The 72,089-nt window shown below is 37.4% G+C and overlaps 2 protein-coding genes and 1 long non-coding RNA gene across 3 annotated transcripts; 1 reads left to right on the top strand and 2 right to left on the bottom strand.

Moving 5' to 3' along the window:
• Nucleotides 1-37,764: 37,764 nt before the first annotated feature.
• efnb2a (ephrin-B2a) lies at nucleotides 37,765-56,911 on the bottom strand. Its single transcript, XM_067409864.1, has 5 exons — nucleotides 56,066-56,911; nucleotides 49,674-49,957; nucleotides 43,581-43,673; nucleotides 43,042-43,149; nucleotides 37,765-41,868 (listed from the first exon to the last, which is right to left on the bottom strand). The coding sequence occupies exons 1-5, from the start codon at nucleotides 56,176-56,178 to the stop codon at nucleotides 41,465-41,467; spliced, it is 1,002 nt and encodes a 333-aa protein (XP_067265965.1). The 5' UTR covers nucleotides 56,179-56,911; the 3' UTR covers nucleotides 37,765-41,464.
• Nucleotides 56,912-59,704: 2,793 nt separating this feature from the next.
• Nucleotides 59,705-67,335, bottom strand: arglu1a (arginine and glutamate rich 1a). Its single transcript, XM_067410608.1, has 4 exons — nucleotides 66,840-67,335; nucleotides 64,983-65,208; nucleotides 62,799-62,882; nucleotides 59,705-61,536 (listed from the first exon to the last, which is right to left on the bottom strand). Exons 1-4 carry the CDS (start codon nucleotides 67,121-67,123, stop codon nucleotides 61,372-61,374), a joined length of 759 nt encoding a protein of 252 aa, XP_067266709.1. The 5' UTR covers nucleotides 67,124-67,335; the 3' UTR covers nucleotides 59,705-61,371.
• A 50-nt stretch (nucleotides 67,336-67,385) lies between these two features.
• Nucleotides 67,386-68,209, top strand: LOC137036438 (uncharacterized). Its single transcript, XR_010897193.1, has 3 exons — nucleotides 67,386-67,452; nucleotides 67,845-67,878; nucleotides 68,140-68,209. It is a non-coding gene; the product is annotated as an uncharacterized lncRNA (long non-coding RNA).
• The last annotated feature ends 3,880 nt before the right edge of the window (nucleotides 68,210-72,089 follow it).

The following is a 72,089-nucleotide window of genomic DNA, read 5'->3' as shown; positions in this document are numbered from 1 at the left end:
TCCTAGATTAAAAAAAAAAAAATGTGTGGAGACTGATCAAATAGGCTTTTTAGGTTGAATGTACTGCCGAACCACGTGGGCACTGAGTGTTTGTGTATGATTGGAATATTAAAAGCAGGAAAGAGTGGAACAGAATCAGTGTTCCTATTCAGAGTGTCCTTATGTTTACTGATCCCTATACACTCATGAGTTTCATGTAAGTTACATATGTTTGTGTGTGTGTGTGTCAGCTTACTTGAAACTTGAGTATATAGGGATCAGTGTATACAGGGATATGTACAGTCAAACCAAAATTTATTCAGACGCCTTGAACATTTCATTCATTAATGCAGTTTATTCACTATAGTTTAAAAAAAATGGTAATAAAATATGACAGATCTCAGAGTTAAACTGTGTCAGAAAAAAAATTATCTTAATTATGTCAAATAACTACGGAGCCCTGCACATGACATGCAAAAAAAAAAAAAAAAAAAAAAATTTAATCGTGCGCACAATTTACTAATTTATTCCCTCGATTTACTAAACAGTGCATACGACTTACTAATTCGTTTCCTCGATTTACTAAAACGTGTGCACGTTTTAGTAAATTGAGAGAACAAAATAGTAAATTGTGCACACGATTTAATAATTTTTGGTTTGACTATATATATATATATATATATATATATATATATATATATATATATATGTATGTATGTATGAGTGGAGGTATTCAATATATATAAGTGTGTATGTGTGAGAGAATACCTCCATGTATAATAAAGGTGCCATCGAACATTTTTTATACAAGATGTAATATAAGTCTAAGGTGTCCCCTGAATGTGTCTGTGAAATTTGAGCTCAAAATACCCCATAGATTTTTTCTTTTAATAATTTTTTTTAACTGCCTATTTTGGGGCATAATTAGAAATGCACCGATTCAGGATCAGTCCTCTTTAATTCCTCACGCTCTCCACCCCAAGAGCTCGCGCTTGCCTTAAACAGCATAAACAAAGTTCACACAGCTAATATAACCCTCAAATGGATCTTTACAAAGTGTTTGTCATGCATGCTGCATGCATACATCAGATCATGTGAGTATAGTATTTATTTGGATGTTTACATTTGATTCTGAACGAGTTTGATAGTGCTCCGTGGCTAAAGCTAACATTACACACTGTTGGAGAGATTTATAAAGAATGAAGTTGTGTTTACGAATTATACATACTGCAAGTGTTTAAAAATGAAAATAGCGACGGCTCTTGTCTCCGTGAATACAGTAAGAAACGATGGTAACTTTAACCACATTTAACAGTACATTAGCAACATGCTAACGAAACATTTAGAAAGACAATTTACAAATATCACAAAAAATATCATGATATCATGGATCATGTCAGTTATTATCGCTCCATCTGCCATTTTTCGCTATTGTTCTTGCTTGCTTACCTAGTCTGATGATTCAGCTGTGCACATCCAGACGTCCTGCTCTTGTGTAATGCTTGAACATGGGCTGGAATATGCAAATATTGGGGGCATATATATTAATGATTCGGACTGTTACATAACAGTCGGTGTTATGTTGAGATTCGCCTGTTTTTCAGAGGTCTTTTAAACAAATGAGATTTACACAAGAAGGAGGAAACAATGGAGTTTGAGACTCACTGTATGTCATTTCCATGTACTGAACTCTTGTTATTCAACTATGCCGAGGTAAATTCAATTTTCCATTCAATGGCACCTTTAATATAAAATATATTACTTTAAAATTTTTAAAAATTTAATATTGTATATTTATAATATGTATTATATTTAATTTGTCATTCTCTATCCACATCCTTCAAATTACTACTGATAAATAAGTTTTGTGGTGCTTAATATGAAACTGAATAAAATGTTGTTAAATTATATTGTGTATGTCTCTTCATATCTATAATGCATGGTCCTGATAATGAAATTTACAGTTCCTGTGAAGTAATATTGTTCCCTGTGTTGTGTGAAGTGGCCTTCAGACTGAACATGAACAATATCTCTTACAATGGCTGAATGCCCTATGAAGTCATCTTGGCAAGGTGTTATCTAGGAATTCAGGCTATTAAACGCACCTAGAGAGAGTTGAGGGTACCTGCACTTGTGTGTGTTAGTGTGTTTCAATCTTTTATTTCTTTCATTTAGTTCGTTTACACCATCATGACATCCTGAAATGGATCAAACATCAAAGTGTCTTGAGGGGTTGTGTTTTAAAGACTCACTTTAAGGGTCAGCCATACAGATCCTGACAGGACTGAGAGTGAGGCTATTTCCTACCTCTTAATGTCTTGAAGGTCTGTTCTCTTCTCTTGAGTAATATTATTCTCTCCCACTCTTGCCCTCCACCTCTTTCTGAAATCACAGACTCTCTCATATGTCATGTTTGATTCAGCCATATGGCCTCTGCCATTCCTCCATGATGATTGTGTTAAGATCGCATCAGTTCACCCCAGACCAACTGAGGTAATGTACCACTGTAGTAGTAGTATACGGTGACCGGGAGGGGACATGTTTGGTTCACTTAGTTTTGTCGTGGCCACGACATGTAAACTCGTGGGAATGTGATAATATGTCGTGGCCACAAGATATTAATACGTGGGAACGTGATAAGTCGTGGCCACGAGATCGTTTTGTCGAGGTAACGACATCCTTATGTCGTGGCCACGTGATGTAAAGTCATGGCCTCGAGATCATATGGTGAGGGAACGATATATTTTTCCCCTGGCCATGACTTCATTATGTTGAGGGAATGACAGCATTCAAATGAAGTTTGTTATCAATTTGATAAACTTCATTTAATGATAATGAACATTTATCCATCCCATCTCACAGCCTTTTAATCTGATTGTGTCTTTATTATAACAATAATAATATAATAATAATTAATATGCCTATTAAACCTGAATAAAATTATGAACAAAATTAAGTTTTTGTCTAGGCTATATCAGTGAATGGATTTTTTTTTTTTTTTTTGCTTAAATATTCTTTTAACATAGGCCTAACACCAATTAATAATAATAAATTATTCGAACTTCATTCAAATGCTGTCATGGGCACGAGGGTCTACAAATGATAACATACGCTCATTTATCCTATCTTCACGGCTACAGTACAGTCATAAAGTCACATTTTATTGGCATGATCTGGCATTTATTTACAAAATATAGCTCACAGCATAATAGAGGTCTACAGAAAGGATACACGAAATAAAGGGGAAAATAAAGCAAATAAGGCTACATAACAATAAAAAAAATAACCAATAATGATAGCCTAATAATAATAATAAATAATGTAAAAACATGAAATAAAAAAAATTATTAATCAGTAATGGATTTAAAAGACTGTTGGATGTGATAAAAATATACACGGCATATTATAATGTTTATTGATAAAACTTCATTCGAATGCTGCTGTAGGCGTCGCACACAACACAATAAGCAACATGTTAATAATCACTTCTTAATTCTGTGCTTTTTCTTAATTAAAAATAAATATTATTATAGTCTTATCCATTTCTGATAGTTCCAGGTTGCTATGGTAGCGCAGATTGTTTACACATTTAACTCGTGGCAATGAGAAATAGATGCCTCAACATAATGAAGTCATGGCCACGAGAAAAATATCTCCTTCCCTCACCATATGATCTCGAAGCCACACTTTACATCACGTGGTGTCGAGGTAACAACATCCTTATGTCATGGCCACGCGATGTAAAGTCGTGGCCTCGAGATCATATGGTGAGGGAATGACTTATCACGTTCCCACGAATTAATATCTTGTGGCCACTACATATTATCACGTTCCCACGAATTAATATCTTGTGGCCACTACATATTATCACGTTCCCACGAGTTTATGTCGTGGACACGACAAAAATAAATGAACCGAACATGTCCCCTCCCGGTCACCGTAGTAGTATACTACTATACTGCTTTTAATATAAATGCAGTGTTGGGGAAAGTTACTTTTAAAAGTAATGAATTACAATATTGTGTTACTCCCTAAAAAAGGTAAATAATTGTGTTCCTTAGTTACTTTTTATGGAAAGTAAAGTGTTACATTACTTTTGCATTACTTTTTCTTATCTGGACTTGCTTCTTTGTTTTTTAATAACAAAAATATATATATTTGGCAAATGTAAAGGCCCTTACACACCAAAAGTAAAATAAATAAACCTCAGACTGAGGGAAATGCAAATTCACTCCTGTACAGTAGAGGGCGCAGCTCAAACAAACCTTACAGCTGTGCTGCTATTCTGATCAGAAGAATAGGACCAGTGCCCAAGGAAGTCGACCGGAAGTTGAAGTCGGCCGCGTGCTGCCATCTTGTAGCAGAACTTCACTTGCGTTAGCATCCCCATTGACTCCCATTCATTTTGGCGTGACTTTGACAGTGAATAACTTTAAATCTGAGGCGTTTAAAGACTCCATTTGTCCATTATTTATTTCCAAAGATACACGACAATGTATAAAGGGCTCCATTACCTTCTATGTTACATTATGGCCCCGTAGAAACAGTTTTTGTAAAAATAAGCTAACTATTGCGTCATAATCACTCGACTCTCTGTCGCACATTCGAGAAATTACCGTACAGACAGGAGGAGAAGCTCGCAGACAATCGGGGAGATTATCTTAATATGGCGTACTGGCGTTACATTTTAAAATACTATACAAAATAATTAATCAGCATACTTACTCCTGCTCACTCACGCCAAAGAACTCCCCGCTCAAGCTCGCCGTCTCTGCAAGATTAACGATAGCAGTTTGTACGCACAGCTACTAAAAGATTTACATCTGTCAGACAGGTTGCGGACGTCATCAAGCTTAGTGTGAGTCTGCGCGTCAGAAACGGAAGTGCTAAAAATCACTAAAAATGGGCTTCACTTGACTCAATTGAGTTCCAATGGGGTCGCTGTGTCCATTTCTTTTACTGTCTATGAATAGGACGCAGGAGAAAGCTCAACACTCTTCCAAACGCCGGATCAGTATTGGCCAAGCTGTTCACGCGAGCACCAAGATGCATGCATGTGAGCCGGCCATTAGTCAGCAGGTGTTCAGACATAAACAGGGAAGCGCTGAACTGTGTCAAATGCGTACAAGTCTGACAGGGTAGAGAAGAAATTGTTGAATAAACTTGTTATTTTTGTTTTGTTTTTGCACACAAAAAGCATTCTCATCGCTTCATAACATTGAGGTTGAACCACTTTGTCTTTATTACTTTTCTGGTCTTTGAATGACGGTAATAAGGTTGCTTTCTATTTGGGGATATAAAAAAAACTCTTAAATTTAATCAAAAACACAGTATCTTAATTTATGTTCCGAAGAAGAACAAAGGTCTTATGGGTTTGGAACGACATGAGGGTGAGTAATTAATGACAGAATTTCATTTTTGGGTGAACTAACCCTTTAAAGGTGTTATAGAGCAGTGTTTCCCAACCCTGTTCCTGGAGGCACACCAACACTACGCATTTTCCAACTCTTCCTAATCAAACACACGTGATTCAACTCATCAGCTCGTTAGTAGAAACTCCAAGACTAGAAATATATGGATCAGATAAGGAAGACATCCAAAACATGTACTATTGGTGTGCCTCGAGGAACAGGGTTGGGAAACACTGTTATAGAGGATGTTTTCAACGACTGTTAGTGAGTTTTTTTCCTTCACAGCTCATTTCGAGGGAACGCCTCCCAAAACTCATGCACGAGTATTGGAACCCGAGTGTTTACCACCGGCATTCGCTGTGTTGTGTTAGTGGATTCATTATGTCGGACTCACCGCAGGTAACTCATAATCTGCAGTTGTTATTCCTGTCTCCTGACAAAAACATTGCATGCGGCGCCTGTGGAGTGTGGAAAGTTACTGGAGCGTGCACGTCTCTCACAAGGAACGTAATGGCAGTGATCGACAAGCCAGAGGGCCAATCACTTATGCGATGAGCACGTAAACGATTGGCTGATGTTTTTAAGGCCCTACCTCGTGCACAGATGATGTATATTAATATTATTTCTTAAATAAATAGTCTTTTATCAGTTAGTAAAGACAGTTTCAAGTAATATTGCAAAAATGTATAAAACAAAACATCCTCTAACACCTTTAAACCTTATTCAGTGTTGGCAATTAATAGAATGATTCATTCACGAATCAGACATGGCTAATTCTGATTCTAAACAGCTGACTGAAAACTCTGACACTTTAATCAACACTACACACCACTTAATCAGCAAAATAGCTTTGCTACTAAAATAGGCTATAAAAACTAACAACCCTACCCCCTCGAAAATAATGTATTAACTAGGGCTGTCAAATGATTAATCACAATTAATCGCATACAAAATAAAAGTTTGAGTTTGTGTAATATATGTGTGAGTAATGTGTGTAAATAATATGTATATATAAATACACAAATTAATGTATATATTTAAGAGAAATATGTTATTTATGTACAATTTGTTTTTATTTGTATATATAATATAAATTATATAAAAATATAAATAAATACATATACTTGTAAATATTTCTCAAATATATACATGGATGTGTTTGTATTTATATATACATAATAATTACACACAGTACACCCATATATATTAGGCAAACTCAAACTTTTATTTTGTATGCGATTAATCGTGATTAATCGTTTGACAGCCCTAGTATTAACTAATGGCTTATATTTTGTAAAGTAAAAATAACTAATATTTTGTAAAGATACATTTTCACACAAAATTACAACATATTGAATAAAACTTGTAAAACACAAATATGTACTGTTTTATGATATAGACAGTGTACAGTAATGCTAGCATTTCATTTGCTTTTTCTCTCTCAATCTGTTTTATCTCTCTTCAAAACCTAAGTAATGGCTTCTCTCTCCTCCTTTTGGCCATCTCAATGATTCCCTCACTTCATCTGCATGTCGTCGAACATCTAGAGTAATTGGTTTAAAGAATGACACTGCTCAACAGAATAACACAGTTCTCCACATGCACAAAACAGTCTGAGCCATCAGGGAGTCTCTTATATATTCAGTTGAGATGGTGCGACTCTTCAACGAGACAATGGAGACGTTGTAATGAGATACTGATGAGATCTGGGATCGGTGGGGAAACACTGTATTATGGATTATGAAAATGTGATTATTGATTCCACAGAGATTCTGGAGGTGTTGATGTTCAGACATGAAGTGCATTCGGCTTTATCTGATGAGGCCATTTGTTGAGATGATTGTGACAGAAAAAGGTTTCTTTTTTTTCTTGATGGTGTTCCCTAATGACTGAGTATTAAATCATTTCATATTTAGTGGCTTGAAAAGTGACACATAGCCCTTTAATTTACTGTTCTGATCGTTCAGCCTTTTCATTTCCACTTGCCTCAAAAGTCTCACTACATATTGGCCCATATACTGTCCTGCGCTTACTGCTGCAGTCCTTTGTTTCTGCAAAAGAATTTTCTGAAGTTAGTCAGCTCAAATTAGTTCTGTTTTCCTGGTCTGTTTCTAGATTATTTTATGTGTACGCTCAGGGAGCGATGGTATGATCGATCAGACCTCCTCTAACTCCATTTTTACTCCATTTTCTAATTGACAAGCTTCCCTTCTTTCGGGTTTAGCCACTTGAGAAATCAGTTTCCTAATCCTGAGGCCTGTATGCTATTGACAAATGTGTTCTGCTGTGGTTTCAGACCTGCAGGAGCTGGTTTGATGCTGTTGATGGATTATTTAGGAATACATTTTGATTTTGTACGGCAGTTGAGATGCGTAGAAAAACCTCTACCACAGATGGATTTTCATTGTTAATGTGAGCACTATCAGGACAGGATAAAAAAAAAAAAAGTTTCATCTGATTCGGATAAGAATTTAACTTAACTTTAGCACTGAAGATATCCTGATTCAGATGTGCGTTTACATGTATATATTTGGCAGCTGCTTTTAAGTGACTTGCGGTGCATTCATGGTATCTCTCATGCAAATAGACATACAAAAATGCCTGTGCACACTGTTTCTGAGCAAATTTACGTCAAACAAAGATCTGTGAACCATGTAGGATTCTCTCTCTCGTACACACACACACACACGTTCGTTTTTTGTGAATTGTGGGGACATTCCATAGGTGTAATGGTTTTTATACTGTACAAACTGTATTTTCTATCCCCCTATACTACCCCTACCCCTAAACCTAACCATCACAGAAAACTGTGCACATTTTTACTTTCTCAAAAAAAAAATCATTCTGTATGATTTATAAGCCTTTTGAAAAATGGGGACATGGGGTAATGTCCTCATAAGTCACCCTCTCCTTGTAATACCTATGTCATACCCATGTCATTATACACATTTTTGTCCTGATATGTCACAAAAACAAGCTTGCGTGTCTGTGTGTGTGTAGTGAAAGTGCTGGAATGCACACCAGCACATGGTCTGAAGAAGAAAGGTTCCTTTCATCATAATTAAGTCTGACGCAGCTCTCGTGTCAACAACATCCAACAAAATCAAAGAGGGTGGGTTATCATCCTTTTTTCTTCTTTCATTACTTCCTCCAGAATCCCTAAAATACAAGTAAAGCCCAAAAAAGTATACTTCAGTTTTGACATGAACACTAGCCTACACTAGCCTTTTAAAGATATCGTACGCGAACACAGGTGTTCGATGCGCACTAGGAATTTTCAACTTTGTCCAGCATCTGTGCTATTTCTCTCCAGATGTTATGAGTGATAAAATGTCTTTGTATTCATTTAAACTTAACCTTCTCAAACAAGTGCTTGTGTGCCTGCTTAGGTGCCAAACTAGAACAAAAGATGCCAACCCAGGCACTTATTATTGTTGCTATAATAGTTGTTCCATCTCATCTGTTCATTTTTAACAGTGAAATAGCAGGCAAGGGCAGTGCTGCCATCTAATTAGTGCAGTGCAAAAAAAATTCAAGGAGCATTTGTGAGCTGAGTGTACACACCGGGGCAGATTTAGTGATTTGGGGACCCTAAGCAAATTCCAATTATGGGGCTCGCTAACCTCACTTATTAGTTAGATATCTCGTTAAATTAGTTAAGTCTGCCCCTACGTACAGAATGCACTGTTGAGCCCAAAGTATACTTAATTTTTACGAATATGCTGTGGTATGTTTATAGTGCATGTGATGTAAATTTTATCATCAGCATAATACAATACAACAACAAAATACTAGAGATGGCAACAGCAATAAATGCCTGTGTTGACGAGCACTTGTGTAAGGGAGTTACAAGATAACAACAAGTCTAGTTTGAACAAGCACAAAAACGAGTATGTTCATAACTTCTGGAGAGAAATAATGCAGGCAATGAACAAGGATGAATCTTTTTAGTGTGCATATGCATGAAGTACACTTTGAAAGGCTATGTATTCGGCTGTACATATAGTATATGCTAAGTGCTTGCGTCAGAACTGAAGTATACTTTAAGCTTTAGAAAAATCAATCTTCACCCACACGTTTGTTACGGTACAGAGACACGGAGGCAGAGATAAGATCAATCCAGGTGAGTTTATTGAATACAGCAAAGCACGGGGTGAAGTTGAGCAGATAATAGGAGGATGAGAGATGAAGGGAAACTAATACTGTCCTGAATGTGTCTTGTAGATGCAGATGGTGGAAGGAACTGGCGGAGACACTCACACACACAAGCAGGTTGGTCAACACGAGGAGCAGGAGACAGGGGAGCAGGAGGAGACTTCTGAAGCAGGTAGATATGGCGTTGGGAGTCCTTTAGGTAAGTATACATGTGAGGTATAGCAAACGAGACCGGACAGTGAGTGTGTGTGTGAGTGAAGAGTCTTTGTAGTGGTGTTGATTGCAGTGCTGATGAGTGACAGGTGGCGGTGATTAGTACTCCGGTGATTGGGTACGTGGGTACGGAAGTGAGGTGGAACCTGACGTGTCTGTTACAATGTTAAGAGGTTTATGCCTAAAAACCAAAGTATACTGTGAGCTTAAACATCCCGATATCACATTATTTTGCAAGGTGGAAGTAAGCTATTTGCTGTAAGATTCATTAAATGTGCCCTAGAATTAAAAATTTAATTTATCTTGGCATAGTTAAATAACAATAGTTCAGTACATGGAAATGACATACAACGAGTCTCAAACTCCATTGTTTCCTCCTTCTTATATAAATCTCATTTGTTTAAAAGACCTCCGAAAAACAGGTGAATCTCAACATAACACCGACTGTTACGTAACAGTCGGGATCATTAATATGTATGACCCAATATTTGCATATGCCAGCCCATGATCGAGGCTTTACACAAGGGCAGAACAAAACAGCGAAAAATGGAAGATGGAGCAATAATAACTGACATGATCCATGATATCATGATATTTTTAGTGATATTTGTAAACTGTCTTTCTAAATGATTCGTTAGCATGTTGCTAATGTACTGTTAAATGTGGTTAAAGTTACCATCGTTTTTTACTTCACGGAGACAAGAGCCCTCGCTATTTTCATTATTAAACACTTGCAGTCTGTATAATTCATAAACACAACTTCATTCTTTATAAATCTCTTCAACAGTGTAGCATTAGCTGTTAGCCACGGAACACAGCCTCAAATTAATTCAGAATCAAATGTAAACAATATAACAGTATACAATACTCACATAATCCGATGTATGCATGCAGTATGCATGACGAACACTTTGTAAAGATCCATTTTGATGGTTATATTAGCTGTGTAAACTTTGTTTATGCACTGTTTAAGGCAAGCGTGAGCTCCGTGGGTGGAGAGCACGAGCAATTAAAGGGCCAGCAGCCCTGAATTATGCCCCAAAATAGGCAGTTAAAAAATTTATTTAAAAAAATCTATGGGGTATTTTGAGCTGAAACTTCACAGACACATTCAGGGGACACCTTAGACTTATATTACATCTTGTAAAAAAACATTTGATGGCACCTTTAAGATTCATTAGCCACTATTGGTAAAAACCTGAAGAATATCAAAGTGTAGTAAATGGTCAAGCTATCTTTACTACAAACCAGTGTGTTTATAATTACGACAATACATTAAAATAATATGGTAATAGCGGATTGCAATATCAAGCAGCATAGTGAGCTGTTCAGTACTGCTAAAAATAACTGGAAGCAGATGACACCAGAAGCCAGACACATTCAGTTTACTGTTGTGACGTTTCATACAAAATCAGGCCAAAACTTAGTTTGTTTGAGGGCTCGAAACAGCTTACCTTTTGCTCTGGCTGGTAAACACCATAGAACTACTATTTGTCTGTGGCGATTAGTAATAGGTAGGCTCTGGGGCTCCGCCTTCTCTGATCTTTTCTGGTTCATTCTGTTCAGTCCGTCGATGTCACACACAATTAAAAATATGTACACACTGGAGAGCTGATTTATAGTAGAAATTGAAGTAATACTTACTGAAAGCGACATTGACATGTTTTTCAATGTTTGACGATGTTTAATACTATAAATCTGCTTGATTTGAATCAATATCTTGCATAAAGTGGTATATAAATAAATGTGACGTTACTTGATTTCGAACTGGAGTGCTGAGTTGCATAGCTTACATACTTATCCACATCGCTATATCAAATGCTTTACATATTCATCTAAACAGTGTGGGTGACATATGGATGTTTGCTAACGGTACACTGCTGAAATTTCAAACTTCTTTTAATCCTTAGTGAAGAACACAAAATAAGTTCACCATGAGTATACTGGGACCATAAGACAGTTTGGTGGCCACCTTGATAATGCAGTCAAGCAAGTAGAGCTCCTTTCTGCTTGAATCTCCTTGATAATCTGACGAACGTGTTATCATTTATATTAATTCTTTAACTCAGATCTGACTAATAAAATGTATTTTCATTTGATGCGACCAAATGTTCAGAACTCTAATCACTGGGAGTATCATAGAGACGGGTCCAGTTGAGCTTTCAAAAATCCATTTCCCAGAATTTCAGCTTGGTTTTGGAATGAGCTGACTCTTTACTTACTCTTAAAGCATCTTTATGCATTCCTCTCCATCAAACGCTCTGTCAGAGTTCTTATTCTGCTGTGTAAAGTGTGTTAGCATTGCAGTGCGTCAGAGCTGTGCTAACAGAGAAAACCATCAGCATCTGTTTATCATCTCTGCTTGACTTCATCAGTCAAAAGAAAAAGATCAATACAGAGAGAGAGAATGAAGGAAAGATTGAGCATTTTCATTCAATTTGCTTCTTTGTGTTCACTTATTTTTCAGCGCCTGTCCATTTTTTGCTCCTGTCAGCTTCTTTGAGTCCCAATGTGTTTTTTATCATTAACGTTTCTGTTCTGTCTGTCTCTCTCTCTCTCTCTGTGAGTGTCTGCGGTGGGCTCACCTCAATAGCTTTATCTTTCTTTTTGTCTTGTGATGAGGTTAGGTACTGAAAGCTGAGCATCATGTTGTTTGAGCCTCTGCAAGAGAACATTTCGCTCAATATCAATTTAAGCACAAACACAATTACAAACACTGACTCAGCTTGATATGGGTTTTACCAAAGGCCCAATTGCACCACACACATGCACAAGAATTTGAGAACAGCTTCTTTCATTTGCATTCTGTCACAGGCTTGTCAAATTGATTGACATATATTTTACATTTCCATCATAACATGTTTCTGTCATTTCCTGTCTGAATAGGGGCAATGTGACCCAACACTGAGTGCATTTCAGTGTGTGTGTGTCGTCATGCAGAAGTGAACTGAGACACGTGCAACATGATTTATCCAGTTAGTGTAAAAAAATCAGAGACTATAGTGTAGGTGTGTGTTTTAATGTGCATTAGAGTTTCTGAAGCTGTTGGATTTTCATTTGGTGAATGATATATCAGGAAAAAAAAATGTTGATTTTAATAAATGTATCCTTGATGTTACATTTATTGTTTTTCAAGTTTTATTAATTTATTCATAAATACATTGAAATTGCAATTCAGAAATCCATACAACTCTACAATTCTATAATTAAAAATGTTTTTATTTTCTGAATTCATTTTGAGATTTTTTTGAGAGCATGAAGTAAAAAAAAAAATGTAGGGGTGCCCACATGGGCAATTGGCATGTGGCCATCATACCTGTGGACAAACCCACTTCCAACCCTTATTTCAGACCATGTAGACACTTAGTAGTGCCCACATAAAACTTAAAGCTAGGACTGAGATGGGTCTTGTGCATGTTGCTCAGTTGAGGCCCACCTAGTGGCAAATGCAATCCTGCATGAAATCCATGTGGGCAATTGGCATGGGGCCATTATGGGACCCGCAGACAATCCTATATCCACCTTATTTTTAGGTAAGAGCGGCGCGGCCATTTGTAAATTCGCCTCCAGTTATTTTTAGTTGTACAAAACAGCTCGTTATGCTGCCTGATACTGAAAATTGGTATTTTCAATACCAGCACACTAGTGATGACAAAAAAGAACATTTTTTTGCACAGGTTCCTTGACACAGAACTAATTTGAACTAATTTGAATAATTTGTACAGTTGACCCATCTGATGACAGATTTTCTTCCTGTACCTGTGCCCCAGGGGACCACCGTGTCCGATCAGAATCTTCCTCACATCTTGAGGTGTTAATGTGAGGGGTGACAGCTGTCAGTGACCTCTGAACTTTCCCAGGGTCCTTTGTTCTGATCTCTGTTACTGTGTCGATTTATCCGGTTCATAAACATGTCAGTTTTGTGTTTGTGTGCTGTGAGTGCAACCATATGTACATCCACATCTAACCTTTGATGCTGCATAAAGCAGATGCTGACAGGTAGAACAAATGCCCCTAACCTGCATGAAGATTTTCCCATTAAAAGCCTTTTTTATAAGAATCACAGGAAGACAAAGGTGAAAACAAATGCACTGAAGACAAACAGAGAGATTAGAATTAGTATGTATCAGTTCATACTGAAAACAGTATAAAAAAGTTCTAAGCTGGTGTACTATTTCTTGATGTTTTAAAAGGTATGTTTGTGCATGCTTTTTCAGCTAAAATTGCCTACAGCCTCCTGCGCTATACGAAAGAGGAGGAGTTTGTGATTCTCTTTCCACATGTTGTTATTGTTAACTAAAAACTTAAAAAAGTTAAAAACTTAACTAAAACTAAAAAAAAATTATTAATTGATATACGGGCAAATAACTAAAATAATCTAAGTTTAAGCTGAAGTACTAAAATGACTGAAACAAAATTAAAACTGAATAGAAATATTTAATAAAAAAACACCAAAACTAATAAAAATGACAAAATTACATAAAATTATTAAAACTTATTATTAAAATTATTAATTTAAGATTATAATGATCAGTTTAACAACATGCAATGCTATGCAAGTTTAAAACTTGTGTAACTGGGAGGGAGACACTCTTGAAAAAAGTCTTGTTTTGTTGGTATGAACCTGTACCATGTGTGTTAAGTTATTTTGTTGAATGTATGTGGATGATAGTCTTGATCTGTTCTTTCAGACATCTTAACTTGTGTGTGTGATGTACACCAATCAGGCATAACATTATGACCACCTTCCTAATATTGTGTTGGTCCCCCTTTTGCTGCCAAAACAGCCCATCAAGGCATGGACCCCACTAGACCCACTTCCCATAGTGCATCCTGGTGCCATGTGTTCCCCAGGTAATTTACGCACACACACCCGGCCATCCACCTGATGTAAAAGAAAAAGTGATTCATCAGACCAGACCTTCTTCCATTGCTTCGAGGTCCAGTTCTGATGCTCACGTGCCCACTGTCGGTGCTTTCGGCGGTGGACAGGGGTCAGCATGGGCACCCTGACTGGTCTGCGGATATGCAGCCCCATACGCAACAAACTGTGATGCACTGTGTATTCTGACACCTTTCTATCAGAACCAGAATTAACTTCTTGAGCAATTTGAGCAACAGTAGCTCGTCTGTTGGTTCGGACCACACGGGCCAGCTTTCGCTCCCCACATACATCAATGAGCCTTGACTGCCCATGACCCTGTTGCCAGTTCACCACTGTTCCTTCCTTTGACCACTTTTGATAGATACTGACCACTGCAGACCGAGAACACCCCACAAGAGCTGCAGTTTTGGAGAAGCTCTGACCCAGTTGTCTAGCCATCACAATTTGGACCTTGTCAAACTCACTCAAATCCTTATGCTTGCCCATTTTTCCTGCATCTAACACATCAATTTTGAGGTCCAAATGCTCACTTGCTGCCTAATTTATCCCACCCACTAACAGGCGCCGTGATGTAGATATAATCAGTGTAATTCACTTCACCTGTCAGTTGTCATAAAGTTATGCCTGATCAGTGTATATTTGTGTGCTCATAATATTGCTCATCATGAGCGCAATAATGTTGTACTTTTATTAAGAGTATGCATAGGTCTGTGTATTTTCACTATTGTCTATTTATATATTTTAATCCCTGAGTCTTTTTCATCTCTTCATAAATGTTTCACCTCTTCGGGTTCTACATTTATCTTTCTTTTCATTCCTTTCATCTAGGTTTGACAGAGAGGTATACAGATGTTGTTTAATCTCTTTAAACTTGGTTTTGGGATTGTTTGCAGGTAGATTATTGGTTTATCTTACTGTTAAGTGACGGGCTGTCATGTAAGATGATCCTTCTGTCCTCTGTGTTGGTGTAGGATCATATAGACAACATCCAAAACAGTCCAGGGTAGTGTTTCCCAAACGCATCGTAAGCCTAGGTTGATGGCAATGGTTCTACGATCAATTTAGGCTTATGATGCTTTTGGGAAACGCAGCCCAGAACAGTCACCCAAATCAAAACAGTCATCATGCTTCTAAAACATGAGTGAGTTAAATCAAGTATCATTTGATTCATTATTATCTTCGTCTCCATCATGCAGTTGCCACTCTGAGGGTTGAGATTAAGCCATTTTTTTGGTGCCACAATAGTTTCTCTGAAATTACACACTGCAGCTTTAAAGGATAGTTCACCCAAAAATAATTTACTGTCGTTCCAAAGGACAGACTTTCTTTTGTGGAACATAAAAGATGTTTTGAATATTATGATTTTTTTTTTCTTACAGTTGAAGTCAATGGTAACCACAACTGGTTACCTACATTCTTCAATTTATTTCCTTTTATTTAATTTCCTTTTTATCACAGATGAAAGAAAGTCATACAGGTTTGCACATAAGGATGAATAAAGGTGAACTATCCATTTAAGAGACCTCAATCAGGCAAATACACACACTCCACATCACCTCCATCATGCACACGTGCATATTTTATGAAAATTCAATTCAAAGTGAGACATTATGTAAATGGTACCTGATCCAAATAAAATCTCCTCTGCCATAGTAAACAATTAAAGCTCTGAGGACCACTGCCGTAAAAGTCTGATTGATCCCATACTGTGTGAAGATCTCGATATTTTGAAGACAATGAATACTGAACATTCACAAACAAAGAAGCTAAAGTGAACTGAAAGCCAGAGAGGCAGAGGAAGATTATGTGCAGTGGAGATGAGACTTATGGAAATGTGTTTAGTCACACTTCAGTCAGCTTTAGACAGAGAGACGAGGGAAGCTACACAATAGCAAATGCAAATATGTGTGTGTGGGTGTGTGTTGTAGACAAAAGTAGAGGTAACAAACGCCATGGACATGGTGCACATACACTGCTAAGTTTTGGGAGTGGCAAATGCATTTAAATGTGGGAGTGAATCACATAATATTATGATTGTGTGTGAAGATAGATAAACATTCACACATCTCTGCTGGACTTCATTTGACCCCCATATTTAGTTACTGGACTGAATTACAATCATAACTGAGTAGTATTTTATTTTTTTAAAAATGCAGGAGTCACAATGTTTAATATTGATATTGATATTGAACGTTTTGATCTCTTACGATCTGACCTGTGACAAATGTGTTTGGCTCAACCATGCAATGGAAAGTGAAAATTGACAAGAAATCAGTCATAATATGAGGCCAAAGTTGCAAACACAGTTTATAATGTATGAAAAGAATTAATCTAATTTGAATTTAACAAGAACTGATTTAACTGCATTTAAGATGCCAGTGTGATGCCAGCCTAAAACTTCTTGGAAGAGAGCCATGGCAGCCTTGAAACACTTTTTTTTTATTATTATTATTATTGAATTTATTATTTAATTCTGAATCAATACATTTTGAAGCCATTTTTCTCAGTTCTAGTGCTGGTGTGTTACCTAATGTTCAAAACACACTATACGTATTTAAAAAAAACAACAACAAAAAAAAAAAAACGTTTAGTTGTCTCTACTCATATAACCAAACTTTGTGTGTATAAAGAATAAACACAGAGAGGAATGACAATTGGAACAGTTTAACAGTCTGAGCGGTTTCAACACTCAATTTTGTTAATTTTAGTACTATAGCTGCACATAAGCCATATGTCATATTTTACCTCTTTCTGTGGTCAGAGGTCATATAAATAAAACAAATAAGGAGATGGTTACCATGCCAATTCACAGATTGTTTTAAATGGTGTATGTGAGTAATGCATTAAAGCTACAGTCCATAACTTTTTTGTTTAAAAATTATCCAAAATCAATTTTTGAGAAAGTACATAACCAGCCAGTGTTCAAAACTATCTCCTTACCTTAGCCCGATGCACAACGGTAAGCTTGTAATAATGTTTTATAATAAGAGCGGTACTGGTGGGTTTCCGCTGGAAATTCGAGCATGCAGCCATTTGTCTTTGCATCATTATATCACATCTGTAAACAGAAAGGAAGGAGTCTCGGCTAGTAGCTATATCACGTGAGGATGCTGCTTGTAGCGGATCATTTATAGCCTTTTCTCACAGCAGCTGAAATAATTAAACTTATAATTCTGATGACGGATTGTAATCCAGAAAGATCCAAATGACAATCAGCAGTGACAACTGGAGATTCACTCGTAGTCATTGAAATCTACAGATAATGCTAAATACACATAGCCACGCAATGCTGATGTTGTTAACATTAACAATTTGAGAACAAAGTATAACAACAATAATAATTTGCATGGTTTGACGTGATCCAAGCTAAACAACTGTTAGATTTAATCACCAGTGTGATTTATTGTAGGCCTAATGCTTTTTTCCTCAGTTGCTCAGAACAAAAGTGGCAGACATGTTACTTACTTGTTCAAATGATATTTTCCAGTGAAAATTCTTATTTTGGTCATACATCCAAGACGTAGAATCTGTGTTTCCGAAGTACAGTATAAACACCGATGTGTTGACTGACAACAGACATTAGATTCATCCGCACGGAGTCATGTCGATGCACGACACACGTAACAATAATAATTCTGCATATAACTGCAATTGCAAGTTTCAAACAGAGATGGCGACAAAGAGGCAAAACTTCTGGACTGCAGCTTTTAACATAACAATAAATATGTTTGTGTGTTTCTAGGGACTATATTCCACCTGCCCTGAACAACACACCCAAACCCTCATGTTCATAGTCACTCATATATAAACACATTTTATAGAGCTGTCTGTCAAAATGAACACTTAAAGTTTTAAGCCCTGTTTACAGTATTAGAGAGAACAATGATGTTTTGTGTAAAAGTCAAGAATATGCCAGGCACATATCATCTAACCCCAAAAAAGGAAGATAGATAAACATTCACACACTGTTGGACTCCATTTGACCCCCATATTCAGTTACTGGACTGAAGTACAGTCATAACTGAGTAGTATTTTATATTTCTACAAATATAACAAGACTTTAAAAAGCCTGTCAAGACAAAATTTGATGCTGAAAGCCTGTCCAAAAGAGTTTTAAGTAGGCTAGTTTTAAAAGCTTGAAGTTTGAAGGTTTTAAGCCGGATGGACAGACGGACAGACAGACAGACAGACAGACAGACAGACAGACAGACAGACAGATAGATAGATAGATAGATAGATAGATAGATAGATAGATAGATAGATAGATAGATAGATAGATAGATAGATAGATAGATAGATAGATAGATAGATAGATAGATAGATAGATAGATAGATAGATAGATAGATAGATAGATAGATAGATAGATAGATAGATAGATAGATAGATAGATAGATAGATAGATAGATAGATAGATAGATAGATAGATAGATAGATAGATAGATAGATAGATAGAAAAAATGGGACTGAAGGAAATTTTACGTGGTGGTGGAAAAAAATTTGGGATGGGAGGATTTTTTTTTTTTTTTTGCACTTTTCAGACGGTCCCTTCATGGTTGTATATCTCTGCTGCCTGCTCATAGAGACCAATTTATTATAAAACACATTTGAGGAAAATTGGGTTGTTGTATCTTGTTGTCTAGGTTACTATGATTGGAAGTAGCTGCATTTGTGTTTTAACAACGTTTAGCTCACGAGTTATTAATCCGGGAAGCTCGAATCTGTGAATATATTGCCAACTGAACTGCTTGACAAAAGCACTGACTGCATTTCTTCATTTTTGAGTCCAACAAGTTCAACCTCTATGAGACACGCTTTATTTGTGAACTGAAACACTACTGCCAGCCAGCGGGACATTAAAGAGGAAGTGTTTGTCCGAGCTCAAAGCAAGGGAACGATTATAATTTTGCGAGGGAACGCAAACATCTTTGTGTGGGAACGCAAAAGTTTTGCGTGGGAACGCAAAACATCTTTGCGAGGGAATGCAATCTTTGCGAGGGAACGCAAAAGATTAAAAAAAAAAATCCTCCCATTACAAATTTTTTTCCAACACCACATAAAATTTCCTTCCTTCCCATTTTTTTCTACTACCATGTCCCTTTAGGGGCTCCATACAATTCTCTCTCTAATAGAGTGCCCCAGGGATGACGCGTTTTAGGCCAACCCGGAAGTTAGTGGCGCACGAAAGCCTAATGAATAGGCTTTCGATACCTCGATCGAAAGCCTATTCATTTTTCCCATAAACTTTTGGAAAATCGCAGAAAATAAGCTCTGTGTTTAACAAAGGGTTATGACACTTACACGTTTTGTCTATCAAGATAATCTTTACAAGTTAACACAACATTTATAGATTTTGAAGCCTAAATAAAGTCGTCAGGCTAACAGTAAGCTATAAACGGACTACAGCACACAATGGTCGCGGATCAACGTCGTCACCACCAAACTTCCTCAAACTGAATTTAAAAACTCTATTTAAAAACATTCTCGCTGAGTATGATCTGCGCTGTTATGAATACTTATCCACTTTTTCATGAGAAGTGCTGTCCAAATGTCCCATTTTTAATGATGACGTCTAAAGTCCCCGCCAAAGGAAGTAGTCCCTTTTAGCAATTTGTTAGCAACCGCTAATTTTAAAGGTATAATATGTAAAATTTTTGCAGTAAAATATCCAAAAACCACTAGGCTAGTGTTATATATTTTGTCCAGCTGATTACTAACAATATCTCTAATGTTTTCAACTACTTGTAAATCATGAGAAAATTCCCATTCTAAACAGTGACACGGGGCAGTGCAGTCGCCTGTCAATGACGTCAGTTACCTTTGTTACCGCCTTTACTGACGTAGAAACCACATGACAACAGTGCCGTGGACAAATGCGGAAGTATTGTCTAGCGTCCAGCAAACCACTAGCTTGCTTCAAGCAGTTCCTTATTTACTTCTTGCACATTTTATGGTGGATTGTGTTACTTATTTATGGAATATAATTATTGTTTACCATCTGCCGCTGGTTCTGTCGACAAGGACAGCTCCCGTAAACTCATGACCGGAAAAGCGGAAGCGGCGCCGGCGACTGTCATAATAAAAGTCCCGCTGCTCGTGAGGCGTGTGTTGATCAATCGCTCCAGCTCCTCGTTCAGCTCCACAACACTCGCTCCTGCTCTGCTTCATACTACAGTAACGTTAATAATCGCATCCACGAACATGAGTTCTTCCAGACTCCAATCCCTATTCTTTTGCACCGTCCGTTGAGATGGAGACCACATGTCCCAAGTTTCCGCTCTAAAACTTGGCGTCATAAAACTACGCCTTTGTTTTGAATAGGCTTCTAGTGACCTCTAGCGGAAAAAAATATCACAAATTGTACCTTTAAGACACAGTAAAAGATTAAAAAATCACAAGTGGGTTATAACTGGTGTGTTTTATGTCATAGATCAAAACGTGAAAGAATTTAGAGGCTTTGTTAACCACAGACCTTATTTCAGGCGATTTAGCAAAAACCCATTCAAAAAACCCATAGACTTGACGGCATTGGAACCGGAACTCCTAAAATGCTAACTCGCTTCCGGGTTTTGCCTACAAAAATGTGTCATCCCTGGGGCACTCTATTGTTTCTGAGCTTAGTTTTCATCAGCAGATGGCACTGCGTGCTTTAGAAACAGCCTTACTCTGCTTCCTTCCGAATCCTTACACACACACACCACTTGAACCTTCTATAAAATAATCATTCATAAAGTTCGAAAAGGTTCAAGTGAATTACAAGGATGTTTGCAGTGGGTTGTTTACATTAATCTCGCATCATAAAAGCATTTTGAGGAGCAAATGCATTCTCACACTCAGCCGAATGCACAAACACTCTTCTTCATGAGCATTTGAGTGTGCAGCTAAATAAGCGCCTAGAGCGCCATCTGCTGTTAAAACTAAGCTCAGAATCGATTTGCAATGCATATGGAAAATATCAGAAACGATCGACAAATCGCAATGCATCGATATATTGTCCCAGCCCTCTTAAAAAGAGTTTGAACCCCTCTAAACTGCACTCAAGCACTTCTGTTAGACTTTATGTACTTTAACTGCATTTAAACAATCAGTTATGTTACACTATATAAAATAAACCTGCATAGTCTGTACATGAATCTGGATTTTTTAAATACAATCCAGTGAATTGTTTGGATACCCTACTCCCCTCTGTGATTGCATCAGATGAGAAAGCTCTATCAGTCTCTTTATCGCAGTAAACCAAAGCTCAGGACTGTAAACAGCTTTAGTGAGTGTTTTCTCACAGACACCGTAATGTGACACTGGCACTCTACCTGAAGGGTCTGGGGTGAAAGTGTGTGTTTGGGGTTTTGAGTGACGATGCATTTGTGCGAGAGTGAGTGTGTGTGTGTGTTACTGAACACAGCAGTTAGGTGTAATGTTACACCACTCTTCCGATTATTGTGACAGGTTCCCACACACTCCCACGGGCTGGATGAGACTCACACACCCAAATATCCTCCCCCCCCCACACACACACACTGCGGATATGTAGAATTTTTACTGTGTGTGTGTGTATGTGTGAAGTGTCCTAGTTCAACGTCATTCTTACATTACAGGAATGTTCTGGGTCGGACAGCAGATATGTCGTCCTATCTTACCGCTACAGGCTGTTAAACTCGACACACACATTCAGCATTGTCCTGTTGTCATCATATACCTGCATGTGTGTGAGTGAGTGAGAGAGAGGAAGTGAGAGAGGATAGAGAAAAATTGTTTTCATCAGCTTGAGTGCTGCTAGAATAAAGCATGCCATGAGGAACACACACACACACACGCTGTTATTTCACGTATAAAAGCCTGTAGCCCATCCATATGAAAAAGACAATGGAGACTTGTTCTCTTTGTTTTGAAAGGAGATTGCACTCTTCAACAGACACACACACACACACACACACACACACACACACACACAGAGAGAGGTTGGGTTTTTATTCTCCCTAGCCATAATGATTTTTATACTGTACAAACTGTATCCCCTAATCCTAAACCTACCCATCACAAAAAACTTTCAGTTTTATATTTTCAAAACATATAATTTAATATGATTTATAAGCTGTTGGGGACCAAAAAATGTCCCCACTAGGGCAAGGATTTCATCTTTGTGGGGACATTTAACGTAGGGTTTAGCAGGACCACACACACACACACACACACACTGATGAATGTATATTATTATGAGATCAGCCCATCCACCATCCATAAATGTGCTTTAGGGCTGCTGCTGAACAGAGAGAGACAAAGAGAGAGAGAGACTTTAGATATAGTCAGTATACTATTCCCTCTATTATGCCTTTTCACGCTATGTGTCTTATGGTTTGTTTCACATAATATGTACATGACGAATACAGCATTTTAGCTTAACCACCAATAATTTCAATAATCTTCACGTTTTGTTACTTTTGATAATAAACAAAGTGTCATCTTTCAAATTCTGTCCATTTTATCATGAAATTCAAACAAAAAAATGCAGTTTTGACACTCTTTAATGTGGCATAATAATAAAAACTCATAGTATAGGAGCCTCTGTTCAAGGCAGCGCGAGTGAACAAGGTCATCTCTTCCTCTTTAATGCTAGTTACAGAATAAAAATGAATGAACATCAGAAGGTATGTTGAAAGATACAGTACAACTTACTGAAACATATCATTTCTTGTGTAATTGCTCAATCAGTGTCTCAACGGCGGAAAGACATCAATAAAACATTTTGTAAACACTATGTCATGTAGCATTACATTTACCCAGCCCAGGCTCATTAAAAAAACGTACATGTGTCAATATTTTTGCAAAAAACAAAATATGTTGCGTCATTCATGTTTTGCGACAGCTTCAAAGTGAAATGTCCAGTGAGTGGTGCTAAAACCGTGTTGATGAAATTGAATATTATGTTTTATTATGTTGGAATTTGTACGTATCACCGCAGTTCTAAATTGAAATGTCCGGTGAGTGCCGCTAAAAGCTTAATGCTCCATCACGTTTAATAACATACACCTACACTAAACTCTAAATCTACCCAATATAGTGTTAACAAAAGCAAATGTAACAAAAATGCAATCATAATGGCATTTTAGCTTGTTTTTGGACTCTTGTCTTTCACGGGATTCGTACCCAAGCTCTTCGCATTCAAGTACAATTCTGTACCAGCTGAGCTACAGAGCAAACTTAGTACGGCAGTGAAACTGAACATATGGAGCAGGGTAAGTGATGCAAACTACAAAATATATTTGTTTACAAATCATGCACTATGGTAAAAAGTATTTTTTCATAACATAATTGTGCAAGGAGCCAAGTGAAAACAAGTCTTTAATAATCCATAATCTGACACTGTGATCATAATTGTGTATGAAAATGAGTAAAAATGCTTGCTGTATATTTACAGCATTAGCAGAGATCTAAGAAACTTTTATAATTTAATTCACTTAAACACAGAGACACAATTTGTTCAATAAACCACTGTTTAATAAAAAAAAAAAAAAAGAAAAAAAAAAGCAATTTTGTTTAGTTTTCTCCCCTGTTGTACCAAACCCATACAGAACCGTGACTTCAAAACAGAGGTACTTACTGAACCTTCAGTTTTGTGTAACATTACACCTTAGATCAGGGGTGGGCAAAGTTGATCCTGGAGGGCCATTGTCCTGCATAGTTTAGCTCCAACCCTGAAAAAAACACTCACCTGCCTGTAACTTTAGTAATCCTGAAGACCTTGATTAGTTTCAGGTGTGTTTAATTAGGGTTGGAGCTAAACTCTGCAGGACAATGGCCCTCCAGGATCAACGTTCCCCACCCCTGCCTTAAATCAATAATAAATATATAAATATTGCAATTATTGTATAATGTTAGAAGAAAGAGGTATGATATGAGGCATATTGTCCCCTTGAATTCTAAGGTTCTATCTGACATTTTTGTCAAAATTTAGTTATTCACATATACTTATTCTGTGACAACTTATTTACATTATGTGATTTTTTTTAATGCTGTGTACAATTTGGGACTTTTTATTTAGAAAACAAAAAGGTTCTATCTACAAAGTTGAATGGAATGCAAAACTTTGAAGCTCAATATCTCCAAACAGCTCAGAATGCAGAAATAACCTTATAATTCCAGGGGGAAGAAATGGTATAATAAGAGTGAGCACATCTGTAGTATGTGGGAGAGAGAGAGAGCGAGATAGAGAGACACTCATTATCAACTTTTTGTCGATTCCTCTCTGCTTTTCATTCTTTGTTCAAGTGGTGATTTCACTGAGTTTGTACAAAGAGCACATGAGAGCAAATGTTGAAACATTTAGAGGGAGGACTCTACACAATGGCTCTGTTTAAAACCTAGTGAGCTTGTTTGTTATTAGCTTAGCAACATGCTAATGTCACACTCAAATTCAGCAGTGGAATCATCCGAGTGACAGATAGTTGCCTATACAGAGACAGCTGACAGCACAGAAGCTCAACAGAATTTAAAACTGTAACCAAAATCCTTACAGACATTTTTTTCTACGTATTTTATTGTTTTTGTCAACCAGTGTCATATATAAATTCACTGAGGATTTAAAAAGTTATTTTCACTTCATAAAACAATTCACATATCAATATATTAATATAATATAAAATGATTTTTATGTAAATTAAGGCAATATTACTCTACCATTCTTATTTATTGTTGACATCAAATAGGTTTCTTGGGATAATGTTGTTAATGTAAAAATGTGAATTAAATTACAGAAATGATACGCGAATGAGCGGTATATTCTCAAGTTGAGTACATTTTCACTAATGAACGCATGAGCGTTTAAATGGGCCCAATCGATGGGATGAAAGTTGAAAGGATGAAGACCTCCCATTAGACCAGATTAGTTTGAAAGCTCCTGTCGGTGGTTGGTCTCAAACTAATGCAACATAACAAGACCACAGTGATCGATCATTACCAGTCAGAGATATTACATGCTGCTCCATTGATTTACAATCGCCACAACATACACCTATTGAAGCATGTGTGTATAAAGGGGAGACAGACAGGCAGAATTTATATGCTATTACGCCAGATTCATTTTCAAAGAATCCATCTGTGAATAAGGTTTCTCAGACTGCTAGTGTCATGACATAAGCTATTTTACTTTCATACTGTAAATAAAGAGCCACGACTTGATTTTCTACACAGAAACAGAGATAGAGGCAGATGACTCCATGAACACATAAATTACTGCAAAGGGCATTCAGACGTGGATGATCCTAATTCCTGACCACAAAGCTCTCTCTCACACACATACAGGGTGAAATAAAAAGCTCATTATTGTTCATGGACCTGAAGGTATGGCTGTATTCTCTCATCTCATCTCAAGGCTGTGAATATTAAAGGATTTCCCTCTTTATTCCTCTCTCTCTCTCTCTCTTTTACCCCACAGGCTCTGAAGTGGAAATAAATTGCAATTACACCCATCCAGTTTTTTCTTCCCTTTCCTTATTATTTCATTTTCACAACACCAATTTTTGTCTTCGTATTCAGTCTAATCCTGAGATACGGTGGTCATGACCGGCATGCACAATACCCATCTGTGTGTGTGTGTGTGTGATGTGGTGTAGAAGTTCAGAAGGGTGGGGGGTAAGATATCGATCTTAACTTGAGAGTGATGCTCTTCTGATCTCTGTTGGGTTCTGGGCATGCACACGCACACACAGACACTCACACACACACACACACACACTCCTGGGGTGGATTCCACAGTCCAAAGTGTACCCATGGCAACAAGAGGGGTGTAAGACCCACAGCTAAAACATAGCCAAGGGTCTCATCTGTGTATGTCTAACTCTAGACATGAATGAGAGCACTGTGAACATGGTATGATATGTGGGTTTGTGTTGTAAATAAAAAAAAAAAAAAAAAAAAAAAATTGAAGCAACCTCCTGACTATGTAAGAAACTTTGAGCTATCTTCAGGCAGCAAAGGTGTGTGTGTGTGTATGGTTGCGTGTCAGGGCTCCATGCGTCAGTAACAGCATCTCATTAAGGCCAATTTAAAAGCAGCTGCTTCAGTTTTACCGCTCAAGTCTCTTGATGTAGCTAACACCCGTTTTAGCTATTAAGTGGCTTTTCTCCAGCCGAATTTATAATGCTGGAGAGATGGAAATAAAGGGAAAATGTATATGACCCTATAGATTAAACTCAGCACTTTTGAGATGCTATCTAAGCACTGAAATGTAAGCTAAAGCTGGGAGGCATTACGGCTCTTTACTGTAAAGTTATTCATCATTTTCCCCCTTTTTTCCCCTCCATCTGTCTCCATTCAGTCCTGTTTGCATATATATTAGTGTGTGTGTGTGTCTGAACAATGCTGCCCATTGTGAGACTGGCATTTATAGCCAGCATTTATACACGCACAAACAAATTAGCATATTCCCTATGAACCAAGTGAGAAACAATAAAACAAAAATGTAACATTCTGAAAAAGAGCAATATTAAACTTATTATAAGAACTTCAATGAGCAAGAGTACTGTTGTAGGCCTACTATTGCAAATGTGACATAGCTTTTATACAACAGTTCAATAAACAAGTAGTTAATACTGTAACTTACATTTTAGACACCAATGAAATATTTTTTCATATCTTCGTGTTTCCTAGCAACACACAGCAGTGGCTTTTAATATTTTAATTAATCAGTTGTTGAACGAGTCACTTGAGTAAATGATTCAATGACTCGCCCGTTTTGTTTCTGACCGAATCTGTTTTTTTGGTTGAACAGCCACAGAAAATTCAGTTATTAATTAAATTACAACATTATAAATATTATGTAATTTAACTGTTATATAATATAAATTTAGAATGTAAATAAAAGTTTGACTTTCCTGTTCAAATGCACTTTGATGCAAATGTGAATTAAATTGACTGATGACTGAGGAAGGTAATTTAACAAATCAAGCTTAATTAATTTAGAAATATAAAAGCCTTTCTACGATATAGATTTTTTTAACTTCTATTATAATTTAATTAAATTTAATATAATACTGCATTTTAATGGATTCCCACATCCAGATTCGATCTTCCACAGGTGTCCTTTCATTCCATTAGCGTGTAATCTAGTACCATCATCTTCAGCATTCTCTCTCTCTCAGTCTGTCTTTTCCTGGCTAATGTCCTGTTCTGTGATTCTTTACTCAACAGCCCTCACATTGTTCTCCTCTCCTCCTCTCACACTCATCTTTCACTGCGTCCCCTTGCTCCGTTCCTCTCTCTGTACCTGATTGTCTTCAGATGACCTGCCACGAGATGACAGGCTGACAGAAGTGCGACAGGAGTATGATAGGGATGTCCATCACAATAAGAATGTGAGAAAAATTGAGTTAGAAGTACCAGCTTCAGACATAACAAAGAAGTAGTAGAACAAAACTTAAACTGAAATATGGTAACACTTTGGGTCTCGTTTGTTAACATTAGTTAATGTAACATTAACTAACAACAAGCAAATTTGTTACTGAATTTATTAATCTTTGTTTATGTTAGTTAATAAAAATCCAGTTGTTCATTGTTTGTTCATGTTAGTTCACAGTGCAATAAATAATGTTAGCAAACTTTTGATTTTGATAATGTATTAGTCAATGTTGAAATTAACATTAAGATTAATAAATGCTGTAGAAGTATTGTTCATTCTTAGTTCATGTTAATGAACCTTATTGTAAAGTGTTACAAATATAATGAACGGTGTAGAAGTGAAAATGCTAATATCATGCTAATGTTGTAATAATAATCATGCTAATAATAATTGTAGTTTATGTTACAAATGTCATCAAAAAAATAAAAAATAAATTACATAAAGTACAACTTCACCAGTACAACAATTTGACCTTCCTACATTCACCATATGAGTGTGTCACTTTTAAATAAGTGTCTGGTTTACTCCTTACTTTTGCTCTGTCATGACCAACGCCACATTTTGAAGGAGTTTGAACATGACTCAACTTATAAAGACAGGAGGAACCCTATATAACTGGAAACACATTGCAGGGAGAGAAAGAAGATTTTGAAAGAACTCAACTTAAGATAACCATGAACAAACCGGGTGTCATTCTTTCTGTAAAAATTACAAATGAATCAACAGAGAAGTTTCTCACGCTCACTCCAGATGGAGAAGATGCAAAGTCATGGGCAGAGAATAGTAACAGTGTTGAAAAAAGCAGAGCAGAGAAGTGTGATTTTACTTGTATGGCAGAGAATCATTAATATCTAAGAAGCGTGATATAGTTCAGACTGTCACATTTAAAGGGATAGTTCACCCAAAAGTTAAAATTTGATGTTTATCTGCTTACCCCCAGTGCATCCAAGATGTAGGTTACTTTTTTTCTTCAGTTGAACGGAAATTAAGATTTTTAACTGCAACCGCTGCCGTCTGTCAGTCAAATAATAGAAGTAGATGGGAACTTCAACTATAACAGTAAATAAAACTTGCTTAGACAAATCAAAATTAAAACCTGCGGCTCGTGACGACACATTGATGTCCTAAGAGACGAAACGATCGGTTTGTGCGAGAAACCGAACATTATTTATATAATTTTTACCTCTAATACACCACTATGTCCAACTTCATTCAGCTTCCTGTTAGTGAGGTCAAAAAACTCGTTGTGATGACGGAAGTGATGTCTCGCCCATATACTTCAATGAGCGCGAGACATCACTTCCGTTGACAGATGAGCGCGATCAGACCTCACTAGCCGGAAGCTGAACGAAGTTGGACATAGTGGTGTATTAGAGGTAAAAATTATATACTGTTCGGTTTCTTGCACAAACCGATCGTTTCGTGTCTTAGGACATCAATGTGTCGTCACGAGCCGCAGGGTTTAATTTGGATTTGTCTATGGAAGTTTTTTCGACTTTATTGTTCAAGTTCCCAATCATTGCTATTATTTGACTGACAGACGGCAGCGGTTGCAGTTAAAAATCATAATTTGCGTTCGACTGAAGAAATAAAGTCATCTACATCTTGGATGCCCTGGGGGTAAGCAGATAAACATCACATTTTCATTTTTGGGTGAACAATCCCTTTAATGAAACAAGATCTGAAATATGGGAAATCTTTGTGTATATGCTTAAGGTGCCATAGAATTGAAAATTGAATTTACCTTGGCATAGTTGAATAATAAGAGTTCAGTACATGGAAATGACATACAGTAAGCCTCAAACACCATTGTTTCCTCCTTCTTATGTAAATCTCGTTCGTGCAAAAGACTTAGTGTTCTAGGCAGCCAAGGCAGTATTAACATCGTGGAGCTACACAGCCGAATCATCAGACGTTATGCAGGTAGGCTATTATGAAGCCATCAAGCAAGGAAAATAGTGAAAATGGCAGATGGATCCATAATAAGTGTTCATGATCCATGATATCATGATATTTTTAGTGATATTTGTAAATTGTCTTTCTAAATGTTTCGTTGGCATGTTGCTAATGTACTGTTAAATGTGGTTAAAGTTATTATTGTTTCTTACTGTATTCACGGAGACAAGAGCCGTGTCGTTATTTTCATTTTAACCTGAAAACGAGTGTAGTCTGTATAATTCATGAACACATCTTCATTCTTTACATATAAATCTTTTTTATATATAACTCATTCAAAATCAAATTTTAGCAAACATCCACAAAATACATACTTACGTGATCTGATGTGCTGCATCACAAACAGTTTGTAAAGATCCATTTTGAGAGTTATATTGTGAACTTCTGTAGTGTTTATGCAGTGTTTAAGGCAGTTGCGAGATTGGGGGCGGGGAGCACAAGCATTTAATGCCACCCCAAAATATGCAGTTAAAACATGGTATTAAAAAAAATCTATGGGGTATTTTGAGCTGAAACTTCACATTTAGGGGACACCTTAGACTTATATTATATTACATCTTGTGAAATGGAGATTCTATGGCACCTTTAAAACTGTAAAAGTACAGCTTACAGCCAAAAAGGCACTTTGGTGCTTTTACTGGCATGAGATAAACTTTTTTTTTTTTTAATGTAAAAATATTGTTATTTTTACACATAAACTGTATATGAAAAAAATCAGTAATAACTTGTTGATGGTTATTATTATGTTTTGTACTTTTAGATGCTACTATGCCATACTGTGACATGCTGTGACTTGTCTCTGATTAATTAAACTGATATTTCTTACTGGCATGAGATAAACTTTTTTTTTTTTTTTAATGTAAAAATATTGTTATTTTTACACATAAACTGTATATGAAAAAAAATCAGTAATAACCTGTTGATGGTTATTATTATGTTTTGTACTTTTAGATGCTACTATGCCATACTGTGACATGCTGTGACTTGTCTCTGATTAATTAAACTGATATTTCTTACTTTCATCATGCAGGTGTATTTATTGAAATGAGTAATTAGGCCCTGAGGAGCTCAGGTAAATTTGTGTTTGACAGATGTATTTTCAATCCTGTCTGAATCAAACATGACTGTGTTTTTCTTGCACAATCTCTCTAAAAATTACAGAGAATTTCCTGCTGTTGTCCTGCTCACTCTAGGGTCCCGGATAGGAATGTCTATGATTGGAGTCTCCTCGTTTGTTTTGACCTTCGTTGAATACCGTGACTAAATATAAAATTTCTCTATGAGCTGCCTAGTGCACCTTCATTATGGATTTAGACCTTTTTGCCAAGTTTCGGGGTAAAGTAACAGATGGTGGTTCAAGTGCTGCTGGCATCCCATCCGACATAAAAAGAAAATGAAATCAATAAGGAGAGTCTAATCACAGAAACTGCTCAAAAAAGCCCACATGATCTTCACCTTAATGAATCCCTTCCATTATAATATACATAATGTTATAAATATATCACACACACACATACTGTATATAAGTCTTGTTTATTTAGGCAGGTTTCGTGATGCACTTGACCTTTCATGATGCTCACATCCAGACAGACACTCCCATCTTAGTAAAAAATAATGAGATCCCTATCCCATCTGAATCAGTACAGCTTTATTGTATCGCTGATTAGTAAATCATCATTACGATCTCATGTTCAGACTTGCTGCTGTGACTTGGGTATCAAACACAAACACATAATGAGGCACATTACATGGTATGATAGTTTTCAGATTGACAGCTCTCTGTGGAGCACATGAACAAAAAATTGAATTGAATTAATGAAACTGTATTATGAATTTACAGTTTTGTTAATGAATTATGTGGTTAAGATGAAAAAACATGTCACAAATCTAAAAATCAATTGCTCTTTCATATAATAAATAGTCTGAAGTACTGTGTGAAGGGTTCATACATACACATTGGGAGAATGCAACAGGTCACTTTACCAGAGCTCACATGATCAAAGGCTTTAATACTATCTAATCACAGAGGCAAGGAGCTAATTCATCAATTTATATTTATGTATGCAAAGATCCACCGCCGTTATTCCAACAATGCAAATGAGCGGAGAATCAGCGTATTAATTCAGATCTTTTACACTCAAACCCCAGTGTGGCCTTGAATCCCGACCTCAGCTTTAGTCACACATGAGGGAATTCTAGAAATAAAAATGATTTTAATAAATGCATAATTCTGCCTGAATGTTTGCACACAGGGGGACAGACAGCCAGAGTGTGTCCTATGCGCTATTTGAGCAATAGGGTGGTCTCACGTGGGCTTTAGAATCAGGTTTTATGATTATTGTTGTGTGTGTGTGAGAGAGAGAGTGTGTGTGTTTAAGCGTGAGTTAAATTTTTTTCGCATCAAGCCGAAATGGTGTGAATGCTATGACAACGTCTTGATGGACAGCTCAAAGCTTCTTCATTGACAGGTTTAAGTGACAGAGGGTGGGGTATCTATTGTGACACGCCTCCTGAGAGCTGTCAATCACATTGATTGGTAGGCTTCAGTAAGCTGAAGCTCTCTAGACGTTGGGACGTTTGACAGTCCATGACAGTGGAAGAGGAGCCACTGTGGGAATGAAGACAGTAAACAGTGTTGTTTAGTTTACTAATAAGCCCAGCCGGAGTCTTTGGAGCGTCTTTGGAGCTATTTACATTTTTGAAGGTGACTTTCGGGAGAAATCTGCAGAATTGTATATATATATACACATTCAAAACAAAAATTAATCAGACATTTTGGGTATTTTTTAAATATTTTACCAGTGGGTGCAGGACACTACAGTTCATTTATGTAAGTAAGGATAGCAAAAACTGTTACACACTGTAAAAAAATAAATGGTCAATGACTGTCAGGGCTGCCAAACAAAAACCTTAAGATTTAAATAAAATATTCTAATTTAAATAAAGTGTAAAAAACTTTAACAGAAATTTTTATTACAATTTTTCTACAGAAAAATACTGTTATTTTACAGGTATTCCCTGAATTATTACAATAAAACACCTTCACTGCAAAACAATCTTAAAAATAAAACAGTCAAATGACAGCTAATCAAAGTCTGTAAAATAAATGTAAAATATCCTAATTTAAATAAAGTGCAAAACACTCTGACAGAAAAAACGCTGTTGTTTTACACATATATTGCTAACAAAACACATTCACTATAAAATGTGAATCTCTTGTATTTAACCAGAAAGAGCACAATTGAATGAATTAATGTAACCAAGTTACTGCCTAAAGCAACATGCAGCACAACACCAGTGTTTTCTGGCTCATCCTGCACCTCCCGATTCGTCGCCGCAGAACCGTGTCATAGCTCATAAAGTTGACCTGACTTCAACTCTCCTCGACGCTCACCGTCCAAGATGCGCCGCATCGCTCTCGCTGGAGCTCGCCGTCGGCTCGCATTGAAAATGAATGTCTTTCTGTCACTTTGATGCTCTCGCCGGCAGCGGTGTGAACGCACTGAAACAGGTCTCTCAAGAGCTCAGCATCTTCAATTATTATAATCCAGACTTTATTTCATATTAAAATTCTTATTGAGAATTAACAGAGGGTTAGATGTTGATGTTTTATTAAATATAATAACGTTTGAAGTAACCATTCTGGTGGTCAGTGCTTGCTTTAGTTGGGCTCTTGATCTTTGACTCTTTAACATTAGTATTTCTCTGACTCCTTTAACTGTGTGTTTCTGATACACGTTTGTTATAGCAAAAAAACTCAGATCAGATGATGTTGGTCACTTTTTAAGTGATGGTATAGTCATCAAAGAAAGAAAGAAAGAAAGAAAGAAAGAAAGAAAGAAAGAAAGAAAGAAAGAAAGAAAAGGTATAGACAGAAAAAGTATATGGGGCATGTAGAATCATAGCCATTCAAATTCTAACTGTTCTAAGCTGACTTTAGTGAGGAATATGTGGAATTCTGCAGAATTAATTAATATATAATATATAATTGATATATTTTAATTCTGCATGTGCATGTTGGGCATATCATGCAATTCAAGACTACAAAGAGAAGCTTGTCATGTCCATTGCCATTAGCATTCACCAGTGCTAATCCTTTAAGGTCATGGTGTAATTGCACAAAGTTACAAGCTTGACAAATAGTGGGGCTGTTCCTCCAATCCTATGGGATCGATTTTGGTTTTGAATTTATTTAGTCATATTTACAGACATTCATGTGTCAGCATATTTTAGTGACAGATAATCATTTTCACATTGGCCAACCTGAAACTGCACTTGCTGAAAACAAACCCTGATCCACACACACCCAAACACACCCAATGCACCTCTCACAAGGCCGTGCGCTTAAACACACTCAACATTTGTCTTCTCTAGTAGAGGGCGTATGTGTGTGTGTTGTCATGTCCAAGTTCACAAAAGCAGTTAAACAAGCTCAGTATTCAGAGTGAGACGAAACGCAACCAATGGCAATAAATAAAGACAGACACGTTCCCAAACGCCGAGGTGTGGAGATGAGCAACCGTGACGTCCACATTCTGGACATGAAACTCGTTTTATCCCAAATTGCTTCACTGATTCTTCTCTCAGTGTGTTTGTTTAGTTTTTGTTGTCAAAAACAACAGATTATTCCTGCAGCGATGACTCTTGTCAATTGGGGAATTTTGACATTGTCTACATGTGTTTAGTGTAAACACTGACAAATTGTTTTGTCATGAGCCATATGTGTATGGACAGGCTTTCTACTTGAATCATACAGCGTATTCATATGATATGGTGTTTTGGTGTCAGTAATGCTGACCGCACTGCACCTCTGGTCCTCTCTGAGACAATACGATCATTGTTTCCCAATTCACATCCATCCCAGGCCTTCATTTAAGTCCTGAACTATCAACACATCCAGCGATAAGAGAACTAGGCACTCCTTGAATGGCAAATCCCAGAGAGAAGATCTCTAGTGTTAATCCTATACAAAGAAAGAATCAACGTTTTGAAACAATAACATTATTATCCTTTCTCAGTTTGATGTTTGCTCTGTATTCTTCCCCACCGGAGACTTTGCCGGAACAAAGAGTTCAACTGCGACATGTGGCTCCTCTAAAAGTAATCGGCACAGATTATTTTCAAGTGGATCTCCGGGGACTTCGAGCTCTCTCTCAAAGCCACAGATTCATTTTTTTCGCATATCTAGGCATATATAATCAGAGGTAGGCTAAATGAATACAATGTGTAACATGGTTTAACAGGAACAGTTGGAGCTATGAAGTTGTTCACCCTAAATCAAGATGAGGTTTAATCATGTTTCATCTTGTTTGTGTGACACGCAAATAGGATTTCCAGAAGCTTAGTCATTGATTTGAGGGACTATTTATGAACCATGAAACTCATGACCTCTTGAAAATGTTCCTTTATTCTTCACAAAAGTAAGAAAACCCTTTATAAAGACCTCTTTGATTCATTCCCCACTTCAAAAGGGGGGGAAATATATTGAAGAATGTGCAGAGAGACAGAAGAGCGATGAAGAAGCTCTCCAGAGTGCTGGAAGGAAGTGCTCTAGGGAGACCACCGTGTAGATACTCCACTGCTTCGCAACATGGATAAACAAGAAAGAGCACGGGACGACAAAACTCAGCGTGCAGTCAAAGAAGTGAATGTTTGTACAGCCCGAGCGATGATCTTCAGATAAACTTGAGGAGAGAGAAGGAACACACTCAGTATAATTCCTCACTTCCTCTTTTGTTTCCCCTCAAGTGCTAAAGCACGCAGATGGTACACATGAACTTTGCCTTAAATAATGACAACAAAAGACAAGGAAAAATTCATGTGCGTAACATTCTTCCTCTAGGCATTGACATTTGACAGATGCTGCTAAAAACTACAATAATTAGGGCTGGGTAAAAATATTGATTTTTATATTAATCTTGATATTCATTTGAAGATACTTTACTGCTTGCAAGTGTTTCTTATACTGCTTTGAATGGTGGTGCAATGCCGCTGCTGAATCTAAAACCCCAAGGCAAAAGAAGTTATATTTTACCCGAGTTGGAACTTCAAATTGAATGTGATTACATAAAAATGGCATGTGCTGTGCACAGTAACTCACTGTATGACTAGTGTAGTCTGATTTACGAACAGATGAACCGGTTCTTTTTAGTGAATCGGTAAACAGTAATCTCGCTTCGTCTGATTCATGAACACATGACTCATGACTCATAAACCTATCCTATGTAGTGTATTAAAAATATAAATCTTCACCAGTGTGTTCCGATTCCTGAACAAATGACTTTTTTTGTGAGTGCCAGTGTAGTCAGATTCATAAACACATAATTCATGATCTGATCATTTTTAGTGAATTAGAAATATACAGCTTAACCAATGTGGTTCGATTCATGAACTCTTTAGAATTTTGTGTGTGATTCAAAAACATACTGTGCAGACAGTGTAGATTCATAAACACGACTCATGAGCTGATAGTTTTTTTGTTTTTTTTTTAAGTATATGTCTTAATTGGTGGTCTGAATCACAAATTCTTTTGAACCGTTTTTTTTTTTTAGTTAATCAAAAACATACTCAGCCAGTGTCATCCGACTCATGAACACCAACTTACAAGTCAATCCTTTTTAGCAAATAAAATAATACATCTAAAAGGGCTAGTTCACCCAAAAATGAAAATTCTGTCATTATTTTCTCACCCTCATGTCGTTCCACATCCGTAAGACCTTCATTCATCTTCGGAACATAAATTAAGATATTTTTGATGAAATCCAAGAGCTCTTTGACTCATCCATAGAAAGCAATTTAACCACCACTTTCAAGGTCCAGAAAGGTACTAAAGATATTGTTAAAAAAGTCTTTAATGAATCAATATGAGTCGGCGTTCTGATGTAGAACCTGGAAGCACTGGACGTAAACAGTGTATGAGAATGACACAGAAAATAAGATATTGTTGAATCTATGACTCATCCATAGACAGCAATATAATCAACACTTTCAAGGTCCAGAAAGGTAAAATCGTCGATGTAACTGCAGTGTTTCAACCTTAATTTTATGAAGCGATGAGAATACTTTTTGTGTGGAAAAACAAAACAAAAATAATGACTTTATTCAACAATATCTTATTTTCTGTGTCATTCTCATACACTGTTTACGTCCAATGCTTCCAGGTTCTATGTCAGAATGCAGACTCATATTGATTCATTAAAGACTTTTTTAACCATGTCTTTAGTACCTTTCTGGACCTTGAAAGTGGTGAATTGCTGTCCATGGACGAGTTAAAGAGCTCTTGGATTTTATCAAAAATATCTTAATTTGTTTTCTGAAGATGAATGAAGGTCTTACGGATGTGGAACGACTTGAGTGTGAGTAATTAATGACTGAATTTTCATTTTGGGGTGAACTAACCCTTTAAACAGTGTCTTGATTCAAGCCAAATTTTTTAATGAATAATTCAAAAAGACTCTATATCTTTTTATATGCTTTCATTGAAATCTTTAACTGAAATGTTCATGGGTTCATCCTTTTATAATGTTACACATTTACACAACTGAAATATGCAAAAAAGAATTGGAATCGAAATCAAGTCGATACCCAGCTCTAACCTGATATTATTTCTTGAGAAGACAATGAAAACCTCTGATTTTGTCTATTTATATGTTCGTGGGTTGAGAAGAACGATCAAACGTTGCACCACAATATTGTTAACAGCTTGTGAACCAACCTCAAACGTGTCTGGGCAGGTTTTCATTCATGAATGTCAGACAGAGCTCATTCATTTGAGGAGAGATGGTGAAAAATTAAGTCTAATTGAAAACAAATGGACTCTGCCTGACACAATGTATCAAACCCCATTGAATAAACATAAAAGAGAACTGAAAATTCCATAGGAAAAACATTTTATTGAAAAACATTTTCAGTTTGTAACAGACTGGTGGAATGTGTGCCATTTCATTTCTATGACTTTTATAAGGTTGCACGTCCTGACCAGATCTTACTGCGAGAGAAGGATGGGCGCATGGGCCGATAGCAACAGAAAGATAACAGGAAACTGAGAAGTTGGGGGAAAAACTCAAATGATAATACTGAGCTTGTTTACAAACTGGGTAGAAAAATCCAACAGAAAAAAAAAGAAGCAAAAACAAAAAACTAATTAAATAAATATCTATGGTACACACGTATGGCACAAATATGCAGCAAGCAGTCAGTTTGGCAATTCTCTATCTCATTTTCATTTTTAAACCAGATCACCATGGGAACAGTGCAAAAGGGTTGAGTGGGAGGGGTCTGACGAGTGCTAGCTAAAATACATAGCAAAAAATTCCAATTCTATACAAAACATCTTACTTAAGAGTTTATAAAAAACAATTTATTGGGTTCGTCGTCAATATTTACACAAGTTATTTACCAAAAAAATTAGTATGCTCTCTTTTAACTGAAGTGATTCATGTTTTTTTTTTCTTAACTTTTTTTATTTGCTAGAAATGTGAGAATAAGGCTATTGTAACAACCGGGGATCCATATACAATACAAACAATAACGTATTTACAGCCTCTTACCTACAGATGTACGGTGCAAAAACTAGAGTCCCGTGAACTCAGGGTGACCATACAAGCAAGGCATTTTACAGTGGGCCGAAGACACTTCTCCCAGCATTTCGCAAACCTTCCATCCACATTGGTGCAACATCTTGCGCTACTAGTTAAGTCCTACCGCTCCTAAAATGTTACAGGAACGTTTGCAACCTGCTTGCTGGGACAGTGTCTTCGGATTCAAAGAAACTAAGGAGATTGTCATATTTAGCCCATATGGGACAGCAACCGAACAGCAACATGTTTGTAGTTTTTGTAGTATGTTTGTGTCTTCTATAGTTTAAAACGACTGCTCAGTCTTCAATATGTATGTGTGTGTGTGTGTGTAAGTGTTCATGTTTCACAGTTTACCTCGAACCTACAGCACAAAGTAAAAAAAAAATGAAATAAAAATTATAATAATAATAACACACTGGGGTTGTAGTGTTTTCTTATGCTGTATTGTTTCATTTAATTTTCAGTGGTTAAGAACACTTTTCCATAGGTGAACGTATATCATCTTTTTTTCTCAATTGTTATAAAAATAAATAAAAATTGCATATTTGCAGATTTTGTGGCCTCTTACAGAGGCACAAAGCTCCGATCACACAAGGCTTGGCTTCTCGGTGAGATTCAAGAACCTCCATGAACAAGTGAAAACAAAATGAATGAACAGTTAATGTGCGACTATGGCAATCCACAGTCAGTCTGTGGACATTTTCAACTCTCAAAGTCCACCTCTGGTGAACGATTTAAATTTTGATGCAAGCAACAAATGAAGATAACGGTCTGCAGGCTGGCATTGCTCACGAAGGGGTTCGCACAAACGACAACACACACGCAAAGAGTTTCGAAACCCGCTGGGAGCTGCGGGTTATGGGATATACGCTGGCCTCTGCTTGGTGACTTCCTCTCTAAAACGCATGCTAAATCCACTAGTGACCTCCATCGATCATAATGTGTTTTTTCCCCTCCAGAAACCTCCCACAATTTGAGCCTGAAAGATCCCATTTCATGCAATTTACTACATTTAGCCTGTGCTCGTTCTCATCTGGTATGCTTGCTAACCCACGTCTACTGCTTTCCTTCCAGATTAAGGGGCCTAATTTCAACCCAGAGCACATCTGAGCTTCATCAACTGAGACAGGCAGGCCGGAGAAGTTGGTTTAGTCAGGACTCTGTTAGACATGCCCTTCCTTTGGTCCGTTTCTGGCCCTTCCCTCTCATTCCTTTCGGCTATTTTAAAACCCAACATGCTGTTTTCCCTGAGGGCTCCTTCCAAAGCCGCCCCTACCCTGGCCATGAGCGCATGTGCTTTTTGTGCGGATATGTGTGTTTGTGGTGAAAAGGCAGCTATTCGTGTAGGGATTGATGGAAAAAAGCTAATAGCGAGATGGAGAAATATCTGTTAACGAAAAGGAAAACTCGAAGCTTGCATAATGTGCAGATTCGCCATAAATTATTCATATTCTTGCTGTTTCACACCGACCTGTCTGTATGCTATCATAAATAAGTTCTACGTGCACTCTTTCCAACCGTTTTCATCTACAGCTAAACAAATCCATAAAGAAAGGCTAATTAAATCTTTTGTTTCATTTAAAACTAAATAATTATGATGCAATTTGATGTCCCTGTGCTATTGAGCAAAAAAGTAGAGCAGCAGTTCCACTTTTCCACGACCAGCACTGGCCACTGGTGAGCGAGAGTGTGTGTTTGTGATGGCAGAAATACCAGAAAAACAGGAAATTTTGCAGCCACATGCCTGGGGAAGGCGGCCATTTTGTGTCAAAAATGACAGATTTTGCTAATAAGCCTTGAGTGATTCGCACCCTGCGATCTCTCTCTCTGTTTTAATGTGTTGTTCTTACGTTTGTATTCCATGTGGGCAAGGTGTTGAGACTTTCAAAGTGCTGCTAAAGTGTTCATGTGGGTCCTCCACCTTCCCAGCAGGCAACAGGACAGCAACTGTACCAAATATTGACGTTCGTTCGATCATTCATTCTCTCTCTATCTCTCTCATTCAGCCCAGGCAGTGGACGTATACAAAATGAAATGTGTATGTGTCATCCACATTACTAAACGGCACATAAACCAGCACAAAAGGATCTCTATGACGATACCTATTAGTCTTCTACCAAATGAATCTGCAAGTGGACTTCACTGGGAATGACAGAAAGAAATGCAAGTAAGACGTATGACCATACAAAAGACTTCAAGTAAACATTGTGAGTCATTTTGTAGAGGTGAGCAAATGAGGAGAGCTAACGTAAATGAAAACAGTACGAGTGAACGTGCAAAAACAGATGATGTCCATTCAAATGTCCAACAGTACGCTCCGGAGAGCTTCCTGCTTTCTCATTAAATCCACTTCCTGTAGCTGTGACCAATGGGCTGCATTCACTTTCTGTTTTGTGACAGATAAGCCAATCAGCCAAACAGCCCAAGTTCTTATTTCTTGCTGTGTGATACTGTCAAGTCTCTCTTCCATCTCCACGTGTTGTGTCTTTAAGGGAAAAAAGAGGAAGAATAATTTTCTTGACCTCTCTTTTCACGCCCACCCCCTCAACCCCCCTCTCCCCGCTCATCTGATTCACACACGCTCCCTCGTACACACACTATAGTATCCAATATAGTGCACGTCAACCCCGAAAGGGTTTCCATTTTCCATTTTGTCATTTTCGATTTGTTTCGTTTTTGCAGGTGCAAGAGCAGCGAATCAGGAGTGTCACTCCACCATCAGCAACATCTATATTGAGAGTAATAATCAGGAATATTGTAAAATAAACAAGAACAACAAAAAATAAGAGGGGGCAGGACGAGGGTGAGCTTGGGCGTCGATGCCGCCTACGGGGGTTTCATCGAGGGGCATGTGAGGGGTTAGAGTTAAAATGTCCGAAAGAAGCGTGTCTGTTTTCACACTTTATAATAGATGTTTGCTGGGCTCTGCGGCGGCATTTCCTGTACGATGTAAACGGGGTGTCCGTAATCACCGCTCACTTTCTCGTAATGTGGGCAGAAGACGCTGTCAGCAGTCCGCAGTGGGATGATGATGTCACTCGGCTCCGAGCCATTGTTGTTGCCGCCGCCACCGCCCCTCTTGGGCGTGGCTAGCGTGCTGAGCGACAGCGTGGTGGCATGCTGAGGTGAGTGTTTGCGATGGCGTCGTCGATACTTCAGCAGGAGGAAAACCAGCATGATAATTATGATGATGACGATGACGCTGGCTGAAGCAATGCAGGCGAACAGGGCGACCTCTGAGCCGATGACTGATGATGATTTATTTCCATCTCCCTTCTCTTCTCCATGATGAGATGCATCTAAGAGGGAACAAAACAAATTGAACTTAGTAAAAAAGCAATGAGCAACTAATATTAAGGATATTTAGATCTATTACTTAATAATCGTTCTAATTTTATGAGAAAAGGGAAGTCCACAGCGATGACAATAAATTCTCAGAGGAACGATTTTCCAGAACAAATTTTTCCAGCTAATGAACGTTAAAAACATTGACGACCATTCAGAATCCACCTGACTTTAATGAGCTTGAGCATTTAAAGTGGCAGGCAACATAACTGCAGCACATGCTTATAATAAACAGAACATTATGTCCATTGTTGTGGACGCAAATATAGTTACTGTTATAGTTATTTTAATAATTATTGTTCTTGGTGTTAATAGAGAGGAAGTGGCACATTCATAAGCAATTAAAAAGATGCCTTGACACAAAATGAAATGTCTTTTATGTATGGTGAAATACATTTACATGTATTTATTTCGTAGATGCTTTTATCCAAAGCAACTTCCAAAGGAGCACAAACACAAGCGATTGATCATAAAAGAGCCAACGGTATTAACAGTGCTGTGAAAACAAATTTCAAGAAGAAACCAGAGTACAAAGCTTGAGTAGAAGCATAAGTGCAGTGGAGAAAAGAAAGATAATTTTTAATAAAGAAGTGCCTTTATCTAAATGGCTTAAGTGAATTAGTTATGTGCTTGTGGAAGTTGTCAGTTTTCTGAAAGACATTTTGAACTCTCTAAAATGCATATTAAGGTTATATAACATCTCAGAAACACTCTGTGTTCATGGAAAGCCATGGACAGAGTGACCTCGCATTGGTTTGGACTCCAGTGAGTTTGTCTGGGGCGGGCTGAGGCTGGCGGAACAGATGAGCTGCTAACACTCACATTGTTTTACAAGTGGATTATTGTACCTAAGACACTCCACTCAAATGACTTTAATGTCCATATGCTTTTACGTGGAGGGAAAGAAGCTGAATTCTACAAATGAATGAGTTCCAGCACGTCCATCTTGCTCTGTCACATTAACGATTTGCTTGTCAGAAGGATTTTATGAGAATTAATCAGTGTGCATGTCGTTGTGACAGAGGACTGGCACTTGCTCAGCGAAAAAAGGATGAAAACGCAGAGAGAATGATGAATCAGTGAGCATCCCCTTACAGGTGTGTGAGGTGATAAAGTGTGTGACGTACCTTGCTTGTCAAGTACTTCATTCGATTTGGTGTCCTTGCCCCCTGCGTCGGGGTGTTTGGGAGGGTAACTGGTAGGGTATTCTTTGGGGGAAATGGGATCGGAGGGGTCTGCAAAACATAGATAAGAAACACATTCATCACTCTGATATATGTATGCATTTTCATGTGGAGAGCTATTACTTTCACGCTGCTCAGCGAAATAAAAGTGTGCATGTGTGACTGATAGCGGCCATGAGAGTGTGTGTGTGTGTGTGTGTTCATCATTAAAACACTAGCAGCCATGATTAATCTAGTGACCTTCAGCATGTGTCTGTATGTTTGTGAGAGAGTGAGAAATTCAGTCGCTTGTGTTGTTGGGTGTGGCCTATGGTAATTATCACGGATGTCACTGGTGAGGTGATTTATGAATAATCATCATTAATTACAGTACAGGGTCTGCAGCAGGTTCGAAGGGCTTTGCTATTGTTCTACACCCTCGTGCCCACAGTAAAACAGTTATTAGACACCCACATACATACGACAATGGAAAGATTACTCACTTTGTCCAACCTTCATGATGATTTTCATTGACTTGGTTTTACACACCCCTCCTTCCTGATTATCCAGCCCTTCCATCGTTCCATTTGATGTAGCTGAAAGATGACGACAAAAACAAAAGCTTTAGCAACATACTATCAACATATGTTGCTATTATACATGCAAATACATTGAGATTGATCAAAGATGGTACAAGCTATCCTACATGATGTAACTGCAACATTAACATGACTAATGAATACTCATGAAGCAGAACCTTCATAAATCATGAAACTAAACTTTTAGTAGCCCTAACTGTGCCATTTTGAATTAGATGTTTTTGTACAGGGCAAAACTGTGTTTGTTTTGGTGTTGAAAGATGAAATGGTCAGGACCCCCGCTGTAAGTGCGGCGTTGCTCTTTAACAATTCAATAGGAAATAAGAAGGATTAAAGGAATAATAAAAAGCTGATTTTGTTCACCAGCGAGGCAAAGGCCTCTAGCACCAAGAGCAGTTGTTAATAATTTAACGAATAAGGCACGGAGGGAGAGAGAGTGCTATTAATGAATGTGAGGTTTGGAGCGCGTTTAAGAGTGCGTAACGGTTTAGCCACAGCAGATGTTTGTCAAGAAACAAGTGAGTGAGAACAAAATATACTAAGTAATTTAAAAAAAAAAAAAAACAGTCCTCCATTTTTTTGAGCAGATGTTGGACTGGCCTCATAGGGAAGAATACTAGTTTTCTACATGCAATTTGATGTACATGCAACAAATTTAATTTCACAATTTCAATACGCAGAATTGAAATAAATTTGAACTAAATTAAGGCGTGTTTGACGTCATTATCTGCCACTAAACAAACTAACAGCAGTATTCTGGCCACTGGTCCCACGTGTCCCATGTGGGCTTTTAACTGAACAATGCAGCTATGCCATGTGCGTGTGTGTTGTGTGTGTGTCTGCGCCCAGCAGGCTTGCGGTCTATTGGGTCAGTAACACAGAGCTAACGAGCTGCCAAGGGCTTAACGTCTGGTCAGCGTCCAGAACAATGTGGCCTGCATTCAGAGAGAGAGAGGGTGAGACAAGGGAGGGCCGTGATGTTGGAGTCTATGAGGCGCCTGTCCCCCCATCATCACTTTTTCTTTTCCCAATGCAGCCACTTTGAAGAAGTGTGTGGAGTGTAAGTGAGTTTATGTGTGCGCCATGTGACGGATCTTTCTGTTTTCTGATTCTACTTTTCTTCTTTATCTGTTTGTAAGGACTGCAGCATGACACCATCTGACTCTCTCTGTCAGTTCTTTGACCTGTGGCGTTTTAGTGTTGAGAAGAACACAAGCTCATTACATGTAAAGCTCCTTAAAAGCTTGCGTTCCTTTCGATGTGTTCATTTCATAAATCTGGCAAATGAGCCTACACACACACACACATTAAAGCAAACACATCACTAAACAATAATCACATGATCAGCCCACATTCCAGGTCAACAGTATATCCACCGTCATGTCATTTAGTTTTAGTTTCAGTGACCATTTGAAAGTTGATTAGGATACAGAGATACTTCTGGAGTACTGCTTCATAGATGGAGGCCACGCACACAAGACACATATTGTTATATGACGCTCTTGTAAAAACGTATCTAATTTCAGTTATACTAGTAATACTAGGAAAAACAGGTATAATAAAGTGTATAAATAAGTAGTGTTCAATGACAAAAACCTCCATTTGGGGGAATCCTCAGTTGAAAAAAAAAAAAAAAAAAAAACGATTCATAAATAAAACACATTACTAAAATATAAAATAAATAAATATTTATTCTAAAACAGAAATGGTTTTCTTTTAGCATTAGGTTTAGGTTTGGTTTAGTCTGCAGTATGTATATAAGTCTTATATAAAAACAACTTAGTGGAGACTAGGTTACATCTCCAGCTATATAAATGTGGCTGTGTGCTGAAGGTAGACACAAAAAACCCAATACTGACACTCAAACCTGCTCGGTGAAACCCTATCAAGCTCAAACAGGCTGTGAGGTATGTAAAGTCCTGCCATGACAAAAGGGCAACCAGTAGGACAGGATCAGAAAGTGACACCATGCAATAGGCATTAAATGCATATTAAACACAGAATTATATTATTTATTAACATATTCTATTCTATTATAACACAATAATAACAACTATGCAATTATTATTAGCATTTTAGACTTACTTTTTATTTTGTGTGTGTATGTATATATATATATATATATATATATATATATATATATATATATATATATATATATAACTACTGATGCTTTAGGATTAGTAGTTATATATATTGTTTTTATTTTGTGTATAACTACTAATGGTTTAGAAATACAGCTACTCAAATGTGATTGTGAGTTGTGATGAGCTGTAGCTGTTGCTGTGGAGTTTGACCTGATCAACATGGCGTCAGGGTCACTGAGTGGTGAACAGCACTCAGGCCAATAATGAGAGCTGACACACAACAATACACACACAAACATTGCACATCTACTCTAATAAGATATGGCACAGCACCTCGAAAAGCCCTCACTGCCTTTGAACAAAGCCAAACAACATGTCTTTCTCTCTCAAAGTCAACAATGGTTTATTGGCATGATTGTTAACGTTTATAATATTGCCAAAGCATATAAAGTACATAAATTATAACACTGAAGTACATAAGAATAAACATGAAACAAAAGGGGGAAAATGCAGGATAAAAATATAATTCAATGGAAAATAATTTCAACTCAATATATGATTTAATGTTATAAATCACTTAACACTTATCAGTAATAAATGCTCATTATCGGTTGTGTCTGCTGACATGCTCTCCCTCAGGCAATGTTCCATAACTAGCTGCTGAATTTTTGATTATTGTTCAGTATGGGGAAGTCTGAAAACAAATTCAGAGAATGTGAAACTCTTTCTCTCTGTTTCTGGCCCTTAACCTGCAACTCAAATACCTGCTGAGTGTTTCTGCCAATCGCGGGACACACACAACTTTCCTACTGTTACATTAGATTAGCACACTAGATTGACTTCAAGAATAACACGCTCTGTCCTAATTGAAACTGATGAAACAGTAATTAAAACTGCAGATGGAAACCTCCATCACAATCAGATTTTTTTTCACTAGCTTTTCTGTTACTAATGAACTCTTATTCTTTTTTCAGGGACAGAATTAGAGTGCACCTTTATGATTTACATAGATGTCGTTTGTCTCTGCTCCATTCAATTATCACATCTTTCTGCAGATTGTGTTGTTTCTTTTTCATGAAACATTCCTGCTCTCTCTCTCTCTCTCTCTCTCTTTCGCCATATTTAGATCATGTATCTCTCTTCTTGCTCCCAGCTCGAGGGCAATCTGTCAAACCAGATCACATCAAGCTCATATTCACACACTCGCACACAATCATATCAGAGTCATCAGCATCAGGCTGCATGTGAACAATAGAAGAGCCATTTTAAAGTTTGGTCAGCACACACACACAAACACAAACACACACACACACACACACACACACACACACACACACACACACACACACACACACACACACACACACACACACACACACACACACACACACACACACACACACACACACACACCAAGGCTCAACAATAAAGCAATAAAAATGTACAATGACCTGGGGTCAGTGTGAGTGAGTTTTATGCCAGCTGATAGACTGCAAATTTTTTCATGTACATATTTTGTCATGATGTAGAAGAATGTTTGGGGCCGGTACATTTTTTAATGTTTTTTAAAGAAGTCTCATACTCACCAAGGCTTCATTTATTTGATCAAAAATACAGCAAAAATAGTTAAAATGTGGAATATTATCATAATTTAAAATAATTTATTCTTGTGATGGCAAAGCTGATTTTTTTTGTGTCGCATGTAGTGTCACATGACCCTTCAGAAATCATTCTAATATGCTGATTTGCTGCTCAAGAAACTTATTATTATCAACTTATTATTATTATCAACAATTAATTTGAATTAGAAATTTAATATTAATTTGTTTTGAAACCACAATAGATTTTTAGGATTTGATGAATAGAAAGTTCAAAAGAACAGCATTTTTATATATATATATATATATATATATATATATATATATATATATATATATATATATATATATAAATATTAATGATTAATATTTTTTTAACAACGTGAAAGTATTGTTATAAAAATATCTAATGTGTCCTTGCTGAATAAATGTATTAATTTATTTAATAATAAAAAATACTGAACTCAAACTTTTTACTGTAATATACTGTATTTGTGAAGAAAATCTTTAAAGTTAACGGTAATGCTTTACAATAAGGTTCATTAGTTAAACATTAGTTAATGTATTAACTTAATACATTAACTAATGAACTTTATTGTAACTAACATGAACTAACCATTAGCAACACATTTGTTACTGTATTTACTAATCTTTGTTAATGTTTGTTAATGAAAATGCAGTTGTTCATTGTTTGTTCATGTTCACAGTGCATTAACTAATGTTGACAAGATTTTAATAATGTATTAGTAAATGCTGAAATTCTCGTTAACTAATGAACCTTATTGTAAAGTGTTACCAAGTTAAAGGAATAACGACATTAAAATGTGACCTGGACCATAAAACCAGTAATAAGGTTTTTTTTTTTTTTTTTTTTTTTTAATTGACATCTGAAAGCTGAATAAATAAGCTTTCCATTGATGTATGGCCGAGATACAACTATTTGAAAATCTGGAATCTGAGGGTGCAAAAAATCTAAATATTGAGAAAATCGCCTTTAAAGTTGTCCAAATCAAGTCCTTAGCAATGCATATCCACTCACAAAAATAAATTTTTATATATATTTAAGGTAGGAAATTTACAAAATATCTTAATGGAACATTATCTTTACTTAATATCCTAATGATTTTTGGCATAAAAGAAAAATCAATAATTTTGACCAATACAATTGTTGGCTATTGCTACAAATATACCCGTGCTATTTATGAATGGTTTTGTGGTCCAGGGTCACAAATATGTTGCTCAAAGATAGCTGTGAATCATATTTATGTGCTCATGTTGTCAGGCCAAGTAAAAATCTAAACTACTGGCCTAAAGTAATCCTCATTGTTGAGTCCTGCACACACACTCACACAGACGTTTAGCTTGCTGAACACATTTATAAGGGACTGGAAGACTGGAATCATCTGATTGGTTTCTGAGCAGATCCAATTGATAAAGACAGAGTGATTAAACTGAGCTATTAGGATTAAACTTTTTAATTAATGACTTATCGAATAAACCCCCCAACCGCACACAGCAGTCATACGTCTCTGCTCTTCACAACTCTACACACACACACACACACACCAGCTGTACACCAGGGCAATTATAATCTACAATGAAACAAAATGAACTCATTTCTCTTTCTCCACCTCCTTTTTCTCCTTTTCACTTTTCTCTCCACAAATTAGAGTCGCTTAAGAGAAACTGAGAGAAAGCAAAATAAAATAGGAGCAAATTTTCCCAGAACTGCAAAATTGGATTTTCTCCTTATGCTGGAAGTGAACTCTCATTGTGTGAGAGAGCGAGAGAACGGCTCAGGTCTGGGCAATGTGATTGACGCTGTGTATCAAAGCGGTCTCTGTTTATGTGTGTGTGTGCCTTATTCCATTTGCTAGATCCCTGTGCTCCTCTTCCACCTCACCCGCTGTTTATACAGCTTGCTTTGAGCCTGAAGCGTGTTGAGGCCAGGTGAGCAGTTATTGTTCTCGCAAATGCGAAAATTCAACCCACATGCAAAACGGCACAAGGCAAATACGAGAAGTCTGTTGTGTTTGTGTACATACGCATTCATGGTCAAATGCCACTCACAAACAGAAACTTGGCGTCTCTGTATCTAACAACCATTCCAACCGACGTAAACAAACACTAGAAAATGGGATATAAACTGTCATTATTTGCACCATTACTCACTAAAACATAGCTAATGTACTTCACGCCGCAATGTCAACATTTCCCGATACTCAAAACCACATAAACAAACCCAAACAAATGTAATTTGCCAGAACAGTGCGGCAACGGTGGTGTACAGATATATCTGCTGTCATACTCACAGATAATGTAGTAATCTTTCCCCCTGAAGAACTCCAGGCCCCAAAGGTTTGGGCTGAACTCCTGGAATTTGAGGGTGAATTTGACGTCCTGGTCCGGTTTGACGCAGTTGAGTAAAGGCGTGTCTGCCTTTGTGACTTGACAGGACTTTAGCTGTTCCAGTGGAACCATATAGAGTTTATAATACTCCACTCCTTCCATTGAACCACCCTCCACACGTGGGCAAACTATGTCCATCTTATCCCCGATCTGTGGATACAGCACCAGACCCTGTCCTGGCACGAACCTTTGAGAAAAAGAGAGACAGAGAGAGAGTTAGACACACCACAGATGATAAATCATATTCGCACTGCTATCAGGATCAAAAATACGCTGGATCATGAAGCATAGTGTTGATCAATAATTAAAAGAGGGCGATCAATTATTCAGCAGTGACTATAAAGGATAAAACAGGTTCTGAAAGACTTGCTGGATCATAAATCGTAGGAGACTGAGACGATCTTAAACTGCATGCGTGAGTGTTTTTAAGTTCCTTTATGAGAAACCAGAAAAGAAAATGGAGCGACTATAAAGACACAAAGGTGTTGACTCATTGCTCATAGTTAAGAATAAAGGTAAATAGTCTCTCTGATGCCAAGCGCTCAAACAGCAGCGCTGCGAAAAGTAAATGATGTCATGAGAAATAAGGAGGAAAAGTGCAGCAGCTCGCATCAGGCGACGCTCCCAGCCATCCGCCTCAAGGGACTAAAGCAGGAGTAGCTGGGAAAACTGCTCCGCTGTGTGTGCGTGTGCTTGACGTACAACCGGGTAGCTGTCAGGACTATCTGTACGACAGATCTAGCCACGCAAATCCTCTTGAGCCGAACACTGGATTGCTATCGCACTCATGTCTTATCTCTACGCTAGCTTATTTAAAAAGCCAAGAACAGTTCGCTCGCATATGTTTGTGGTGTTGGAATATTTGCCTTGGGATCGCTCAAAAGAATAGGGCGAGACTCATAAATTCCCCAAGTAAAACACGTTCACACCTTAAAAGTTTACACACACACACCTACAAAACCACAAATCTGCACTGTTTTCCCAAAAGGAAATGGCTAAACATTTTCAACAGAATCTTTTTCCACTGTTTTTCACAGCGATGCCACAGGAGAACCATTTTTCGTAGTATGAAGAACATTTTAATAATCTTTTTCCTTTATAAAGAATCTTTTGTGCATTACAAACAGTCCATGGATGTTAAAGGTTCTTCATGGAACAAATCAATTCAAATAAAGAACCTTTAAAGAGTGTACATACAAATATACCACACATGCTAGTTCTATTAACTTCTGTTTTATTGCATTTAATGGGCAAACACAATTGAGCAGTGAAACGGAGAGATATAGGCCAAATGCAGCATGCTAGTTGCGATACACATCTTGCAGCCCACAGTCATTATCCTAAACCACAGGGTATACAAGGTCACCCCGCAGCCCATACACACACATTCCGCTATTAAAAGGGTGTTTTTCTTGTCTGTGTTTTACAGGAGCTGCTGTTAAAACATTGTAGTTTTAGTTTTGAGGGAGCAGGTTGTAAAAGTGGGGGGTAGTTGAACAAATAAAGTCAGAGGTCATACTCATGTTTATAAATGGCTTTAATACTTGTCTAAAAGACACACTTTAACCCCCCAACCTTAGCTTGGTGATTCTCCCAGCGGTCATAAATATTCTGGGACATGTGAATGTGAAAAAGAAAAGGATGACAGAATAAGGGTTTGCACACGTTTAACACAGACCGCTCATTCTGTTAACAAGACTGCAGCTGCACACAGAGAAGCCATTAAGTCAGAAAAGGCGCGCGTGTGTGTGTAAGAGCGAACAGTCAGGACATGTGCAGTACATCTAAAAAGACACGACCGTGCCACACGAGGACGTTTCTCCGTAATTTAATTTGTGATCCACATTTTTCCCTCATATATCTGTTTTTTTTTTTTTTTTTTTTTTTTTGTGCACAAGGCATCTGTTTTATCTTTTCTTTTTGTCTTCTTCCCACTGACTCATTCACTCGAACTCTGATTGAAATATTCATTTTTGGCAGCATTTCTAAAAGCACTACAAAATGAAGCCATTTAAACAAAGTTGGCCATAGATATTAAAGGAAAAGAAAAAACTCACTAACAGCGGCTAATGAGTATAAGACTTTCAGGACTCTCTCTGGCAACTTACACATGATACAAACTATAAAACTGAAGCTGAGAAACAGGTGGGCTGGATGGACGGCTGAAAGGCGTTAAGGAGTAAAGGACAAGACATCTGCTTTTTTATTTTCAGCTGGCCCTCCCATTTTCCTTTTTTGAAGGACTTCTTAGGGTTCAAAATACAGATTAATTTGCTAAAACCAACACATATGTTCCTGGTAAACTCTATTCAATACTTTTTTAAACTACTCGCTTTCTTTAAATGCTGCTTTTACATATGAATCTTTGTCCATTAGCTTTCCTCTTTCTTTCTTTTCCCATGTTAATCTCTAGCTGTGTGGGCCTAGCCTTGACACAGTGACAGCAGTAGCCTAATCCTGCCCCAATAGGAACACAACGCTTTAACCCGAAGATCTGAAACAACACAGGGCGACGGTCGCATATGGGCGGAGGGAACATAAGCTGTTTGACTTCCAATCATCAGACCAATATGGAGGTTCACTGGGCATAGAAAGATGTGGATGGAAAGCGGAGGACAAAAGAAATAGACATCTCACGGCTTAATCGCTCCATCATGCTTTGCAAAAGAGTCCTGCGTCGGGTGAGAAGGCAAAGCGACCAGACAGGCGCCTTACTCCTTTGTCACCCTATCCCTTCATTCTTTTGAGTTTTCCTCATCCATTCATCCCGTAATCCCGAAAGACCCCGTCCGCTCTCCTCTCACGTTTCAGAGCAACATGAATGCCATTTTTAATAATCAACTTTTATTCTCTTTGTTGCAGTGACTAGACGTCGCACTTTTCCCTCATTCCCTTTCCCATATCTTCTCTCTCTTCAAGCAGTGAAACAAGCCCACCCATCCGCTAATATGACGACGACACATTTGGAAAATGATTAACACAGCATCTAAATCATAACAGCCTTTCGCTAACAGTCTATCATGAAGTTCCCCTAAACGCAGAAGGGGGTAGTTATTATTCATGGCCCACTCGCCCCTCATTCATTCATGCTGTATCTGCATGTGTATGAAGCCATGGATGTGCCCCCGTCAGAACCCTGCTAAGCGATGTAATCTCCTAATGAAGAGAAGGGGGAACCTCCTTTGACTGAAAACGTGTAGAGCAGACTGCTTTTGTTTCTCCACCTCCGACAAAATGGATTACCAGAAGGAACAAGAAAAGAGGGGGAGAGGGAGAGGGGGGAGGGAGTCTTTACATGCCTGATACATCCAAGGTAAAGTAGTGGAGGGGTAAACAGCAGTGCTCACTAGATTGACACATATTTTTGCAAAGGGAGGAAAGAAAAAACAGATCAGTGATTCAGTATTGTGGGAGTTGGTGATGGTTGTCTCATGTACATAAGGCCATAGGGAGTAGAGTATAGATTTTAAGCACACTTCTCCCATTATGCATCACTGATACTTTAGATGAAGGCATGTCCCATAGCGCTGTTTGGTACTCACAAACTTAGTACCTATGGGATTTCTCTCTAATCTTCAGACAGTACAGTTGTGTTTATTGTGTATTCGTATTTCTAAAATGAAATCTGAGTCGATACAAGACGGGTGTCTGGTTCTCAGTTCATCTATTATTGAAAAAATGAATTCATATCATGAAATACTTTAATGCCAAAAGCAAGGTAGAAAGAAAGAAAGAAAGAAAGAAAGAAAGAAAGAAAGAAAGAAAGAAAGAAAGAAAGAAAGAAAGAAAGAAAGAAAGAAAGAAAGAAAGAAAGAGTAACAAGATTCCTGCCATGCCCGACCGTTATGCTGTTTATCTTGTCTGGTGGTAAAAATACAGCCGCCATTGCTAACAATGCTATCAGTGCCATCTCCCTTTAGTCCTGCGCTACAAAGAACTTTACATTGAACTACTCCAACAGAACGGCATGAATGTGTGCAGTGAGTAATTCCATTGAACGCCAGCTTGCCTGGGAGAATGAGGCCTGCATGTTTACAATGACATACAATTGAGAGACATGCCGTTAGAGGTCACTTCAGGGTCTACATTATTAAGATGTCACAACAGATATCAACACGGTGGTGACAATTAAAAAATCAGTGTCAGATTAATATACAAATATAATTAATTAAAATAATTTGTAACTACAATTACAAACTATTCCATAAAATGGAAAGATTACTCAGTACTTAGATTTGTAATCACCCATAAACATAAACACTAAGGTGAAATGCAATGAACAAGGCTAGCTCTATAACAAACTAAAATATGTAAAATACTGATGCTACATAATTAACATTAAGATTTTTTTTTTTTCCTTTAATAGAAATTGTTGGATGGATATCCATTTATATGTTAGGTACTAATCTTTGAATTAATGTAATTTTACTGTATAAGAGGACAGTGCAATATTTGTGAAATATACATATTTTAAAACACTGTAAGCTATAAAACTGTATATTCACTATAGAGATGTTTACTTGTAACTTTCCATCACTTATTCACTTATGAAAATATGATTAAAATATTAGATTTAAATTTTAAAGGGTCCCTAAAGAGTATTTTTTTCTTTTGTCTAAAAGTCTAAAAGAAGGTCTTGTATAGGAGCAATGTAAAAGTAAGTGAAGTTGGCCAATAGTCACAAGCACATTCAGCAAAATTGAATCTCTCAATGCAACACGTCATCCTCTTCATCCCCTCACGGCCGAGTTTCCTACAAAAACAGTCGCCTAGTCCTTCATCATGCATCCATACTAACGTTTTTCTCTCTCAAGATCATTTAGACAAAACAAAAACTGGCTATTTGTATTTATTGTTGGCAAATAAGTTATTTCTCTTTGCGCTTTTAGATAGATAGATAGATAGATAGATAGATAGATAGATAGATAGATAGATAGATAGATAGATAGATAGATAGATAGATAGATAGATAGATAGATAGGCTCTGTAAAACAGACCTAAGATCCTCTCAACGTTGCAATCGCTGCGCATCCTAGCCTTTTGGATCAATTACACTCTAATTAATTAACGTACTTAAGAACACTTGCAACACCGCCAGAGGACTAAAGACAGCCGCTCTATTACCTGTTTGTAATAAAGACCGTGATTATCAACACAGGACACCTGTTATTCGGTCTGCCCTTCCTGCCCCTTACCCCATACATGTAGGGGCAAAAGATTGGAGTCTTTCTCTGTTAAAAAACGGGCCGAGAGCAAAAGTTGAATTATTAAACGAGCGTAGAGTTTCTCTAAGAAGCGCGCGAGACTGCAGCGCGGGGCTCGAGACCCCTTCGGATTTCAGCGTTACTTGATGTTTTAATGCATGATTCAACGCCGATGTCCGCGTGTGCTTATCTTGACGTTTTCAAATTCATGACTGACTTCGCAGAATGTGAGGAAAAACATACCTCTTTTACATTTCAGAAAACATAGGCTAGAGATGAATCAGAACATTTTAGAAAATTGCGCACGCAATTACTTTGATAAGCTTATTCATCACGCCTAAGAACTAACGTTAGAATAAACCGTATGGGATATTAAAGTAGCCTAACCCAAGATAGCAGATATCATGAAAACAATGAAAAAGGTTAATTTGCTAAAAACAAATAATAATAATAAAACTGTATGGATGCCTTATTTTCTATCAGGATTGTGATGGTGAGAGTTACACAAACATTTTCTGAGGTAAAGGACTTTGGGCCTAACGTACGTCGTTCAATAAAAAAATATGCCTCAGTCAGAAATTTAACCAATTTTGTATAATGAACATTTCATATTTGTCTTTATAAACTTGAAATGCCAGTACTACGATTTCCTTTAATTGTTTTTGTTGAAATTATTTCGTGTAATGGAATAACTCAGATCACTGTGGGTAAAAATCCTCTCAGAATAATGACCTGAGGTCCTGTGGGGCCATTCAAGAAAAAAAAAATCTTTCTTTCTCCCTCTAATTTACAAGTTAGTGCGAAGAATTATTAATTATTGCAAAACAAGACTCATTTTTTAATATTAATGTACTAAACCCATGTGAGTGGAAACAACGCGTCACTCCCCTCAGCTCGATGATCCACATCACCTGCTATTAATTTTCATTTCACGGTAATACATTATAAACACCGTACGACGCCATTTATCCTGCTTTAGTGTATATGGATTTACAGACATCATCCACTTTCAGGGTTCAAATGTTGCTCTAAGAGAGAGGGGAGAGGGTTAGATGTGACTAAAGGAGAGCTCAACCGCCTCGCGCACTTACTTGGTATTCGTGGTGTTCCAGTATATGGAGTCCAGGATGAGCGCGCGGGACAGGTTCACCTTGCACGCGATGAATAAAACTCCAAAGTAATATCTCCACATAGAGTCGCCCATGGTCCGTTACGACCGTTACGGTCAAATTCCGTTTCGCGGGAATTTCTAATTCGAAAAAAAAATAAAGCGTCTTGTGGAGTGCTGCTTGTGACAATCCAAACTCAATATCCCCGTTCCAGGAGAAAAGTAAAAAAAAAATGCTGAACTGGAGCCCGGTTAGAAGTGAACCATCCCGATGGGAAGAGCTACTCCTCTATTAGTCCTGCTCGAGATAAGACAGAGCAGCACCGCGGACAGTGGGCAGTTTCTCATTCGGTGAAAAATACGACTGAGTGGAGCACTCTCCGATCAACCGGCAGTGGAGAGCACGTACATTCCTCACAGGAAGGCGACCCGTGTCGTCGCCGCCGTAGTGCTGGATGTCCGTAGAGACATGGAAGTTAATCCCCCCCGGTGTGGATAACAAGCCAAGCAGGTACCAATTCCAAATACGAGGTATTCCGTTCAGGCAAACGAGGGGAAAAACCACCGGAGTTCCCAAAATGAATGAGGCAGTTTAGAAAAGATGAGCAAGAATGAAATAATTGTAGCCTGTTTGATGAAGCAAAAAATAAGAATGGCTAATGATTTAAAATAAAAATAAAACAAAATGAAACGATGAAGTCAAATGAAAGTTCTCATGGGTCGCCGTTGAACCCGCACAGTAGCAGAGAACAGCTGCGGCTCGAACCCTGCAGGTCCGAATTGAAATGCTGTGCGCGTGAATTGCGGGACTGCTCCGTTCTCTGCGCGAACCTGTACTGCAAGTAGCTGCTTGCGTCTACGACACGGAATATTTGTCAGAGCGAGTTTTTCGCTGACTCCTCCCACCTAGTCTCTCATTGGCCATGGAGAGAAACCTGTCAATCAAGCGGTCGCCCGGCGACTGGTCGAGCAAAGAGAGAATAAATCGGACTTCAGGTCGCCAACCCAGATTTCAGTTCAGGGATTAATGACATTTCTGCATTTCAAAGAGAACTCGTGGTTGAATTTGTGTAATCGCAACTGTTACAGTAACTACATCAAAAAACAGCAAACCGTACTAATGAACTATTTGGTACTAATAAGTACATGATATAGGCTACTACCTGCATGTTAGGTTAGGCTAATGTTTAATCACAATGTCATTATGTTTCATTTAAATATTTGATTTTGTTATATGTGCTCCACAGCAATCCGAGTCCCGCATGGCCAATAATCTCAAAATAAAGGCATTTATTTAGGTTGAGGTCGACAGGAACCCGCCTGCTGAATGCGTGAGGGATTGATTCAGCAGTCAACAGCGCCCACTAGCGGTCATGGAGAACCAACTGAATGCGTTCAAGTAAGTACATTATTTGACTATTCTTCTTGCATTTATTTATCAATTAAATGACAGTTTCTTTACAACAATTTCGCACTATATTTGTATTTTAAACTTATTATTTTTTTTAAATCATTATAATTTAAATTCTATATGATGACATATAGCATACAATGCTCTTATATAGCTTATTAAAAGTAGATATAGCCTATGGTTCAGTTTGAATTGTCAGATGCAGTACTTTTATCGCAAAACGCACCAATTTAAAGAAAATAATTTAAATAAAAAGAATAAACTATTATAAGATAAACAGTAATAATAAAAAGTTATACAAATATTTAATACAGGCTACAACTATTATCAAACTGTTTATATTATAAACTATATTATATTATAAGTCTATAATAAGACGTTAATAAACAAATACACGAAATGTATTTTCGTCATGTCCGGTTTTAAGGAAGCACGTCTAAAACTAAATTAGGACGCAAGTGTGAAGAAGGCCGGTGTGAAAATCATTCACACTTTCCAAAGGCTTTAATTGAATCAGCCTATATTTACTGTTATCAGTGTGTATTGCTTCCCTGGTTTAAGAGACCATCAAACGAGCAGATTCCACATCGAATCGAATTAACACGCTGAATACACAGATTGAATGATTGCTGTGCATTAATAATAAAGCGGCTTATTAACGTGTTTACATCAAAGAAACGCCAATTGCCTGTTTATAACGTGTATTTGTCTAGGCATCTGTAGGCCACTTGTGTTATTGCGCTACATAAAGACATATTTTGTCAATAAAAGCACAAAATTAAAAGTGCAAAATTAAATAGGCACTCTTAAAACTGTGTTCCAAGCACCACTTACAAGAGCTCCAAAGGTAATAAATTATTTACTTTGTGCAATGGTAGTCTGTTTTTGAGAATGCTCCCTCACTACCAAACAAAAGCAAACAATAAGACGAGCTAACACAATTCCAGAAGAAGTCTTCCCAACGGGAAACACGGAAACGACGATTTCCTGAGCTATCTTAAAAATAACCAACGCAGATGAGCTATTAATTGTCTTGGTAAAGAAGTAGGCTAATCATGCAATATGTTCTTTCTTGAATTCTCTAACAGAACGCACACGTTAACACTAATATTAACAACATTTAGCAATTAATGATAATCTTATTCCACGTAGCTACACTGGAATAACAACTCGAGGGAAACCTATTAAACAGTTTCTAATAAAGACTATTTGTTCTATATAACTAACTTGTTTTATTTACTGACATTTAAATAAACTCATAACTCACTATCAATTTAAAAATCTCAACCTAAACGTTCCCAAAATGTCACGACACTCCTTAAATTAAAAACAAACAACGCTTCACACCTTAAAGATAAACTCTGAGCAACTTGTCAGGTCTTTGAAATCACAGGGTCAGATCGATGTTTATACAGTTGCAGGCGAATAATCTCACGGTCCGTGGGTCCCTCGGAGCCTAGCTTGATCAAACAAAGGAGAAAACACACCTGCCCTTCCTACACACACAAGCAACATTCAAGTATGCGCTTTCTTGGTCAAACTTTACGCATCGCTTCTGAACACATCATAATAGCTGTTAGGCTATTATAACTTGTGCTTGGCGTTAACCAATATTCAATAAAGGAATTGTGGAGTTCAGCGCGCGCAGGGGTCGAGTATGCGAGCAGAGTTTCGGCGTTACATCAGTAGTTCATCAGCGCTGCATTGTTAAAGCTGACAGTGACTAATACACGCGAGACTGATCATGCGGGCTCGTCAAAAAATCACACGTCTGTGACAGAAGAGTTTGCCAACATTTGCATTAACGTCTCACACAGGCTACCTGAGAACCGTAAGCAGCGACCAGGAGTAACCTCGAGCTGAATTTATGATCAGAGGAATCTGAAATGAACTCAAATGCAGATTGACGTTGGTAGCAACTTCAGTCTTTAACTCGGAAGCAAAGTTCACAACATGGAATTAAATGAATCACTTGGTCATTCCGCGAAAAAGGGTGATTTTAATTCCTTAAGATTTAAAATTCTGCTAAAACAAAGTGTCATTAAACAACATTGTGCTAAAACTATCATAAAAATATATATTGGGATATAACTCTGACTTTTAAAAGATCATGACACTATAAAGTGTTCATTAGAAAGATATTTAATGCAGATATTTCTATAAACACATTTTCAGTAATCATTTGCTTACTGTACAAAATCATGGCAACATACAATTAAATACTGTTCATTACTAACAACTTCAAAATTTAAGATCAAATCAAAACATAATTTATACTTGTCCTTGAAGAGCTCACAACCTGAAAGAATTATTATAAGTTTTGCATCTAAATTAAAGGTAGTTATAATGGTAACTTTACACATCTGTTCATGAGAAAGACAAAAGACACCCACTTTTTTGAATGACCCCACTATACCTTTTAATGAGGAATGTTTCTTGGTTTTTTTTTTTCCTCAAATCCTTTAACACTCATTCCATGCTGCAAATGTTTTGTAGGACAATTTTAGTATCAATTTATTTAACATTTAATCGGAATCTTGCAAAATGCATGACATAAACTAACTATAAATCTACAAATGGCAGTAGTTTACTTCAGTTTTTTTTCTCTTCTCTTCAGAGTTTACATTTTACTGTAATTGTTCATTCAATAAAATAAATGGCTGGTGTGTTTCATAATACTTGCAGAATTAAAATGAGGGGTACAATTAAACAAGAGCGCAGTTACAATTTCCCAGAAGAGAACATTAAGGCTTTAAACAAACTACTTTGTGGTTTGCAGAGAGCACAAGAGACATGATTCAGGCAATGTTGTGTTTATGGGATTTATTGGTCAACACACTAAATGTCCCAGTTCACAAGGGTAATTTACCACAAGACAAGAACACCCTCTAGCATACACTCATACACGCACACAACTCACTCGCATACACACCCTAACAGTCTTACCTGTGATTCCCGATTTCCTTAAGGTACCAACAGAGCGCTAGACATTACAAGACTTTGTAACATTGTAACCTTTTTTCTTTTTCTTTTTTTACTGAAATGTTTGTATTGTAATTTCTAAACAAGTTCTGGTCACACATATTATGTTCTATGTTTCAAAAATCAGAGATTTGAATAAAGTATCAAAAAGGACAAATATGATCTAGGTTACAATGCTAAAAACGCAGCTCATATTAGCTGATTATGGGATTATGTATCAAGCAGCATTTTAGGAACTCTATGCTTTGAGGTGTTCGGTCTGCAATCTAAAAAATATGAAACACTCTCACACTCCCACACATACGTTCACTAATAAGCATAAAACAAAATGTCTGCCAATTTACATTTTTTAAAAACATTTGTGCACTTCCCCCCAGATGCTTTGAATGCAAGTACAGTAGTTAAACTGAGGTTGTACTATTCAAGCTCCCAAACCACTGACATATATTGACCAACCAACCATCCAACCACACAGACTCATATACACAAATATTTACACTTCATTCTTATTTGCTTGCCATTGAAAAGGAAAAAAAAAAAATGTTTCTAAAGGTGCATCCTGCATAACAGTGTCAAATATCGATACAACACACTGAAAGAAAAAACAAAAAATAACAGTCTGTGGTGGTGCTAAGTCCGGTTTTGAAGCGTGAGGATTCCAATTTTTTTCCTTTCCTGGGTCTATGAAGAGCAATTTATGTGGGCAGAGCACACAGGGCAGACCTCTCTTTGAGACTCCGATTCACTTCAACATGAAGCACGCATCCGAAGAGAAGAGAAGAGAAGAGAAGAAGAGAGAAGAGAGAAGAGAAGAGAAGAGAAGAGAAGAGAAGAGAAGAGAAGAGAAGAGAAGAGAAGAGAAGAGAAGAGAAGAGAAGAGAAGAGAAGAGAAGAGATCACTCTGTAGCTTTGAGAGTGAAGGAGAGGCGAGGTCGGGACTTGCCCTTCCCCAATATCATCCTCTGTTCCTCTTTCTGTTGTTTCTGCCTCTCCTGCTCTAGCTTCATGCGTTCCTCATGGATCTTCCTTTGTTCTTCTACTATACGTAGCTGATCCTCAGCCTGAAACAAACAAGCAAAAGTTACTTTTTTTCAGTCAGCCAAGGCATAAATAGGTTCATTTTAGGTCTTTTGATACACTAATAGATAAAAATGTACATTAATTAACATGCATTAACGAAGAACAATGTTTACTGCATTTGATCATACCATTTATACATTATCTAAAAGGTGAATAAATAAGCTTTCCATTGATATATGGTTTGTTAGGATAGAATATTTGGCTGAGATACAACCATTTGAAAATCTGAGGGTGCAAAAACATCTAAATATTGAGAAAATCGCCTTCAAAGTTGTCCAAATGAAGTCTTTAGCAATGCATATCCACTCACAAAAATAAATTTGATATATTTACGGTTGGCACTGCCAAGCATACATTTTTAAAACTGAGACTAAACATTTCAGAAAGGGCAGGTACCACTATGCAAAAAACAATAAAGTGAAATGATGAAAACCATCTAAACACTTCAAGCTAAAACTGTGAGGGAAAAACATATTCTGGCCATTTGGAGGGAGAGCTAATTTATGGCCTATGTAACTGAATTATCTCTACAAAAGTTTTAAAAGCTTCTTCAGAGCTTTTAATTATCAGTGGACATAATATTCAATAATAATCCACTGTTCTCTGCAACGAGGAGCTCATATCAGGGTTCCCACCAAGTTTGATCAATGAATTTCCATGACTATTCCAGATTAGAGCTATCACTGAATAAGGATTTTTAACAATTTAATTTCAAGATTGCGCTCACAAAGAGCTATTTATAGCCACCTGAATATTTAAGAAAATATTATATTATTCTTCCCTATAGAAATTTCCAAGAATTTTCTTTATTTTCAGGCCTGCACATCAACATATCCTGATATTTTCAGGTAGGGGTGTATATCTACAGCAGTATTGATGGTAATCGTGATATTTAAAAAATTAAATATTGATATCATGTTAATCCTACACTAGATAACATTGTAAATAATTCAACACCTGTCAAACTATCTGTTTGGCACAATTTTTTTCAAAAATTTCTACAGAAATTGCAAAAATATTGTCATACATAATGAAAAGACTTTTTGTGTGGAAAACCAATTCTAAGAGAAAGCGTAAATAAAATACTAATTAATTATTAAAATTTAATTATTTTTGTTTCATGTACATATTTGTTTTTTTTACGTTTAATACATTAATTTTTGTTTTCTTGTGTTTAGCTTTTGCTTCTCATCTTCTAAAATAAGTCATATATTTTGTCAAGATAAAAAAAAGAAACAAGTACCAGCTTAGCTTGAGCATCAGCAATCTTTCGGTTGTTTTCTTCCAAAATTCTCTCCAGCTCTTCTCGTTTGGATTTTTCTTCCTCCTAAAGGGGTGACACGGTGACATGTTAGGGCGGGCAGACAAATCCACTGAAATAAGTCCCCATAAACCCAGTTGCACACTCAAACACGTCTACACTCGCACAGACAGGTACCAGTCAGCGACACTCGCACAATCTCTTTCACCTACTTTCACACACTCTCCACATTTCACATTCCGAAATGCAGCATCAAATGTCTGAAGCTAACCTCTATGTATGCAACAATAAGCAAAAAAAAAAAAAAAAAAACCCACCCACGAATGTTTTCAGTCACACCTTTAATCCCCACCACGTTTACATATATAAAAAACATCCAAACATTAATTTATGCATTCATTAAGATCCATACAGAACAGGTATGTAAAAGATAACACATCGACAACTAACGAAGAATCTCATTCGTTTGCAGATGAGGAAAAAAAAATTAAAAAAAAGATCAGCTCGTTCTCTCTCTTATTTTTTTTTATTTATCAGCATCCATAAGTAAGAAGTTTCAAAAGAAAATGAGAGAGACAAAGAAAGATTAACTTAAATAAAGGAGAGAGTGAATAGTAGTGGCTCACCAATGCTCGTATACCTACGCCTTTCTCCTTTGACTGTGTACTGTACCTACACAACTGCTGATTAAAGGGGTGAGTATTTACTGCCTGGTCCCGTGTGTCCCGTCCTGGACAGCGCAGCACCTCCCCTTTAAAAATTTCTGAGCTACTAGCACGAGCTAGTGCTCTTACACAGCAACACCACATGCAGTATATAGCACAGTCCAGGAAAATGAATTATGTTAATCATACAACATTACCGTGTGGGGACGTCAGGCTATTAATGTTAAAGGATGTTAAAGACTGCAAAAACACAAAGGTGGGATCATTCGTTAGATGTGTTTGTTTGAAAACAAAAACAGTGATGTGTTTGCGTCTAAGCTCAATGGCACAGTAACGTTGAGTGTGGATGTAGAAGTGTGTGTGTGTGTCTGTGTGTGTACCCGCACGCCAGCACTCCTGAGGAAAAGCAAATTGTGAGGACACAGAAGTACATTTAAAACACTGCACTTTTAATGATGTCAAAACGGAAGAGTCAAAGGAATAATGAAGTTAGAAAAAAAAAAATCAGCAATAATAAATATAACACAGATGACAGAAATGGATGAGCATTAAAGGGAGGGGTGGAGCTTTTTCTGATTGATGGTGCAAATGAAGACCAAATCATGTGCAAACGCTAAATGTACAACAATACAGATTCATTTAATGGTTCAGTACCAGGGCTACAGATGATGGGGACAAATCTAAAATGTACAGAAGGAGGGCACATATCTAACCCTATTAGTGCTGAGCCGCTGAATTTTGTGTGTGCTTGTGGAATGGAATTAGTTTCTCGCTCATAACTCATTGCATCTTTACAATTAGAGCACAGTAACCCTCCTTTTTACGGTATGGGTGGAATTACAAGATATGGATTTATCAAATTAACTAGTTTAAGTGTGGTCTACTGGCCACAAAAGGTCTTATGTGTTTGTAACATCCAAAACCACATTACGTCTTGACCTACCAAAGTGCATTATGGTGGATGTTCACACTGAAAGCTCATGAACAAAAAAAAAAAAAGGCCAGGTTTGAATGCCGAGTGACCTTTATAAGAAAAGCGTTTTATTGAAGACAAACAGTTTCATACATTGGTGACAGTAAAACGATAAAAGATATGAGTAAAGAGAGCAGGGTAGGGGTGAAAAATAAAAGGGGAGAGAAAAGATGGGAAACATAATATTGGTCCCTCACAGCCGTGGCAAAACATTCACTTGAAACCCCTGAGAGTGCACTAGAGGTGTGCGAGATTCAATAAAACGAGGGTTCCATCATCCAACATCCTTAAATACTAGCGTTCCCTAGACGGCAGCTCAACTGAACTTCTCCAAGCATCATATCACACCTTGTAAAAGTTGCTTTCTGTAATTAACTTAACTCCCCACCCTATCAATCAAGCTTGCTTCCATTGCTAGCCTGCATCTCCTGCTCTGTCTGGGGGGGAAACGAGTGTCAGGTTGTGCCACGGCTGCGAGTTTGCGGTTTGCGGCTGTTCTCCGCTGCGTTCCGAACGACCGAGCGTTACCTCTCTGGCTTTCTGGGCGTTCAGTTCAGCCTGCCTCTGCCTCTCTAGCTCCTGCAAAAGCTGCGCCTCCATGATGCGTTTGGCCTCCTCCACCCTCCGCAAGACCTCATGTTCGATCTCATCACGCCGCTTCTCAAGCTCTTCCTCCACGCGCCGCGCCACAAGCTCCTCCACGCGCCTTGCGGTCTCCTCCTCGATCAGACGCTCCTCGATTTCCTGCTGACGGCTGTGAAGGATACAAGAAAGAAAGGATCAAACATGGCAGTTTCATCGTAGACCCTTAACTTATAAACAATGATAAATGTAGAGTGAAGCACAACTCATCAAGAACAGAGCTAAGAGTAGTGAATTTATTTGTTTGCACAGTCTGGCCAGTAGTCCCTTGCCCTGAAAACATTTTCACTGGCCCCCCATTTAAGAATTTTGAATGTTTTTAGAAGCTCAAAAAATAAAAAAATATATATATATTTAAAATAATAATAAAACAAAATTAATTTTTAATTTAAAATTATATATTTTTATGTATTTGATAATTATTTTTGCAGAAAAAAAGATTAACAAAAATATTTATATTTTGTATTTAGCCTTTTGGGAAAGGCATTTATTTTCTTTTAATATTATTTTTTAATTTTCCACACACATATAAAACATGCATTTTTAACTATTGTTTTCTTTAAAAAGACAATTACAGTCAAATTATACAGTTATTATAATCATTAAGACAGTCATAAAAACACTTTTTACTAGAATTATATACAGCAAAACATACTGATTAATTTTCAACCAAATCTTACAGATGCTAAACTATGAATCATTAATGTAATTTCACCAACGCACAATTTAGGTTAGCCAGTTTGATAACCTTTACCTTGCTGAAGTTTAAAAAGATAAGCAAATTTCGCAACTAAATGAGAAAAGAAAAAGAAAAAAAATGCATTGCTGAGGCCAAAAGAGGCCGATGATACTGGTAGGCTTGACCTGTCATCTGCATAATTCTGAAATTAAACATGTTGTGCACGCTGACATCATAAACCCATAGAGAAAGGTACACCATTCAAAGGGAGGCCATGATTACAAAAGCATGTTTTAACTTTAAGCATGACTAAACCATTAGAAGAGAGCAAGCTGTCACACCTGGCCTTAAGAAGGAACACAAAAACACAGACACAATACTCAACCAAGTGACCATAACATTGCCTAAAGCCAAAACAAAAATCTAACAACAGCAGCCATCTTTTTATTTGATTTCAGTGTCATGAAACTTGATCCAAGGCCTCTCTTTGAGTTTTAAAACACCCTGAATGTGGTTACAATGTACTCTGGGTGAAGATCAAGCCTGGGGCTGCAGCACTTCTCTTCCTGTTCTTTCACTGCATTCCCCCTTCCTTCTTTTCCACAAACCTCTTAACATTATACTGGTGGTCTCCAATCACAATAGAGAGATGTCAACAATCTGTGATAGTTAGAAAAGCATATCAGCTAACATGGGCAGCAGATTTCAGTGATGAGATGACCTGATGTGTGACAGCTGCCTGTGAGAGTCCATGGAGTGATGAAAGTTCAATGAATATAGATAGGTAACATGAAACGTCACTTTTTTGCACACTAGCTCAGTATATTAAGTTCTTATCAATATTAAAGATTTGCTACTTGAAACATGAAACAACTGAACTGAAGTGATAGTTCTATCCTAACAAGTGACACTTCATAGATACATGAGTAAGACCACGAGTGGCATATTGACACACACATACGTGTGTGTATATATATATGTATGTGTGTGTGTGAGTAATTATATATATATATATATATATTATATATATATATATATATATATATGAAAGATCGACATCTTACATCTTCCTCTGTCTCTCTATCTCTGTTCTTCTCTCCTCCTCTTCTCTCTTCTGTTTTTCGTCGTTGTTTCTCTTGCTCAGTGTCCGGCCGAACATGTCGGTTCGGTCGGGTGGTGAGCCACCTCTGTCCCTCCTGCTGCCGGATCTCGAGCGGGACCGTCTGCTCCTCTTCAGCTCCTTCGATCTGCTCCTTTTCTTGCTGGATTTGGATCTTGAACGGCTCCGTCTGCGGCTGTGTTTAGAGTGTTTGGACCGGGACGAGCTGCGGCTCCGAGAGCGACCCATATTCTGCACGAATAAATCCGACTGACACCACTAAATGAATGCAGTAATGTCTACAACGACCTCATGCAATATTATATAACGGTTACCTGTATAACTGTTTAATATAAACTCGTCTAATAAGGGTATTTGTTGCTTTCTGCTCCAGTGAATCTGCGGAATCAAACAATATGGCGACCGCCTTCAGTCTTCCTTTTCCCAGAATGCAACAGCTTCGGCTCTTTTCGGATATCTCCGGGCTCACACCGAGCGAGGAGCACGAGGAGGAGTCTCACTCTCTAGCGTCTGCGGAAGTATGAAAGCATCAAAACCGCGCTGAAACCTACTCTGAGGTATCTTCACTCAAAAACGCTGCTAGTGACTGCAAAAAGAGCAGCTTTGTGTTTAAAACAACTGCATACTGCAGCAGTGCATTAGTAATGCACAGTAATACATCCTTTACGGTACAGGCGGTAGATTGTGGTGGTGGCGGCTACTAACGTTACATATTTTAGTAAATCCAAAGGTCATCCAGGTATACTATGAATGAATACAAAAAAATTGTAACTGTCCACATTCTGTAACGGACAGAGTGCTGTTGACTATTTTTGTAGGCCAAAACCCTGAAATGAGTTAGCATTTGAGCACTTCCTGTTCCACCGTTCTAAACACTCTTTTACACTATGATGAACTATGTTCTCAACCGTGTAGTGTATTAATTTTTTAATGTTATTTTGTCATTCAGCATTGGAGTCTGAAAGCCCCTCCCCCTCTGCTACGTAAGGAAAGCTGCGACACTTCATTTTTAAAGTTCACTTTTGTAATTTTCCTTGTGAACACTAGTCACACCATTTACAATAAAACCACATACAATAGCATATCATAAGCATGCAAATTGGGAAACATCTAATGAGTTTTTGGTTAAATGCTGGAAATATGGTCTGTGGTTACACAAGCTCAAATGATTTTCACATTTTATTCTGTGACATAAAATACATAAGTAAACCCCATGTGATTTATTTAAAGCTTTTACTTTTTAGAAAAATGCGGTTGCCATCAAGTGGCTAATGGGACTACAGAGGTTGTCGGGGACCTTAAACGTCATCAAGCCAAACAGGTAAACTTATCTACTCACTATTCTGTGTTTACATCCTCATTGTGTCAATAATTGTGCTCTTGGAAACGATTCTAACTAGTACTGTTCTAGCTAACTAGTCTACGTTTAGCTTTTTACTTCTGGTAATTGTATTTAGACTTCAAAATTCATAAATGTTGGATTGTGTTTTTGCCGATGAAACCAGGAAAATGCTCAGGGTTGGCCCACAAAAATACATTATCACTGCAGTTCTCTATAGCAGAGATCTTCAACCCTCCTCCTGGAATAATATCATCCTGCAAATTCACAAATTCTTTTCCGTGGCCTCATGGGATAGTAAAGTGTCCATTGAATGCACACTTCAGAATCTCACCGGAAGTAGTAGGTCATCCGGGTACTTTTCACCTACTTTTTATGAATCCTAGTGGGTTTCCAGGAGCAGGGTTGAAGACCTCTGCTCTATAGTATGAATATTATTTCTTTAAAGGTGCTGTAGAACATCTTTTTAAACGATGTAATAGAAGTCTAAGGTGTCCCCTGAATGTGTCTGTGAAGTTTCAGCACAAAATACCCCATAGATTTTTTTAAATACATTTTTTTAACTGCCTATTTTTGGGCATCATTAAATATGAGCCGATTTAGGCTGCGGCCCCTTTAAATGCTCACGCTCCCCGCCCACGGAGCTCACGCTTGCCTTAAACAGCATAAACAAAGTTCACACAGCTAATATTACCCTCAAAATGTATCTTTACAAAGTGTTCATCATGCAACATGTCTAATCGCGCAAGTACAGTATTTATTTGGATGTTTACATTTGATCCTGAATGAGTTTGAGGTTTTGCTCCGTGGCTAAAGCTAACATTACACACTGTTGGAGAGATTTATAAAGAATGAAGTTGTTTATGAATTATACAGACTGCAAGTGTTTAAAAATGAAAATAACCACAGTCTTGCCCCCGTGAATACAGTAAGAAACGATGGTAACTTTAACCACATTTAACAGTACATTAGCAACAAATATCACTAAAAATATCATGTTATCATGGATCATGTAAGTTATTATCGCTCCATCTGCCATTTTTCACTGTTGTTCTTGCTTGCTTACCTAGTCTATTGATTCAGCTGTGCACAGATCCAGACGTTAATACTGCCTGCCCTTGTGTAATGCCTCGATCATGGGCTGGCATATGCAAATATTGGGGGCGTACATATTAATGATCCCGACTGTTACGTAACAGTCGGTGTTATGTTGAGATTTGCCTGTTCTTCGGAGGTCTTTTAAACAAATGAGATTTATATAAGAAGGAGGAAACAATGGAGTTTGAGACTCACTGTATGTCATTTCCATGTACTGAACTCTTGTTATTCAACTATGCCGAGGTAAATTCAATTTTCAATTCTTTAAGCCATTGAGTGTAACAGTGGCACTGGGCAGTTTATCCACCTTATTTTAATGTAAGAGTGGGCACAGTCATTTGTAAATTGCCTTCCGGTGTCATCCGCTTCCAGTTGTTTTTTGGCGTATACAAAGCAGCTCATTATGCTGCTTGATAATGTAAACTAGTATTTTTACCAATTCTATTTTAATGTATTCACGTAATTAGAAAAACATAGGTTTGTGGCACAAATTGTTTTACCATTTACTGCACTTTATTCTTTTAGTTGTTTTGATTAAATCAGAAATCTTGCACATTTACAGAAAATAACTTCTATTTTGGAATGTAAGATGGATACTGTTTATTTTTAAAAAGTAGTGTGTGAAATAGTAGGCATTATTCTACAAGCCACAATAAACAGTAATGTGCTTATTTTCTTTGTCATATGACCTCATCACATTGCGTTTTATTTACATTTTACGGAAAAATTGTCTTTTTGACATTAGGCAAATAACTTTCAAATAAGAGATCATGGTAGATATTACTAGCAGTTCATCCATCACAGTGGAGATGATAGGTTAAGTCATGCAAATTACTATAGTATACTGCACATTTTGGAAAATGTAGTAAAAGTAATATCATATGGTAGTATGCTATTTTGAACATAGCCACTTTCCAGATGTTAAGGGTTTGAAATTGCAGCAAGCTATTCTCTAATGGGCAGGCCAGAACAAAATCTACAGACCTTTTTGCATTGTCTACCCTGATTTTTGGGGAGGCTGAGTTAGGGTTGCCAACTTCAGGAAAGGAGAATAAGCGACAATCTTGGTTCTTTATAGGGAAATAAGGGACACACTCAAAATATTTGTACTGTATCACACAATGCATGTTGTTAATTCAGTATCTGCAGTTAAGTAAAAGTTGTAAAGGTTCTCAGACATCAATACATTTGGATCATTCTGTGTCAAATTTCAGAAACTCTCCCAGCTCAAATTTTATATTTTGTTAATTTTTTTTCTGAAAAAAGACAAACATAAATAAAGAAGAAAGCCATAATATTTACCTTTTCACACATAAGTTTAAAATATTCTAGCCGACCCCCCAGCGTGAGTTTAAGTGACCATTATTTTAGAACATTAGCCATTGAAAAACATTTAATGGCTCTGGCTTAGACTGTTCACCTTATTATTTCTCATGCTTGTCATGTGACACACCGCATTGCAGATGTATGACAGATGTATCGCTTTTATTCCATTTTTCCTTTTTTATTAAAAAAATTCACAAACTTGTTAGCTATGTCATCAACTACCTGATATTCCGATTCTCAATTACGTGTAAGTGAATGTGTTTTGTCTTTTAAAAAACTTTTTAATGATCATTTTAACTGATCTATAACACGCAATGGGCACCACCATGTTAGTTCGCACCGCAATTCAGGGAATCGTATATGTCGGATTTACAACACGTCAATTGCTCCACTTCTCCCGAAATACATGAAAATAAGTGGCCGTTTGATCAGTGAGCAGACAATAAATGGGACAAGGGAGGTCACGTATGGGACAAATCAATTAGGCCCAATATAATGGACGTCCCAGCTAATACGGGACATTAGGCATACTTGGCAACCCTAGGCTGAGTGGCTATAAACATTGTAAAATGTGTCAAATGGAGCTGAGAGTTCCACGCTTTTATTGCTAGCTGAAAACATAATAAAATTAGCCAGAATATAATAGACAAGCATGCAAGTGGTGTGCAATGTGTGGAACTTTGTAAATGACAGGAATGCAGAATTTTTTTGGGTGCAGATTCTGTTTGGACCTGCTTATGGGGGATTTGATTGCTGATCTATGCACATGAGAACAACAGCAGTTGCAACAAACTGGTTAGGTAACAGAGTCTACCATTTGTTCCAGAAATGAATTATCATTTTCTTGGCCAATTGTTTTTGACAAAATCTTTCTAGTTCCATTCTGCTGGTCCTTTTTTGTTGACCTCCTCAAGAGATAAGCTTATCCTAGCTCTATATGAAGACCAATTCATAACTTTATTTTTGTCAGGCCCATATGCTGACAGAAGGGTTGTTCTAAGATTAGGTTCAATCCCATTCGAATGCCAGGGGAGCGTTGTGACAGGCAGTTGCTTATTCTGAAAAACTACAGGCTAAAAATATTTAGCCAGGGCTATTTTAAAACACATGTGAGCATATAGCCATAGTGACTCTGTTTTAAGATCTGGGAAATCAAGTCCAGATAAGAGAGAGGACTTTCTCTCATATTTTGGCATGCAGAGAATTGAAATTGGGGTTGGAATTTTGAATCATTCAAATTGTTGTAGCTGAACTTTCACACACATAAAATAATTCTGTGTATATCGCAGTATTTTATGTCTGTGTTATGTCATCTGACTTCTGTGTTCAAAATTAAAAAAGATATTTAAAATTGAAGAAGATATTTTGAAAGTCAGTAGGGTCGCAAACAACATTGGACCGCACTGACTTTCATTGTGTGGACAAAAAAAC

The sequence above is a fragment of the Chanodichthys erythropterus genome, chromosome 14, assembly GCF_024489055.1.
Source record: "Chanodichthys erythropterus isolate Z2021 chromosome 14, ASM2448905v1, whole genome shotgun sequence".
In the NCBI taxonomy this organism is placed as follows: Eukaryota; Metazoa; Chordata; class Actinopteri; order Cypriniformes; family Xenocyprididae; genus Chanodichthys; species Chanodichthys erythropterus.
This window is presented reverse-complemented; position numbering and strand designations above follow the sequence as displayed.

Bases quoted from the DNA above. Each gene is read 5' to 3' on its own strand.
- efnb2a (XM_067409864.1), bottom strand. From the start codon at position 56,178: ATGGGCGACTCTATGTGGAGATATTACTTTGGAGTTTTATTCATCGCG. The intron at 43,674-49,673 runs GTGAGTATGACA...GTCATCTTTCAG, and splicing joins GAAAGATTACTACATTATCT to CTACATCAAATGGAACGATG. The intron at 41,869-43,041 runs GTACGTCACACA...GTTCCCTCTTAG, and splicing joins TGAAGTACTTGACAAGCAAG to ATGCATCTCATCATGGAGAA.
- arglu1a (XM_067410608.1), bottom strand. From the start codon at position 67,123: ATGGGTCGCTCTCGGAGCCGCAGCTCGTCCCGGTCCAAACACTCTAAA. The intron at 65,209-66,839 runs GTAAGATGTCGA...TATCCTTCACAG, and splicing joins ATAGAGAGACAGAGGAAGAT to CCGTCAGCAGGAAATCGAGG. The intron at 61,537-62,798 runs GTACTTGTTTCT...TGTTTGTTTCAG, and splicing joins CTGATGCTCAAGCTAAGCTG to GCTGAGGATCAGCTACGTAT.